The 72,089-nt window shown below is 43.1% G+C and overlaps 1 protein-coding gene across 1 annotated transcript; it reads right to left on the minus strand.

The window, feature by feature from the left end:
- Positions 1–24,658: 24,658 nt before the first annotated feature.
- On the minus strand, positions 24,659–55,701 carry LOC142263630 (fibrocystin-like; the record flags this gene model as incomplete). The annotated part of the gene is made up of 4 exons (XM_075332239.1): positions 55,677–55,701; positions 54,630–55,614; positions 28,810–28,945; positions 24,659–24,746 (listed from the first exon to the last, which is right to left on the minus strand). Coding segments are annotated over exons 1-4 (1,234 nt in total), but the record flags the coding sequence as incomplete, so codon positions are not given.
- Between the last annotated feature and the right edge of the window lie 16,388 nt (positions 55,702–72,089).

Below are 72,089 nucleotides of genomic sequence, written 5' to 3' on the forward strand. Positions count from 1 at the left end.
GTAGTGGCGACTAGGCATCTGGTACTGGGGCACAGCGACAGACATAAGGTCTCTAAAATCCTGTGTGTCCACTAGGCGGAAAGGCAGCATTTCGGTAGCCAACAGCTTACAGAGGGATAGAGTCAACCTCTTAGCTTTGTCATGGGTCGGAGGAAGTGGCCTTTTATTTGACCACATCTGAGGGACAGAGATCTGGCTGCTGTGTGTAGACGGTGTTGAGTAGGGTGTCCCTGGAAAAATGCAGGTTTGTGAGGAAAGTGCAGGCGGAGACATGATGTTGCCTTCATCCAACGTTGGTGCTATCGATGTCTGAGAGAGCTGTACACACTCACTTGTTTCCCCTTCCAAACCAACTGACGACCTTACAAGCAAACTGCCTGTTGCGGTTACAGTGGTGGAAGTTTTGCGTGGAAAAACAGGTGTGGCAGCTGTCCCCACAGTCCTAGAAGATGAAGAGCGCGCGGATGCAGTGGAAGGGGCGGGCGGTGGATGGTTCGCTCCGCTAGGCCGCATTGCAGCACGGTGAGCTTCCCACCGGGACTTATGATATTTATTCATGTGACGATTCATGGAAGAAGTTGTCAAACTGCTGAGCTTTTGACCTCTACTAAGAGAATCATGACAAATGTTACATATCACATGAGTTGGGCGATCTTTTTCGATGTGAAAAAAGGACCAGGCTAGGCAAGGCTTAGAGGCCATGCGACCTGTTGATCCACCCCGAATAATGCTCATAGGCAGAGTGGTGGCTGAGGATGCAGTTGTAGACGTGCTACCAGTGCTCCGACTCTGTCCAGGAAGGCGCAAGGTAACTTCGTCGTCGGTTGCATCCTCCTCCACCGCCTCTGTTGACCTCCTCGAGTGCCTGACTGGGGGTTGACAGTAGGTGGGATCTAGAACGTCATCATCAATTGTTGTGTTTGCACTCCCCTCCCCCTCAGACCGAGCCTCTTCTTGCCCTGACGGAATATTTAAGTTGTCATCCCAATCGGGTATCTGCGTCTCATCTTCATCAGTATGTTCCTCATTGTCTATAACCACAGGTGTTACAGTTTGTGACAAAGGGTCAACATTATGCTCAGAAACTTGGTCCTCACGGCCTGAATCTGAGTCACAAAGGTTCTGGGCATCACTGCAGACCATTTCCTGTTCTGTACTCACTGTAGCTTGGGAGCAGACCTCTGATTCCCAGGCTATAGTGTGACTGAACAGCTCTGCAGACTCAGCCATCTCAGTTCCACCATACTGTGCAGGGCTGATGGAGACTTCAGAGCTGGGAGAAATCAAGTGTGATTGGGATGACAACTCAGAGGACTGGTGTTTTTTGGATGCGGTACTTGAAGTGGCTGAGAGGGCACTTGTTGGACCACTTGAGATCCATTCAAGCATTTTCCTTTTTTGCCCATCATCTACCTTTCTTCCTGTTGTTCGTGTCCGTAAAAAAGGGAGCACATCGGATTGTCCACGGTAAGTAGTAGACATCTTACTTTTGCTGGTAGATGGTCTATCTTCAGCAGATGATAATGGAGCTTTGCCACCTTCCCCACGGACAAAACCTTTTTTGCCTTTTCCACCACGCCTCTTCCCCTTTCCACCAGCATCTGTCATTTTGCCACTCATGTTGATTGCGACAAGATTGTGGACTGAAAATGTGGTAGTAAAAATTGAGAGGTGGTGAAGATTGCAGTGGTGGTCTAGCTTTATTAACAGCAGAATAATAAAGAATAAATATCCCTGACAATGCAACTTAGTTATAATTAGTTGGAGTGTGCAACGCAGGCAGACGTGCTGCAAATGTCTTTGCACTAGTGGGACTATAGCAAAGTCCAATAGCCACGTATAGGATGCCACTAGGTACACTGAGTGTTTGCTAGTATAATGGCTTGGTTAGAATGAGTTGTAGTGTGCAACGCAGGCAGACGCGCTCTGCAAATGTCTTTGCACTAGTGGGACTATAGCAAAGTCCAATAGCCACGTATAGGATGCCACTAGGTACACTGAGTGTTTGCTAGTATAATGGCTTGGTTAGAATGAGTTGTAGTGTGCAACGCAGGCAGACGCGCTCTGCAAATGTCTTTGCACTAGTGGGACTATAGCAAAGTCCAATAGCCACGTATAGGATGCCACTAGGTACACTGAGTGTTTGCTAGTATAATGGCTTGGTTAGAATGAGTTGTAGTGTGCAACGCAGGCAGACGCGCTCTGCAAATGTCTTTGCACTAGTGGGACTATAGCAAAGTCCAATAGCCACGTATAGGATGCCACTAGGTACACTGAGTGTTTGCTAGTATAATGGCTTGGTTAGAATGAGTTGTAGTGTGCAACGCAGGCAGACGCGCTCTGCAAATGTCTTTGCACTAGTGGGACTATAGCAAAGTCCAATAGCCACGTATAGGATGCCACTAGGTACACTGAGTGTTTGCTAGTATAATGGCTTGGTTAGAATGAGTTGTAGTGTGCAACGCAGGCAGACGCGCTCTGCAAATGTCTTTGCACTAGTGGGACTATAGCAAAGTCCAATAGCCACGTATAGGATGCCACTAGGTACACTGAGTGTTTGCTAGTATAATGGCTTGGTTAGAATGAGTTGTAGTGTGCAACGCAGGCAGACGCGCTCTGCAAATGTCTTTGCACTAGTGGGACTATAGCAAAGTCCAATAGCCACGTATAGGATGCCACTAGGTACACTGAGTGTTTGCTAGTATAATGGCTTGGTTAGAATGAGTTGTAGTGTGCAACGCAGGCAGACGCGCTCTGCAAATGTCTTTGCACTAGTGGGACTATAGCAAAGTCCAATAGCCACGTATAGGATGCCACTAGGTACACTGAGTGTTTGCTAGTATAATGGCTTGGTTAGAATGAGTTGTAGTGTGCAACGCAGGCAGACGCGCTCTGCAAATGTCTTTGCACTAGTGGGACTATAGCAAAGTCCAATAGCCACGTATAGGATGCCACTAGGTACACTGAGTGTTTGCTAGTATAATGGCTTGGTTAGAATGAGTTGTAGTGTGCAACGCAGGCAGACGCGCTCTGCAAATGTCTTTGCACTAGTGGGACTATAGCAAAGTCCAATAGCCACGTATAGGATGCCACTAGGTACACTGAGTGTTTGCTAGTATAATGGCTTGGTTAGAATGAGTTGTAGTGTGCAACGCAGGCAGACGCGCTCTGCAAATGTCTTTGCACTAGTGGGACTATAGCAAAGTCCAATAGCCACGTATAGGATGCCACTAGGTACACTGAGTGTTTGCTAGTATAATGGCTTGGTTAGAATGAGTTGTAGTGTGCAACGCAGGCAGACGCGCTCTGCAAATGTCTTTGCACTAGTGGGACTATAGCAAAGTCCAATAGCCACGTATAGGATGCCACTAGGTACACTGAGTGTTTGCTAGTATAATGGCTTGGTTAGAATGAGTTGTAGTGTGCAACGCAGGCAGACGCGCTCTGCAAATGTCTTTGCACTAGTGGGACTATAGCAAAGTCCAATAGCCACGTATAGGATGCCACTAGGTACACTGAGTGTTTGCTAGTATAATGGCTTGGTTAGAATGAGTTGTAGTGTGCAACGCAGGCAGACGCGCTCTGCAAATGTCTTTGCACTAGTGGGACTATAGCAAAGTCCAATAGCCACGTATAGGATGCCACTAGGTACACTGAGTGTTTGCTAGTATAATGGCTTGGTTAGAATGAGTTGTAGTGTGCAACGCAGGCAGACGCGCTCTGCAAATGTCTTTGCACTAGTGGGACTATAGCAAAGTCCAATAGCCACGTATAGGATGCCACTAGGTACACTGAGTGTTTGCTAGTATAATGGCTTGGTTAGAATGAGTTGTAGTGTGCAACGCAGGCAGACGCGCTCTGCAAATGTCTTTGCACTAGTGGGACTATAGCAAAGTCCAATAGCCACGTATAGGATGCCACTAGGTACACTGAGTGTTTGCTAGTATAATGGCTTGGTTAGAATGAGTTGTAGTGTGCAACGCAGGCAGACGCGCTCTGCAAATGTCTTTGCACTAGTGGGACTATAGCAAAGTCCAATAGCCACGTATAGGATGCCACTAGGTACACTGAGTGTTTGCTAGTATAATGGCTTGGTTAGAATGAGTTGTAGTGTGCAACGCAGGCAGACGCAGCTCTGCAAATGTCTTTGCACTAGTGGGACTATAGCAAAGTCCAATAGCCACGTATAGGATGCCACTAGGTACACTGAGTGTTTGCTAGTATAATGGCTTGGTTAGAATGAGTTGTAGTGTGCAACGCAGGCAGACGCGCTCTGCAAATGTCTTTGCACTAGTGGGACTATAGCAAAGTCCAATAGCCACGTATAGGATGCCACTAGGTACACTGAGTGTTTGCTAGTATAATGGCTTGGTTAGAATGAGTTGTAGTGTGCAACGCAGGCAGACGCGCTCTGCAAATGTCTTTGCACTAGTGGGACTATAGCAAAGTCCAATAGCCACGTATAGGATGCCACTAGGTACACTGAGTGTTTGCTAGTATAATGGCTTGGTTAGAATGAGTTGTAGTGTGCAACGCAGGCAGACGCGCTCTGCAAATGTCTTTGCACTAGTGGGACTATAGCAAAGTCCAATAGCCACGTATAGGATGCCACTAGGTACACTGAGTGTTTGCTAGTATAATGGCTTGGTTAGAATGAGTTGTAGTGTGCAACGCAGGCAGACGCGCTCTGCAAATGTCTTTGCACTAGTGGGACTATAGCAAAGTCCAATAGCCACGTATAGGATGCCACTAGGTACACTGAGTGTTTGCTAGTATAATGGCTTGGTTAGAATGAGTTGTAGTGTGCAACGCAGGCAGACGCGCTCTGCAAATGTCTTTGCACTAGTGGGACTATAGCAAAGTCCAATAGCCACGTATAGGATGCCACTAGGTACACTGAGTGTTTGCTAGTATAATGGCTTGGTTAGAATGAGTTGTAGTGTGCAACGCAGGCAGACGCGCTCTGCAAATGTCTTTGCACTAGTGGGACTATAGCAAAGTCCAATAGCCACGTATAGGATGCCACTAGGTACACTGAGTGTTTGCTAGTATAATGGCTTGGTTAGAATGAGTTGTAGTGTGCAACGCAGGCAGACGCGCTCTGCAAATGTCTTTGCACTAGTGGGACTATAGCAAAGTCCAATAGCCACGTATAGGATGCCACTAGGTACACTGAGTGTTTGCTAGTATAATGGCTTGGTTAGAATGAGTTGTAGTGTGCAACGCAGGCAGACGCGCTCTGCAAATGTCTTTGCACTAGTGGGACTATAGCAAAGTCCAATAGCCACGTATAGGATGCCACTAGGTACACTGAGTGTTTGCTAGTATAATGGCTTGGTTAGAATGAGTTGTAGTGTGCAACGCAGGCAGACGCGCTCTGCAAATGTCTTTGCACTAGTGGGACTATAGCAAAGTCCAATAGCCACGTATAGGATGCCACTAGGTACACTGAGTGTTTGCTAGTATAATGGCTTGGTTAGAATGAGTTGTAGTGTGCAACGCAGGCAGACGCGCTCTGCAAATGTCTTTGCACTAGTGGGACTATAGCAAAGTCCAATAGCCACGTATAGGATGCCACTAGGTACACTGAGTGTTTGCTAGTATAATGGCTTGGTTAGAATGAGTTGTAGTGTGCAACGCAGGCAGACGCGCTCTGCAAATGTCTTTGCACTAGTGGGACTATAGCAAAGTCCAATAGCCACGTATAGGATGCCACTAGGTACACTGAGTGTTTGCTAGTATAATGGCTTGGTTAGAATGAGTTGTAGTGTGCAACGCAGGCAGACGCGCTCTGCAAATGTCTTTGCACTAGTGGGACTATAGCAAAGTCCAATAGCCACGTATAGGATGCCACTAGGTACACTGAGTGTTTGCTAGTATAATGGCTTGGTTAGAATGAGTTGTAGTGTGCAACGCAGGCAGACGCGCTCTGCAAATGTCTTTGCACTAGTGGGACTATAGCAAAGTCCAATAGCCACGTATAGGATGCCACTAGGTACACTGAGTGTTTGCTAGTATAATGGCTTGGTTAGAATGAGTTGTAGTGTGCAACGCAGGCAGACGCGCTCTGCAAATGTCTTTGCACTAGTGGGACTATAGCAAAGTCCAATAGCCACGTATAGGATGCCACTAGGTACACTGAGTGTTTGCTAGTATAATGGCTTGGTTAGAATGAGTTGTAGTGTGCAACGCAGGCAGACGCGCTCTGCAAATGTCTTTGCACTAGTGGGACTATAGCAAAGTCCAATAGCCACGTATAGGATGCCACTAGGTACACTGAGTGTTTGCTAGTATAATGGCTTGGTTAGAATGAGTTGTAGTGTGCAACGCAGGCAGACGCGCTCTGCAAATGTCTTTGCACTAGTGGGACTATAGCAAAGTCCAATAGCCACGTATAGGATGCCACTAGGTACACTGAGTGTTTGCTAGTATAATGGCTTGGTTAGAATGAGTTGTAGTGTGCAACGCAGGCAGACGCGCTCTGCAAATGTCTTTGCACTAGTGGGACTATAGCAAAGTCCAATAGCCACGTATAGGATGCCACTAGGTACACTGAGTGTTTGCTAGTATAATGGCTTGGTTAGAATGAGTTGTAGTGTGCAACGCAGGCAGACGCGCTCTGCAAATGTCTTTGCACTAGTGGGACTATAGCAAAGTCCAATAGCCACGTATAGGATGCCACTAGGTACACTGAGTGTTTGCTAGTATAATGGCTTGGTTAGAATGAGTTGTAGTGTGCAACGCAGGCAGACGCGCTCTGCAAATGTCTTTGCACTAGTGGGACTATAGCAAAGTCCAATAGCCACGTATAGGATGCCACTAGGTACACTGAGTGTTTGCTAGTATAATGGCTTGGTTAGAATGAGTTGTAGTGTGCAACGCAGGCAGACGCGCTCTGCAAATGTCTTTGCACTAGTGGGACTATAGCAAAGTCCAATAGCCACGTATAGGATGCCACTAGGTACACTGAGTGTTTGCTAGTATAATGGCTTGGTTAGAATGAGTTGTAGTGTGCAACGCAGGCAGACGCGCTCTGCAAATGTCTTTGCACTAGTGGGACTATAGCAAAGTCCAATAGCCACGTATAGGATGCCACTAGGTACACTGAGTGTTTGCTAGTATAATGGCTTGGTTAGAATGAGTTGTAGTGTGCAACGCAGGCAGACGCGCTCTGCAAATGTCTTTGCACTAGTGGGACTATAGCAAAGTCCAATAGCCACGTATAGGATGCCACTAGGTACACTGAGTGTTTGCTAGTATAATGGCTTGGTTAGAATGAGTTGTAGTGTGCAACGCAGGCAGACGCGCTCTGCAAATGTCTTTGCACTAGTGGGACTATAGCAAAGTCCAATAGCCACGTATAGGATGCCACTAGGTACACTGAGTGTTTGCTAGTATAATGGCTTGGTTAGAATGAGTTGTAGTGTGCAACGCAGGCAGACGCGCTCTGCAAATGTCTTTGCACTAGTGGGACTATAGCAAAGTCCAATAGCCACGTATAGGATGCCACTAGGTACACTGAGTGTTTGCTAGTATAATGGCTTGGTTAGAATGAGTTGTAGTGTGCAACGCAGGCAGACGCGCTCTGCAAATGTCTTTGCACTAGTGGGACTATAGCAAAGTCCAATAGCCACGTATAGGATGCCACTAGGTACACTGAGTGTTTGCTAGTATAATGGCTTGGTTTTAATGAGTTGGAGTGTGCAATGCAGGCAGACGCGCTCTGCAAATGTCTTTGCACTAGTGGGACTATAGCAAAGTCCAATAGCCACGTATAGGATGCCACTAGGTACACTGAGTGTTTGCTAGTATAATGGCTTGGTTAGAATGAGTTGTAGTGTGCAATGCAGGCAGACGCGCTCTGCAAATGTCTTTGCACTAGTGGGACTATAGCAAAGTCCAATAGCCACGTATAGGATGCCACTAGGTACACTGAGTGTTTGCTAGTATAATGGCTTGGTTAGAATGAGTTGTAGTGTGCAACGCAGGCAGACGCGCTCTGCAAATGTCTTTGCACTAGTGGGACTATAGCAAAGTCCAATAGCCACGTATAGGATGCCACTAAGTACACTGAGTGTTTGCTAGTATAATGGCTTGGTTAGAATGAGTTGTAGTGTGCAACGCAGGCAGACGCGCTCTGCAAATGTCTTTGCACTAGTGGGACTATAGCAAAGTCCAATAGCCACGTATAGGATGCCACTAGGTACACTGAGTGTTTGCTAGTATAATGGCTTGGTTAGAATGAGTTGTAGTGTGCAACGCAGGCAGACGCGCTCTGCAAATGTCTTTGCACTAGTGGGACTATAGCAAAGTCCAATAGCCACGTATAGGATGCCACTAGGTACACTGAGTGTTTGCTAGTATAATGGCTTGGTTAGAATGAGTTGTAGTGTGCAACGCAGGCAGACGCGCTCTGCAAATGTCTTTGCACTAGTGGGACTATAGCAAAGTCCAATAGCCACGTATAGGATGCCACTAGGTACACTGAGTGTTTGCTAGTATAATGGCTTGGTTAGAATGAGTTGTAGTGTGCAACGCAGGCAGACGCGCTCTGCAAATGTCTTTGCACTAGTGGGACTATAGCAAAGTCCAATAGCCACGTATAGGATGCCACTAGGTACACTGAGTGTTTGCTAGTATAATGGCTTGGTTAGAATGAGTTGTAGTGTGCAACGCAGGCAGACGCGCTCTGCAAATGTCTTTGCACTAGTGGGACTATAGCAAAGTCCAATAGCCACGTATAGGATGCCACTAGGTACACTGAGTGTTTGCTAGTATAATGGCTTGGTTTTAATGAGTTGGAGTGTGCAATGCAGGCAGACGCGCTCTGCAAATGTCTTTGCACTAGTGGGACTATAGCAAAGTCCAATAGCCACGTATAGGATGCCACTAGGTACACTGAGTGTTTGCTAGTATAATGGCTTGGTTAGAATGAGTTGTAGTGTGCAATGCAGGCAGACGCGCTCTGCAAATGTCTTTGCACTAGTGGGACTATAGCAAAGTCCAATAGCCACGTATAGGATGCCACTAGGTACACTGAGTGTTTGCTAGTATAATGGCTTGGTTAGAATGAGTTGTAGTGTGCAACGCAGGCAGACGCGCTCTGCAAATGTCTTTGCACTAGTGGGACTATAGCAAAGTCCAATAGCCACGTATAGGATGCCACTAGGTACACTGAGTGTTTGCTAGTATAATGGCTTGGTTAGAATGAGTTGTAGTGTGCAACGCAGGCAGACGCGCTCTGCAAATGTCTTTGCACTAGTGGGACTATAGCAAAGTCCAATAGCCACGTATAGGATGCCACTAGGTACACTGAGTGTTTGCTAGTATAATGGCTTGGTTAGAATGAGTTGTAGTGTGCAACGCAGGCAGACGCGCTCTGCAAATGTCTTTGCACTAGTGGGACTATAGCAAAGTCCAATAGCCACGTATAGGATGCCACTAGGTACACTGAGTGTTTGCTAGTATAATGGCTTGGTTAGAATGAGTTGTAGTGTGCAACGCAGGCAGACGCGCTCTGCAAATGTCTTTGCACTAGTGGGACTATAGCAAAGTCCAATAGCCACGTATAGGATGCCACTAGGTACACTGAGTGTTTGCTAGTATAATGGCTTGGTTAGAATGAGTTGTAGTGTGCAACGCAGGCAGACGCGCTCTGCAAATGTCTTTGCACTAGTGGGACTATAGCAAAGTCCAATAGCCACGTATAGGATGCCACTAGGTACACTGAGTGTTTGCTAGTATAATGGCTTGGTTAGAATGAGTTGTAGTGTGCAACGCAGGCAGACGCGCTCTGCAAATGTCTTTGCACTAGTGGGACTATAGCAAAGTCCAATAGCCACGTATAGGATGCCACTAGGTACACTGAGTGTTTGCTAGTATAATGGCTTGGTTAGAATGAGTTGTAGTGTGCAACGCAGGCAGACGCGCTCTGCAAATGTCTTTGCACTAGTGGGACTATAGCAAAGTCCAATAGCCACGTATAGGATGCCACTAGGTACACTGAGTGTTTGCTAGTATAATGGCTTGGTTAGAATGAGTTGTAGTGTGCAACGCAGGCAGACGCGCTCTGCAAATGTCTTTGCACTAGTGGGACTATAGCAAAGTCCAATAGCCACGTATAGGATGCCACTAGGTACACTGAGTGTTTGCTAGTATAATGGCTTGGTTAGAATGAGTTGTAGTGTGCAACGCAGGCAGACGCGCTCTGCAAATGTCTTTGCACTAGTGGGACTATAGCAAAGTCCAATAGCCACGTATAGGATGCCACTAGGTACACTGAGTGTTTGCTAGTATAATGGCTTGGTTAGAATGAGTTGTAGTGTGCAACGCAGGCAGACGCGCTCTGCAAATGTCTTTGCACTAGTGGGACTATAGCAAAGTCCAATAGCCACGTATAGGATGCCACTAGGTACACTGAGTGTTTGCTAGTATAATGGCTTGGTTTTAATGAGTTGGAGTGTGCAATGCAGGCAGACGCGCTCTGCAAATGTCTTTGCACTAGTGGGACTATAGCAAAGTCCAATAGCCACGTATAGGATGCCACTAGGTACACTGAGTGTTTGCTAGTATAATGGCTTGGTTAGAATGAGTTGTAGTGTGCAACGCAGGCAGACGCGCTCTGCAAATGTCTTTGCACTAGTGGGACTATAGCAAAGTCCAATAGCCACGTATAGGATGCCACTAGGTACACTGAGTGTTTGCTAGTATAATGGCTTGTTTAGAATGAGTTGTAGTGTGCAATGCAGGCAGACGCGCTCTGCAAATGTCTTTGCACTAGTGGGACTATAGCAAAGTCCAATAGCCACGTATAGGATGCCACTAGGTACACTGAGTGTTTGCTAGTATAATGGCTTAGTTATCAGTTGGAGTGTGCAGAGGACAAGAGGGTACAGTGGCAGGATTGTGGTGCTCTGGGTAGAGGAATGGAAGCCTGCCTTTCTATTCCCTCCTAATGGTGAAATGCAGGTAGGAAATCCCTGACCTGGGCTACACAGACGCTGTTGCTGTTTGCAGGACCTGTCACCTATGGCTCTCTGACCCTGCCGGTTGGAGCCCTTAAAAGGACTGCTATAAAGTGCTCTCCCTAAGCTGTCTAACGCTGTGTATGCAGCGCATACAGCTGTATCGGCTATAGGACTCAGGAAGACGGAGCTGCGACAGTGATGTCTGACACCAAAGACGCAGAAGGCAGATAATGGCGTCCGTGAAGAAAATGTCCGGTTTTATAATGCAGGGACATGTGACATGCAGATCCTATCACACATGCCGTTGCTTCTCTGGCTCAAAGTCCACTTAGCTGTGTGTGTGTCTGGGATTGGCTGACATGCTGGCCCGCCCCACAAGACGCGCGCACTTAGGGAAGGAAGACAAGAAAAAAAAAAAAAAAAAAGGCGATCGCCATTATAGAAACAGCAGTGATCTGAAGGCGCTGTTCACGCACACTATACACTGAAATGTGATAATAGTTTGATTCACAGAGTGACTTACACTATTACAGCAGAAACCAAGCTATGATTTAGCTGTTTTTTGGCTGCTAGAACCGTTCTCGAACGTTTCTAGAACTACCGAGCTTTTGCAAAAAGCTCGAGTTCTAGTTCGATCTAGAACATGCCCCAAAATCACTCGAGCCGCGAACTGGAGAACCACGAACCACGAACCGCGCTCAACTCTACCGGGAACTCGAGCGGCGCTCCTCGCCCGTGAGTGAAAGGGGAATAGTTTTTGGGATTTGGGAAGTCGGTTTGTGACGCCACCCACGGTTGTGGTGAGGTTGGGACACCACCGCTGCTCTGGACGGGGATCCCGGGAGCGATGACAGGGAGCAGCCGAGATGTTTCTCTCCCCTCCATGGGTAGGGGGAATTTGGTGGGCCCGGGGCCCGGTGATGGTGACTGGAAGGTGGATGGCGGGGCTTGGCGAGGTAAAGGGTCGCGGGGGCAGCGCGGTGCCAGACGGCACGGTGGTACTCACTCAGCCAGTAACGTACACGGAGTCTCTGGTAAAACAAACGGCTGGATGGACGGGTCCCATAGACGGCTGTGATGGTCACTCCCGGTAGGTTGGCGGTGACTGTCTCTCCCTGCACCTGCGGTGTGTTTTCGGCTCCGTTGGCTTCCCACCGGTAATCCGCTCCTCAGCGGTGTATTTGCCAGAGGAGCCCCTTTTGCCCGCAGGCTCTGGCCCTGGGAACTCTAGCTGTGGCGGTAGCTGTATTTCCCTTCACGGTTGAGCGGTTGCCTTCAGTCGGGTCTTTGCTGCTGGGAAACCCCGGAGGTTCCCGCCGCTGACGGATTTGACCGGTTTAACGGCGACTCCAAGCCTGGTCGGGGTCCGTAGGCCCTGCCGAATGGTGCTGGCTTCTCTTCGCTTCCCGGTCCGGTACCGGCGGGCCACCGCCCATCCCCGGTCCTTATGGTTGTGCGTCAATTGGCCTCTCCTGCAGACGGTCACCACCGTCTGCCAACCTTGCTCTTAGGTGCCCGGGCCACGTACCCGGACACGGTCAGTCTGCTCTTACTCCTCCATTACTACTTCACTCCTTCACTTTCACTGTCCCTCACTGTTCTGACCGCCTTTTCCTGCCTCCAGGACTGTGAACTCCTCGGTGGGTGGAGTCAACCGCCTGGCTCCACTCCACCTGGTGTGGACATCAGCCCCTGGAGGGAGGCAACAAGCTTTTGTGTGTGACTGGTGTGCCTAACCGGGGTGTGGGGTGTGTTGTTGCAGTACCTGTGACGTCCTGGCTTGTCCAGGGCGCCACACTGGCATCCCTTGGCTCCTCTTTTGGCGTGACATCATTGGTGTGTTGTGCTGCAATGATGCCATCAGGAAGTCAGCAGTTTGCATGCCTCATGTCAAGAGGCCACGGAAAAATAAAATGGGTGATGGTCCAGGGTCCTGCAAATTTTTTCGTTCACACTACAGAGAAAGCTAATATTTTCTTAAAAATTCCAAAAAACCTAACATCTATTATCATCATTAATGGATCTTTCCAACAATCAGTGGACAAACCCTTTAAATAAATTATCAGTTTTTCATAAATAATTGAAAATACCTAATTTTTTTAGACCCATTTGCCACAAACTGATATATTTTTTTTTTCCCTGAACTTACTTTTTTGTTTTCAGGACAAGCAGCCCATAACGGTGGCATCATTTTTGCAAGCAGCGCGCCAACAGCCATTATGTACAGTCAGCCCCCCGCCCCTCGGGCGTTTAACAACCCATAGCGAGCGCTTTATGGATCAGACTGTTGCTTTCAAATACATAGTAAATTGTCATTCAGAGCTTATGAGCCCCGGAGGAACGTTCTGCTCTTCCCAAAAGACCATTTCAGATTTCCAAAACACATGCTCCTAAATCTCGGGGTTTTATATCTATGCGAGAGTCTTAATGAAGACTTTTTGATGCAGGATTGTAGTTAAGATAAAAGCAAGAGTCAATTTAAGGCTTCACTCCGCTTCGTCAAGTCTCTTGGCTTCTGTTCTGGAGAACAGTTTACGCGTTAACTAATTGTCCTTAAATACCACTCGCTGTTCCTAAAGCTTTTGTCATAAGACGCGAGCTCGTCTCCATAAAATTCATGCAAAGTGAGGAACGCCAACAGCTGCGCATGGCACCGCGGATATGAGGAATATTGCGCTCGCTATATTCTTGATGTATGTACGCGAAGAGCCCGATTTTGATTTTACGTCGTCTACGTACTCGCTCCGGCTGGAAAAATATATCTCTGTCTTTTACGTATTTTATTTTCTCAGGTAGTGAAAGTAAACAGAGGCTCCCAGAAGCTTCCCTTGGGGAACATTTCTGTAGAGAAGATAAATTTAGCATTTTTTTTTTTCCACCGGTTCATCCTCGAATACTTAACTAATTATCCCGGTGTAATTGCTGCGAGTGGTAAAGAACGGAGACGACAGGTAGACATATGGGGAGTCTTATATGGGACTCGTCTAATGTTGGAAATTGTATAAGAACAGGAAAGAACTGATTGTGAGTCCGGTCTCAATCCAAGGAGCGATGATGGAGGTCAACCTAAATTAAAAATATTCTTCACCGTACGAATATTTCATACATCTTCCCTTTATTCTGACTTTTTCCAAAAAAAAAAACTAGTGTCTTGGCATTTTCCCAGCTAGGCAAGTATTCTGCGACACCCCGATGCCATGGACTAGGTTCCTTCCACCAGTCTAGTATTGAACCCCTCATACACCAAGCAGACATATATTTTAATGCTTTAATGGCCTTTTCTAAACAATCCTATCAAGGCTGCGGTTATCCCGGTTGCTTGTGCACCTTTTTCTACTACACATTTTCCTTCCACTCAACTTTCCATTAATATGCTTGGATAGAGCACTCTGTGAACAGCCAGTGTCTTTAGTAATGACCTTTTGTGGTTTACCCTCCTTGTGGAATGTGTAAATGACTGCCTTCTGGTAATCTGTTTAGTCAGCAGTCTTTCCCATGATTGTGTAGCCTACTGAACCAGACAAAGGGACCATTTTAACCGCTTAGGAAGCCTTTGTAGGTATTTTGTGGTAATTATTCTAATTTTCTGACATAATAACTTTTGGGTTTTCATTGGCTGTAAGCCATAATCATCAACATTAACAGAAATAAACACTTGATATAGATCCCTCTGTGTGTAATGACTCTATATAATATATAGGAATAGATCCCTCTGTGTGTAATGACTTTATATAATATATAGGAATAGATCCCTCTGTGTGTAATGACTCTATAAAATATATAGGAATAGATACCTCTGTGTGTAATGACTTTATATAATATATAGGAATAGATCCCTCTGTGTGTAATAACTATATAATGTATAGGAATAGATCCCTCTGTGTGTAATGACTCTATATGATATATAGAAATAGATCCCTCTGTGTGTAATGACTTTATATAATATATAGGAATAGATACCTATGTGTGTAATGACTCTATATAATATATAGGAATAGATCCCTCTGTGCGTAATGACTCTATAAAATATATAGGAATAGATACCTCTGTGTGTAATGACTTTATATAATATATAGGAATAGATACCTCTGTGCGTAATGACTCTATTTAATATATAGGAATAGATACCTCTGTGTGTAATGACTTTATATAATATATAGGAATAGATCACTCCGTGTGTAATGACTATATAATATATAGGAATAGATCCCTCTGTGTGTAATAACTATATAAGGTATAGGAATAGATCCCTCTGTGTGTAATGACTCTATATAATATATAGAAATAGATGCATCTGTGCATAATGACTCTATATAATATATAAGAATAGATCGCTCTGTGTGTAATGACTCTATATAATATATAGGAATAGATCCCTCTGTGTGTAATGACTCTATATAATATATAGAAATAGATCGCTCTGTGTGTAATGACTCTATATAATATATAGGAATAGATCCCTCTGTGTGTAATGACTCTACATAATAAATAGGGATGGATACCTCTGTGTGTAATGACTCTATATAATAAGTTATATAAGGGATTTTATACAAAAAATCCACAAAGAACCAGCGCTAAATGGGTTTTTTTATATATATATATATATATATTTATTAAAGAAAATATTGCTATCCTTGTTCCAAGGCAAGGTGTTTAATAGTACACAATACACTAAAAAAATTTTAAAACCACATATACCAAAAAAACACAAATTGAATAAATCAGAATTGAAAATAAAAAATAATAAAAATAAAAATAAAAATAATAATATGACACAGATAAATCAAAATCCACACAAAGGGTTTTGGTATAAACCCGTTTCCTCAGAGGTGATCCAAAATTCACAATAATTAATATCTCACTCAGCTATCGTAATGCCCCGGCCGGTGGCATATACTTGATTTAGTAAAATATTGTGACTGATAGCATATAGGTGTACCACACCACCTCTGACTAATTTGCAAGCCTATTTTGCACACATCAAGCTTTGCACAATCTGTTGTAAAAATCAAAAGCCCTCAATCCACAATGTGAGATCAGTGGGATTTGCCAGCAGATTTTGGTCTGCAGTAATATAGACTTAATTCCCCCGTTAGATAAACTGAAGTCGTTGTCAATGCAGGATTAACTTGTTAAATTTTCCAAGCACCTACTTGGAAGCATGTGGTCGTGAACAATACAGGTTGTGGAGGAGATGTCAGGTTACCACAACCCCCTTAGTTAGAGTCTCTAGACCACTTTACGGTGCCACAACTAAGCGGCTCCGTATTGTCCCAGTTACCCAGCAGCTAGGTACAGCCGCTGGAAGCACCGATTATTTGCTGCAATTAGAATGTATGATCAGCGGTTTTACTCAACCTCTCCAGCGGGCAGTCCGATCTGTGTCCAGTGTGAGCTGAATGTGTCCACACACCGAAGGAGTTTACTTGGCAAGCTGTCACTACACAGGTAAAGCAGACAGTGCAAGATTCCAATCCAGTCCACTTCCAATGTGAACAATGAGTAGCCGTAGAGGGCACCACTGGAGGATGGTCGTAGGCAAAAATAACAGCGGTAACTTCTCAACCTTTTCAGCAGACAGTCCGGACCGTGTCCTTTAGAGGCTGACTAGTGCCGTACAAGGGAGAGGTTGTTTGACAGAGTATCACCACACAGGTGGAGTAGGCAAAGCAGAGTCTCAATCCGACGCGCGTTTCGGGGGCGTGCACCGGCCCCCTTCCTCAAGGATGACTGGGCTATTGCCTAGAGCGCTATTTATGCGCATATTAAGTTACTTGCAATTTACATAAAAGTAAATAGTATTTCAGTTCACATTTTAATCACTGTATATATCAATTTATAAAAAAGTTATTCATAATACCCATAAACCGGAGTACAATGCAACATAGTATAATATAATATAACAACTTGTGCAAAGGTTTTTCTGGGCAATCCAGTATATAGCCCTACTTTTACCATCATATACTGGACAAAATATATATATGTGTACACTATTTTTCAGCAGTTCTATTTTAGATTTTTAAAATTTTAAAATTTTGAAAAAAAAAAAAAAAAAAAAAAAAACAAAACATTTTTTTATTAATATTATAAGAGAACATCATAAATGGTATAAATTTGCTATAATAAGTCTCTTATATTCAAAAACACTCTTAGACCAGTAAGACACTAATTTTGAGGTGTGTTACACATATACATATTTATCCATATCCATTACATCCATATATGGTCATATACTTTTTTTTTTTTTTTTTTCCTTTTTTTCTTCCTTCCTTTTTTTTTTTTTTTTTTTTTTTTTTTGTATTAATACCAGTATCTTTTGTTCTTCTGCCTATTTATATATATAAAACTATAAATTAATTAAAAGCAAACAGTTCAATGTCATTATTGAGTCCATATGGTTTCAAAGTATTCAATTCAAAAATCCATTGGCTCTCTGCTCGTGACATTTTTTTAATAAAATCGCCACCCCTCCAGTCCTTTGTTATTTTTTGCACACCCCATACTTCGGATCCCTTAAAAAACCCTCCATGTTTTAACGCATAATGTCTGGATAGGGGGTGTTTAGTACATTTATTTTTAACATTTCGAATGTGTTCACCCACCCTTTTCCATAGGGGTCTAATAGTTCTCCCAATGTATTTTTTCTGACAAGGACATTGAATGCAATATACAACTCCCTTTGATTGACATGTGATGAATTCTTTAATTATAATTTCTGACTGTCCATGTACAAAGGATTTTCGTGTGATATTCTTTGTGTTTTTACACACTATACAACTTTTGCATGGAAAATAGCCTTTCAAGTCGAATAATCCTGTTTTTTTGGGTACTGTAAAATTACGTATAGTGGGTGCCACTAAATTGCCAATGTTGTTGGCCTTTCTATATATAAATTTTGGATTAGTGGGCAAAAATTCCCCTATTATTTTATCCTCTTTCAAGAGGTTCCAATACTTTTTGACAATGTTTTTAAAAATTCTTACTTGTGCAGTGTATTGGAGAATTATGGGGATATCAAAATCATTGGATTTAGGAGAGATGGGTGCGACTTGTTTACTTTGAAGTAAATTTTTTCTTTCTATCAATTTCGTCTGTGCATACGCATCCTTCAGAAACTCCCCCCTATATCCTTTCTGGACAAATTTCTTTGTTAGTGCACCCGCTTCCATCTCAAAATCTTCTTGTTTACTACAGTTTCTGTATGCTCTGATATATTGGCTTTTTGGAACATTTAGGAGCCAACTTGGAAGATGGCAACTCCTCAATGATATATAGCTATTTGTATCGGTAGGTTTATGGTAGGTTTTAGTTAAAATCTGACCATTTTCAATGAAAATATTTAGATCAAGAAAATTAATCATTGTGGCACTCACTGTATGGGTGAACTTAAGGTGATATTCATTTACGTTTAGACCTGCCAAGAACTCATGAAGTGACTGACCGTCACCTGACCAAATAAAAAGAACATCATCAATGAAGCGACGCCAGAGGACCAGGTTCTCCCGAAGCACGCCCCCAGGGTATATGGTGTCTTCCTCCCACCTCCACATATAGAGGTTGGCGTAGCTTGGGGCGAACCTGGTCCCCATGGCTGTCCCCCACTTTTGCAAAAAGTATTGGACCCCATATCGAAAATAATTGTGATTTAATATAAACAAAATACATTCCTCCAAGTAGTCAATCTGCATTTGGGGAAATAATCCGGACTTGGTTAGAAAATATTTTGAGGCTTCACAGCCCTTTAGATGCTCAATAGAGGTATACAGTGAGGTAACATCAATGGACTGTAAAATATAATTTTGCTCCCATTTTACTTCTTGTAAGAGCTGCAACACTTGAGTGCTATCTTTCAAAAAAGCAGGTAATAGTGGAACGCATTTTTGAAGATGAATATCTATATACCTTGATAGGTTGGCTGTCAAACAGCCAATACCCGATATAATAGGGCGTCCTGGGGGGTTTTGCATTGTCTTGTGAATTTTAGGTACATGGTAGAAGACAGCTAGTCTGGGGGTCTGGTTCCTAATGTAAGATGCTTCATTTTTGTTTAAAATTCCCTTGTCAAGACCTCTCCTGACTAGGGAATTAAGTTCCTCTATATAGGTATTTGTAGGGTCAGAGGACAACATAGCATACGTTGCCCTATCTCCTAATAGGCGAGCTGATTCTTTCTCATAGTCACCTATGTCCATCACGACTATGCCCCCTCCCTTATCTGCCGGGCGTATTATTATATTCCCATTTTTTTGCAAGTTTTTTATTGCTATTATTTCCCCCATTGTTAAGTTGTTCTTCCGATTTCCACATTGCGTCGGGTTTTTCAACCGTCTAATGTCGTTCACTACACATTTTTGAAAAGTGAAAAAGGAGTCCGAATATTCATTTATTGGGTGAAAGTTAGACTGACATTTAAGGTCAGTAGTTTGATTAGTTACATTACTCGAGTCCGTCGGGTTCGTCATATTTTTAACCACAGGGTTTTTCAAAAAATGTTTTTTTAGGGCCAGTTTTCTCATGAATTGTTTCACCCCAATGAAAGCTTGGAACCTGTTAAGGCCCACAGAGGGTGCAAATTTTAGCCCTTTTTGTAATAAAGAAGTTTCATTAATAGTTAATTGATGATGACTGAGATTAAAGATTTTTTGTGATTGTTGATTCTCTTCTAGTTGACTATTTATTTTCTTTTTGGTGCGTTTCCCTCCCCTACACCCTCTTTTGTATTCCTTTTTCCTACCCTGAAAAAATCCAGGGTGGTAGTATTCCGTGTTGATTTGGGGCGTCCAGGATTAATACTGACATATCTCCTATTAAGTCTCTGGGGTCGAGATTGTGTAGGTTTAATTCTTGAGTTGACAGGCGTATTATTATTGTTAGTTTCTGGCAAAACAGACCTGCCTCTTAAAGACGTGGAGGGTTCATTCATACTACTCCCAGGGTCTATAGGTACTTCCAAAATGGGAGTATCGTTTGAACTTCTACCACCTATTGCTTGTTCATGCAAACCAGTGTTTGTTTGGGGGGTGTTTGCCAAATTCGGTGTACTGGCAGAATCTAATAACAAATTTTGGGTTAGTTGTTCCATGGAAGTTTCATATACGGAAAAAACTTCTTCCTCTTCCATGGATCCTGCATCAGGGGTGCATTCAATTTGATCTATGATTTCAAATTGGTTAAGTTCTAATGGATCCCTTCCATCATATCTACTTGATTTATCCAAATAAGTCTGGGGCATGGTGGAACTTCTCCTACCCGACAAAGCGGATAAGCCCAAGTCTCTCCCATATTTTCTTTCTTTTTTCTCAATAATTTCTTTTTCTTTATTTTGTATCCGTTTTAATATATTTTTAGACAGATTGGATATTTCGTAATTATTTTTATGGGGTTTTATTTCATCAAATAGTTGAAGAATTCGACTTTTATTTAGTATGAGTTGTTTTTTTCTTTTATCAATAATGAATTGGACTGCCTGTCTAGAAAAATCTTTAAAAAGTTCATCCCATTCTAAAAGGGTTTGGCGATCTCCTATATCTCCTGATAGGGCTTTACTAACCAGTAATCCTTTAGGTATAATATCGGCTTCCAGATACCTTTCAAGAGTAGCTACTTCCCATAAATCTCTCATCTCTTTTAAAAGTAATTGTTCTAATTCCCTAAGTTTCTTTTTAATTATAGATATATCCGGACCATTAACAGTGTTTAATTGTGGCTTTTCCGCATAGCCAAAAAACCTTTGCACTTTAAAAATCCTATCTTTGCGGTTTTCCCACAAATCCCCCATTTTGACCTACGCGGGAGTATATATAACAAAGCCTGGACAAGGATAGCACGTGTTGTGGGTTAGCAGCTAGCCACAAGGGGTTAATAAGATATATTCTAAAATGCCTGCAGGCAAATGGCAGCGCTTAACTGGTCTAAGAGTGTTTTTGAATATAAGAGACTTATTATAGCAAATTTATACCATTTATGATGTTCTCTTATAATATTAATAAAAAAATTTTTTTTTTTTTTTTTTTTTTTCAAAATTTTAAAAATCTAAAATAGAACTGCTGAAAAATAGTGTACACATATATATATTTTGTCCAGTATATGATGGTAAAAGTAGGGCTATATACTGGATTGCCCAGAAAAACCTTTGCACAAGTTGTTATATTATATTATACTATGTTGCATTGTACTCCGGTTTATGGGTATTATGAATAACTTTTTTATAAATTGATATATACAGTGATTAAAATGTGAACTGAAATACTATTTACTTTTATGTAAATTGCAAGTAACTTAATATGCGCATAAATAGCGCTCTAGGCAATAGCCCAGTCATCCTTGGAGAAGGGGGCCGGTGCACGCCCCCGAAACGCGCGTCGGATTGAGACTCTGCTTTGCCTACTCCACCTGTGTGGTGATACTCTGTCAAACAACCTCTCCCTTGTACGGCACTAGTCAGCCTCTAAAGGACACGGTCCGGACTGTCTGCTGAAAAGGTTGAGAAGTTACCGCTGTTATTTTTGCCTACGACCATCCTCCAGTGGTGCCCTCTATGGCTACTCATTGTTCACATTGGAAGTGGACTGGATTGGAATCTTGCACTGTCTGCTTTACCTGTGTAGTGACAGCTTGCCAAGTAAACTCCTTCGGTGTGTGGACACATTCAGCTCACACTGGACACAGATCGGACTGCCCGCTGGAGAGGTTGAGTAAAACCGCTGATCATACATTCTAATTGCAGCAAATAATCGGTGCTTCCAGCGGCTGTACCTAGCTGCTGGGTAACTGGGACAATACGGAGCCGCTTAGTTGTGGCACCGTAAAGTGGTCTAGAGACTCTAACTAAGGGGGTTGTGGTAACCTGACATCTCCTCCACAACCTGTATTGTTCACGACCACATGCTTCCAAGTAGGTGCTTGGAAAATTTAACAAGTTAATCCTGCATTGACAACGACTTCAGTTTATCTAACGGGGGAATTATGTCTATATTACTGCAGACCAAAATCTGCTGGCAAATCCCACTGATCTCACATTGTGGATTGAGGGCTTTTGATTTTTACAACAGATTGTGCAAAGCTTGATGTGTGCAAAATAGGCTTGCAAATTAGTCAGAGGTGGTGTGGTACACCTATATGCTATCAGTCACAATATTTTACTAAATCAAGTATATGCCACCGGCCGGGGCATTACGATAGCTGAGTGAGATATTAATTATTGTGAATTTTGGATCACCTCTGAGGAAACGGGTTTATACCAAAACCCTTTGTGTGGATTTTGATTTATCTGTGTCATATTATTATTTTTATTTTTATTATTTTTTATTTTCAATTCTGATTTATTCAATTTGTGTTTTTTTGGTATATGTGGTTTTAAAAATTTTTTAGTGTATTGTGTACTATTAAACACCTTGCCTTGGAACAAGGATAGCAATATTTTCTTTAATATATATATAAAAAAACCCATTTAGCGCTGGTTCTTTGTGGATTTTTTTTATAAAATCCCTTATATAACTTATTAAAACCTGGCTAAGTAAAGGGGTGTCTTTGCCAATAGAACCAAGCTGCAAGAATACAGCAGGTTTTTTTCAGGGTTAAGCGCTGCCATTTGCCTGCAGGCATTTTAGAATATGACTCTATATAATATATAGGAATAGATCCCTCTGTGTGTAATGACTCTATATAATATATAGGAATAGATCCCTCTGTGTGTAATGACTCTACATAATAAATAGGAATGGATACCTATGTGTGTAATGACTCTATATAATATATAGGAATAGATCCCTCTGTGTGTAATGACTCTATATAATATATAGAAATAGATCGCTCTGTGTGTAATGACTCTATATAATATATAGGAATAGATCACTCCGTGTGTAATGACTATATAATATATAGGAATAGATCCCTCTGTGTGTAATAACTATATAAGGTATAGGAATAGATCCCTCTGTGTGTAATGACTCTATATAATATATAGAAATAGATCCCTCTGTGCGTAATGACTCTATATAATATATAAGAATAGATCGCTCTGTGTGTAATGACTCTATATAATATATAGGAATAGATCCCTCTGTGTGTAATGACTCTATATAATATATAGAAATAGATCGCTCTGTGTGTAATGACTATATATAATATATAGGAATAGATCCCTCTGTGTGTAATGACTCTACATAATAAATAGGGATGGATACCTATGTGAGTAATGACTCTATATAATATATAGGAATAGATCACTCTGTGTGTAATGACTCTATATAATATATAGGAATAGATCCCTCTGTGTGTAATGACTCTATATAATATATAGGAATAGATCCCTCTGTGTGTAATGACTCTATATAATATATAGGAATAGATCTCTCTGTGTGTAATGACTCTACATAATAAATAGGAATGGATACCTATGTGTGTAATGACTCTATATAATATATAGGAATAGATCCCTCTGTGTGTAATGACTCTATATAATATATAGAAATAGATTGCTCTGTGTGTAATGACTCTATATAATATATAGGAATAGATCCCTCTGTGTGTAATGACTATATAATATATAGGATTAGATCACTCTGTGTGTAATGATGGTGATTTACTACGTTTTGCTTGGTGTGCTGTGGTTTACTTCCAGTCATCTGGCTATTTCCTCAATCCCTTAATTTTCCTCCTCATCACTTGTTGTCTAATTACTGTGTGATAAAGTTTTGGTTTTCCCTTTTCATCTATCACTGTTGGTGTTTACACGCTCCTGTTAGGGAGGGAGGGTGTACTAGATCAGGGCTGGTCAGGAGCAGGGGTAGGAAGGTGGCCCAGACATTGTCACCTTCAGACGTATCTCTGGGATAGCTAGGGCCCCCTTAGCCTTAGGACCAGTTTAGCACCCTGGTCCTCTGTTATGTCCTGCCACCTCATAACAATGTGGCCCCCAACCCTATTGAACAATATGTTAGAGCCTTCTATGAGAATATACTCATGTATACCTCCGAAGTACATTAAAGCAGTAACGGTTAGATAGCATTGCAGTTAGACATTCTCCTTGCTCTCAGTTTAGGGGAAATTCTGCCTTGAGCTGATAAATGGAGTTGACATAGACAGGTTGCTAGGGACTTCCTACTTGACAACGTCATTGACAAGAGAAAAGATATCACAATCGGGCCTTGGTGTTGAAATGGGTTATAAAGCTCTTCTGTCATAACCCAGATTCTGATCATATTGTGTCTCAATCACATCATATTATGTTTGATCTCATCAACGTCCACTGAAAACACTTTTGGGGAACCCCTGTGAAGGTCCTTTGACCCTTCTCATTCTCTGACACCAGAAGTAATTCCATCTTGTGCTATAGACGTGCTGCCTGACAACCTCATTGAAAAACACTGTGGTAGTTAGGCAGTGTACTCTGTTTTAACCAGACATGACTTAGTGACTCATTGACATCACACTCAACGCAAAGAGAGGAAGAAAGCAGCATGGCCATCATTACACCATGGCTATTTTTTGGGCAGCTCCATGCTAATGATGGTCTGAGAGAAGACAACCTCTCTATTTGACCCAAGGAACCTCAAATCCACTTGAATTATAGCCATGTAGATGTTAGTGTAATTTGGGAACCTGTTGGCCATTCATCACTATTTTAGACATACCAATCAAACAATATGATAGTAATAATCCCATATGGCCATACAGTCCACATTTATTACCTTTAAGTGGTGCACCTGAAGCGTCCTTGAGGTAGACGGATACTTTCCAGGGATTGGAGAAATGTCCTAAATTCACAATTTGATTTCCCTGTTGAAACATAGAACAGAATTAATACGACATTGGACACGTCCTACATGCTTAAGATGTGATGAAGACCTTCCTGAAATATACTTGTATTATTTACAAAAAAACTGAACTGAGTCGGAACTGAGGAGCTGAGAGACGTCTGACAATCTGGTTGCTGGGGACGAACTACACTGAAGAGCAAAAGGGTAACAATGTTTTGATCTTTTGACTTTCAGGCTCCATATCTCACTATCCACTGCAGCTTCAAAAATGAGACTACTTTCATTTTATAGACAATCATCTTGGCTAATTCATACATAAATATAACATGCAGCTATTTAGCATATGATCATATGATTAGTTATGCAGATTCTTGTCATGCAACTGCTTTGTTACTGTTTTACTTCTGGTGGTGTAAAAATCTTTTTCTTTCTGTATACTACAAACTACAACCTGTTCTCACATTTCCTAATAGCTCAGTATGTTATTAGGTTGATTCCCAAGAGAAAGGTCACTGGTTCAAATCGAGGAGCAGCCATGAAGAAGATTTCCCAAAAAAAGAAAAACCACATCATCGAGCTCATTGATAGCGGTCTCTTGGCCAAGAAAATTGCCAAACTACATCATGTGAGGCCATGACAGTTGGAAGAATATAAAATGAAGTCCTTCTATCCATTCAGAACCAGTTGAATGTCTAGGCAAAGTATTGGAGTCACCAAGTCGGCTCATCACAAGGTGTATCAGTTCTGGGGTGACAAACAACAGTGGAGGTGGCTCTTCTGAACCGTAATAGTGAGATCACAGATGTCCATGAAGGCACCATGCAATGCAGGTTACACAAGTCTGGAATGGTGGCCTGAAAAAAGGTGAAGAAGCCTTGACTTTGATATCGTCATAAGCATCGACTCGAGTTTGCGATAAAAGTACAAAAAGTGGACAGTAGAAGATTGGAAACGGTTAATTTGGAGCGATGAGATGGAAGTCAATAGACAGCTCTGATGGGGGAAATGGCTCTGCAGTAAACAAGGGGAAAGGGGATAACGGATCGAGAAATGGAAGGAACTGTCAGGGTGGTGGAAGTCTGATGATATGGGGGTTGGTTCACAGCTAAAGGCATTGAATACTTGACCAGAATAGATGATGGTCTCAATGCTGAGCTACATGTGAGTGTCCTACATGACAAATTACTCTGTACACTCGAGTACTATGGATACGAAAAGGACGACATAGTCTTCCAGCACGGCAATGACCTGAAGCATATGGCGAGATTGTCAAAGAAATGTTTCAATGACAATGATGTAGAGGAGCTGGATTGTCCCCAAAGTCCCTCAACCCAATCCAACACTCGTGGGTAGGGTTGAAGAAAAGATGTGTACATCCCCAAGTGACCGACCAGTATACACCAACACTGGGAATATGTAGAAGAGACCTGGGGCAGATTTTGAGCTCTGAGTGAGAGTCAAGAAGAATTCAGGCAGTGCTGAAAGCCAAATTATTTATAACAAAATAATAAAAATTAAAATTTAGATTGTTAGGAGCAAAACCGTAACAATGCAATGACATGAGAAGAATCTGCATAACTAATTATGTGCTAAATAGCTGCAAGTCACATTAACGTATGAGATAGCCAAGATGATTGTCTATAAGATGAAGGTCGTCTCACGCTCAAAGCTGTAGAGGAGGCTGAGCCGGAAAGTCAAATGTTCAAAACATCATTACCCTTTTGCTCATTGGTGTATCTAACAACCAGTCTTTTCAGTGCGGTTGTCAGGCAGCTTGTCCCTAGCAACCAGGCTGTCTCAGATTACTCAGGCCCACAGCTGAGTGTAAAATATGGGGCAGGACCTGAATTTCCCACATATATTTGTGACATATGTAATATAAATGGCATATATGGTGGTCAAACTTTTTTTAAATCAGATAGTTTTATTAACATTTTAGCTTGACAAAAGAAAAATTAGCCATACATGCAAGTATGCGAACCAACCCCCATTACCCCTTCCCCCCTCCAAACAAAATCCCTCATTCGACTCAGCATACAGTATATTCATCTGTACATTTACATTCAAAAATTCAGGTAGGCATAGAGCAGCAACCAAACAGTAACTACTGACGAAACTGACTGAAACACCTGCAATCTGACCTGGCACTTTGACCCATTCCCAGACGGCAAAGCTAAAACAGGTTTGCCATCAGGGCTCTAGCCCAAGTCAGCGTCACCGAAGCCAAATTTGGAGTATCAAGCCACAGGGCCCAAAGATCCTCACATTTCTTGTACGCCCGTCTCTTCTGATAGACATATTTCTCAATCTTCGAGGGTATGGTTTATCTTGTCAACTAAAGCCTGCTTTACACGGGACGACCGATTGTGCAATTTCGCAATCGATAGTACCCACCCCCGTCATTTGTGCGTCACGGGCAAATCGCTGCCTGTGTCGCACAAAGTTGTGAAACCCCCGTCACACGTACTTACCTGCTGAGCGACCTCGCTGTGGGCGGCGAACATCCACTTCCTGAATGGGGAGGGATGTTCGGCGTCACAGCGACGTCACACAGCCACCGGCCAATAGAAGCGGAGGGGCGGAGATGAGCGGGATATAACATCCCGCCCACTTCCTTCCTTCTGCATAGCCGGCGGGAGCCGTGGGACGCAGGTAAGCAGAGTTCATCGTTCCCGTGGTGTCACACGGAGCGACATGTGCTGCCACGGGAATGATGAACAACCGGCACAAGTAAAAGTAAACGATATTATGAAACTGAGCGACGAGTACACGACTCACGATTTGTGAGCGATACTGCGTCGCTCAGAGGTTTCACACGAGACGACGTCATGTAAGATGCCGGATATGCGTCACGAAAACCGTGACCCCGACAATGCATCGCACGATCCGTCGTCTTGTGTAAAGCACCCTTAACTCTTTAGTTCCAGAGACCTTACTATTTTTCCTGCACAGTCCTATGACCTTCCGTGCCTGATATAGTATACGCGCGATGGCAATCTTATGGCTCTTCTGGATAGGGAGTTCCACAGTGTATCTAAGAATACATGTCAAAGGTCCACGGTCCGTACGACAATCATGCGGTCAAGCACTTCCGTCCAGTATCTTCTCAAACGTGGACAGTTCGACATGAGATGAATCAAATCAGCATCCGGGGCTCCACATTTCCAGCAGCACGAGTCGGGGCTAGCGTCTATTTTGAATAAGAATGTCGGTGTTCTGTATACCCTATGTCCTAAAAATAGTTGTGACAGCCTCTGTGACTCACTTACAGACAATAGCGGAATATTTTGTAGTATCTCTTCCCACTTCTCCCCAGAAATATTCCCTACGTCTCTGCCACCTATGTGTAAGACCGCAGGTCACCACCTTAAATTTGGCATCTTGGAAATACATATAGTACCAGGAGATCACACCCTTAGTCTCCCCAGCCGCCACCGAGATATCCAATAGCGGCGTCTGGTTCACCGGTGACAAACTCACAGATACCGACTGTACCTCACAAGCATGCCTAACTTGAAGGTATTGGAAGAACCTGTTGTTCAGGATATCAAATTTTCTCCTGAGCATTTCAAAAGTCTTAACCCGCCCCTATTAAAACAGTTACTGTACCTTCTTGATCCCCTTCAGCTGCCATAACTCAAACTCACATAATTTGTCCAGTTCAGGGAGATTCGGGGTCCCCCATATAAGTGAATATTTGGTGACTACTCTCACCTTCAATACGTCTATTACTTTTTCTGAAGTATTCCCCATCTCCCTTAAGGTATGATACTCGGGGGAAAATATTTTCAGAAAGCCCCCTGAATCTAATTCAGCAGGCAAGTCCCTCTTCCCCAGAACATGATGCAGCATTGCTACTATTGACGGCGAGGTTTCCGCACCCTCCTGTGGTCAGACCTCTTTGACCTCCTTGTACATCTTAAAAATTGTGATCGCATTTCCTTGTTTTGAGTTCAGTGGTCAGGGGTCTATCGTTGACATGGGAGCTACCTGCTAGTGGGGAACACCTCACCTCTTTGTCTTGGCCATGGTATTATGTATAGGATTAGGACAACAGACTGAATTATGGTGAAGAACCGCACCTTTTTATCCAAGAAGATGACTTTTGGCTGTACAGGAAGTGGCGCTCCAGCCGACCCTCCTACCGGCTGCACCGCAATATGGATCCCGTCCGGCTTCACGTAGACGGTGCTGTGGCCTCCTGAAGAACTATTGTATCTGCAAGAGAATATTTAATGGCATGGCATGATCCAGGGTCACAAGGTAAAATTCCTGCTACCTCCCTATAAACTAATTTGTGTACAGCGCTGCAGTATACGTTTGCAATATAAAGGCAACAAGAAATACACTATGCATCAGCCGAGGTTCCCCTAGATGACTCTAGAAAAGAATAAAAAGCCGTGTAATATAATGTAAAGCTATTCTATCAGCACAGATACGGCCGTTTACAGGATCGTGTATGGTAGGAATGCTGGGAGCAGCACTTGTAGCTTTTGGAAGACTTATTTTTCGGAGATTCCTAATGCTGCCCCAGTAATGCCATGGGTGATAATGCCTATATTGGTTTCCTTTACACATGACAGGTTTGCAAAAATGACCGACTTATCCGTGCTTCCTGCACAGCTCCTTAATGTCATCACTACCCAGGTGGTGCCAAGAATGTGACATTCAGAGCCAGACGTACCTACAGATCACCCAGGGGGAGGCGTTATGAGGCTACAGCTATACTACACCCCGTGGTTTCCGATGCCTGGCACAGACATTACATGCTCTATTTAAGGGCTCCTAATGTTCCTCCTTCGACGCTTCAGTGCAGGGATGAGCGTCTTTCTTGGCACACATCTCCCGCACACAGTCACCCAGGTTAATACACCAATGTGCAGAAAATGACAACAGCAGAATCAGACATTGACCCAATCGATCCTTGAACAATTCTACAGCCCTCGTTCTCCCTGAAGCCCAAAATTTGTCTATAATTGTATCATCTGGACTTCAAACTGATGCATTAATACATTGTATCCACATATCCAAGCCTTTCCACCTCCTGCCGACTCCAAATCAAAATATTTCCAGGATCCGTACATTCCTTGACCAAGAATCTGCAAAAACACTAGTGCATTTCCTTACTATCTCCCGCCTGGACTATTGCAACCTCCTGCTCTGTGGCCTCTCTTCTAATACTTTTGCAACCCTTCATTCTATCCTAAACTCCGCGGCCTGACTAATCCACCTCTCCCCTCGCTATTCCCCGGCCTCTCCTCTCTGCCAATCTCTTCACTGGCTTCCCATTGCCCAAAGATTCCAGTTCAAAACCCTAACCATGACATACAAAGCCATCCACAACCTGTCTCCTCCATAAATCTGTGACCTAGTCTCCCAGTACTTACCTGCATGCAACCTCCGATCCTCACAAGATCTCCTTATCTCTTGCCCCCTTATCTCCTCTTCCCACAATCACATACAAGATTTATCCCGTGCCTCCCCCATATTCTGGAATGCTTTACACCAATATATCAGACTCTCGCCTACTGTGGAAACCGTGAAAAGGAACCTGAAGACCCATCTATTTAGACAAGCCTATAACTTGCAGTAACCTTCAGTCCACTATACCGCTGACCAACCAGCTCTACCCTCACCTATTGTATCCTCAGCCATCCCCCTCACCCCACTATACTGCTGTCCAACGAGCTCTACCCTCACCTACTGTATACTCACCCATCCACCTCACCCTACCATACCGCTGCCTGACCAGCTCTGCCCTCACCTAATGTATCTTCACCCATCCCCCTTACCCCACTATACCACTGCACGACCCGCTCTACCTTCACCTACAGTACCCTCACCCATCCCTTGTAGACTGTGAGCCCTTGCGGGCAGGGTCCTCTCTCCTCCTGTAGACTGTGAGCCCTCGTGAGCAGGGTCCTCTCTCCTCCTGTAGACTGTGAGCCCTCATGAGCAGGGTCCTCTCTCCTCCTGTAGACTGTGAGCACTCGTGGGCAAGGTCCTCTCTCCTCCTGTGGACTGTGAGCCCTCGTGAGCAGGGTCCTCTCTCCTCCTGTAGACTGTGAGCCCTCCCGGGCAGGGTCCTCTCTCCTCCTGTAGACTGTGAGCTCTCGCGGGCAGGGTCCTCTCTCCCCCTGTAGACTGTGAGCTCTCGCGGGCAGGGTCCTCTCTCCCCCTGTAGACTGTGAGCTCTCACGGGCAGGGTCCTCTCTCCTCTTGTACCAGTCTGTGCCTTGTATTGTTCATGATTATTGTACTTGTCTATGTACGCCCCCCCTCTTTCACATGTAAAGCGCGATGGAATAAATGGCTCTATAATAATAAATAATAATAATAATTGTAGCAAACTACGAGGTCAGGAGAGAGACTTGTGCTGCGCAGGGGTTTAGCTCAAAGAGCGATTTCTAGACTTTTGAAGCAAGTTCCCAGCTTTCAGTGTTTGCATGTAAGCAAGAGTGATTCCATTTACAGAGAAGAGATCATTAAAAAGGAGAGGAATTAAAAGTATGACAGAGCAGAGGGGTTTAAAATGGTCATCCACAGGAAAAGTAATAACCTACCAATTACTGAGAGTCTTACAACTGAGACCCCCATTTCTCTACAAAAAATACTACGTATTGGGATAGCATATTGGAGATGGGAATACCCCTTTAAGGCTCTTTCAGACATTCAAGATCATAGGTCCGATCTCGGATGGCAATGCATGGACTCGCCGCACGTCTCCTATGACGTATAAATTTCAGCACCAAATCTGCATCTCTTGGCAAAAAAAACTACACAAATTGGTTTTGACGCCATTTCGGGGCAGTTTTCTGCCACAAAATGCAAATTTGGTGCTGAAATTTCTGCACCAGTTTTCTGCACCAAATTTGTATCTACTGGCAGAAAACTGCACCAAAACGGAGTCAAAACCGTTTTTTTTGCCAAGAGATGCTGATTTGGTGCTGAAATTTATACACCATATTCCTGCAACAAATCTGCATCTCCTGGTTAAAAATTGCATAATTACTGCATCAAAACTGCACTGTGTTTTGATGTGTTTTTTGCCAGAAGATGCAGATTTGCCAGGGAATGCAGGTCTGTGAACTCAGTTCACCTGAGGTGAGGTCACTGAGTTCAATGAGGTCACATGAGGTTAGTTAACCTGCAGTCACAGGTGGGATACCATGGGAAACTCCAGCTGTGACCGCAGATAAACTGAGTGACGTCACCGCTGATTGATGAGGCTCAGTCTCTGCCTAAAGCCACTGTGGGCGGTGATGTTCTGTACTCACGCACTGTGACTTCAGTATGTAGCAGAGCCGGAATCATCATGGAACCTTGTGTGGATTATGCAGGAATTAGATGTCTTGAGTTAATACATTGAAGAAAGAGGGTGTTTTTTGTATTTTATTTCAAACAAAGGATTTTCTCAGTGTTTGTATTTATTTCTTTTCACTTACAGATTAGTAATGGGGGTGTCTCATAGATGCGTCCCATTACTAATCTAGGGCTTAAAAGCAGCTGTGAGCTGTCATTAAACCCTAATATTACCATGATTGCTATCACACCAGGGCAATCAGGATGAGCTGGGTAAAGTGCTGAGATTGTTGCATCTAATTGATGTGACAATCTGGGCAGCTAGAGGCTGCAATTTTTAGGCTGGTGGTGGCCCAATCACCATAGGTCTCGCCAATCTGAGAATACCAGCCCCCAGCTGTTAGGCTTTATCAAGACTGGGTATCAAAATTGGGGAGGAATGCACAACGGTTTATAAACTTATTTATTTAAATAATAAAAAAGCCGCATACGGTCCTTTGTATTTTGATGCACAGCCGAGACAAGCGCACAGGTTTGGAAAACCTGCACAAATTGGCAAATTCGAATTTTGCCCAATTCACTCATTTCTAGTTCAGACAGCAGAGAATGGATATGAAGGGGAAGGGCATAGTATAAATCCCTCCCTCCAAGGACACGCCCCTGCTTATCTACCAATATCCTGCTAGTATATGATGTAGCTTTTTCATGATATCTGTATTTAGATTACAACTAATAGAAGGAATTGATGAGGACATATCTTGACAGATCCTCACCATTCAAGTTTGAGCCCTATTACCTGGAGCTGTGCAGCCTCCTGATCATGCAGGACATTGGGATTTAGCCTTTAGAGATTTTGAAGATGGAGAGAGGCAAATTATTGGGTTTTATCTCTGTAGTAAACAAGCCTTGCAGCACATGTATTATATGAATTAGACTGCTTTAGGAAAGCAGGAATGCTATACTAGCGACAGTGTGAATATGAGGAGGGGCATGTTATTGGTCCTCCCTCCATAGTGAACACCCCTGCTTATCTGTCAATGCACACATAAAGACTAGTAGTGTTGCAGGAGTGTTATACAGCCTTATAGTTTGTCAAGGGCAGGGGAAGTGCATGTTATGAGGCCATCCCATCTCAGTGCCCACCCCACTTATCTGCAGGGGAAGGGCATGTTATTAGGCCATCCCACCTCAGTGTCCACCCCACTTATCTGCAGGGGAAGGGCATGTTATTAGGCCATCCCACCTCAGTGCCCACCCCACTTATCTGCAGGGGAAGGGCATGTTATGAGGCCATCCCAACTCAGTGTCCACCCCTGCTTATCTGCAGGGGAAGGGCATGTTATGAGGCCATCCCAACTCAGTGTCCACCCCTGCTTATCTGCAGGGGAGGGGCATGTTATGAGGCCATCCCACCTCAGTGCTCACCCCACATATCTGCAGGGGAAGGGCATGTTATGAAGCCATCCCGTCTCAGTGCCCTCCCCTAGTTATCTGCAGGGGAGGGGCATGTTATGGGGCCATCCCATCTCAGTGCCCACACTTGCTTACCTGTCAGACAATGAAACTGCCCATTACGCGATCAGTTCACATAATGCTGTTTGTTGTAGCTAAGTTTGTACCGTAATATTCTGCTCTCTCACAGTCAAGTAAAAAATAGTCACATTCATGTTCCGGAAACTTTTTTTTTGAAAATTGATATTTAGATTTCTACCCGAAACTGAAAATAAGGTCCCATTACCCAGAATGCTTCATGCCGCGCTCAATGGACGCGGCTGGAAATCGATGTCATTTATGATGTAATGAATTAGAGTAAATTGTAAATGAGGCCGAGCAATGAGCTCATAAAACCGCGGATAACTGTAAAGGACCAGTAATCATTCACTACAGTAACTTTTGCCTTCAGACGCACCGCGTGCGATCGTATCCATCAATTGCGGCTGGCCTTTCAAAAAGTCATAAATAGCGGGGGAAGTTAAAGGATTTCCATCAGACAAAGTGCCACCGGATGCATAATCAGGATGATTGAGCGGGCGACATTGTGAAAGGCATGTCTCCTGTGCCAGCGCATCATCCCGGGAAAAAAAAAAAATCAAGAAATCTGCAATTTTTGGGAAATAAGATGGGATATAGGATGTGGAAGTTAGTGATCCAATGATCATCATATAGGATGTAGTGTGCGGCTCCATACGTTTGTGGTCCTGCTGTGCTTTGTAGTCCTGCGCAAGGGACTGGGCCGGGTGCAACAGCAAAATCTGGAATCCATATATCCACTAAAAAATCACCAGAATATACTGAAAATACCAGGAATAGTCAGGGCTGTGCTTGTCTGATGTAGCAGAGCTGTGTGTGTTTAGCACAGTAGCACTCATTGTGACAGTTGTAGTTAAACTTAATAAGATACTGTATATTATCTCGGTGCTGGTTAGATGTAGCAGAATTGTCGGAGTGAAGTAGCAGAGTTATAATAGTCAGATGTAGAAAAGAAAGTTTGGCTTAACGCAGTCACACTAAAGGCGGCGTCACACGCTACGATATATCGGGCGATATGTGGTTGGGGTCACGGATTCCGTAACACACATCCGGCATCGTTCGCGACGTCGTTGCGTGTGACACCTACGAGCGACTCTGAACGATCACAAATAGGATGAAAATCGTGGATCGTTGACACGTCGTTCATTTTTAAAAGATTGTTTGCTTTTGGGGATGCAGTCGACATATTGCTCCGTTTGACACCCTTCAAACGACCGCCTGGGTCAAACAATTTATCGTTGATCGCTGATGCGTCGTTTTTGAGATCGTTACGTGTGACTGCAAATAAACGACCTATGTGCGATCTCGGCAAATCGTAAATGCGATCTGGGCGTGTCACGTCGCTCATGAGATCGCCCGATATATCGTCCCGTGTAACGGGGCCTTACGTTTGTCAGATGTAGCAGAGCTCAGTAAAGGCCGCTTTACACGCTGCGACATCGCTAACAAGATGTCGTTTGGGTCACGGAATTCGTGACGCACATCCGGCCTCGTTAGCGACGTCGTAGCGTGTGACAGCTACGAACGACCGTTAACGATCAAAATTACTTACCTAATCGTTGATCGTTGAAACGTCGTTCAAATTCCAAATATCGTTGCTGTTGCAGGACGCAGGTTGTTCCTCGTTCCTGCGGCAGCACACATCGCTATTAGTGACACCGCAGGAACGAGGAACATCTCCTTACCTGCGGCCGCCCGCAATGAGGAAGGAAGGAGGTGGGCGGGATGTTCGCCCCGCTCATCTCAGCCCCTCCGCTTCTATTGGGCAGCCGCTTAGTGACGCCGCTGTGACGCCGAACGAACCGCCCCCTTTGAAAGGAGGCGGTTCACCGGTCACAGCGATGTCGCTAGGCAGGTAAGTATGTGTGACGAGTGTTAGCAATGTTGTGCGCCACGGGCAGCGATTTGCCCATGACGCACAACCTACGGGGGTGGGTGCTTTCACCAGCGACATCGCTAGCGATGTCGCTGTGTGTAAAGTGGGCTTAAGATTTGGCCATGATGCAGATCGTGGGGCCAAAGATCTATGTATAGCACTGCTACATCTCAGCACTGTGCATTGCAACCAATGAAGTATCGTGACAAGCAAAAAGTCACAACCAGTCAGATTTTTTTGCGACTTACTCATCAGCAGTCTGATTGCTGATTAATTTCTGTTGATCGGAGTTGCACAGCTCTGAACAGCAGAAATGCAGCGTTCCTGTTAGAGCCGGCTCTCTGTCGGCTCTGGCAGGAAATACGTCATGATAGCGACAGTAGTCATCTAATGAGCAACCATCGGCTCCCCAGCGCAGTCATATATATTGCGCTGTCACATTTTGACAGTGTGATCTAAGGGGTTAATAGGCACGGGAGGATCTTGGATCCACACGTGCCTGTTAGCCGCACATGTCTGCTGTTCAAATCAGCAGACATGTGCAGAGATTGCCGGCGGTGATCACCCCTTCATGATTTAGGACATACCGGTACATCCTCAGTCGTGAAGGGGTTAAACAACCATCTCATTTGCTGCTTTCTTAACACTGCATCTAGAGCTGAAGAGGGAACCCTGCCCATCAGTTCCCTGAACAGGACACTTTAAGACTAAGGGCGGCTTTGCACACTACGACATCGCAGGTGCGATGTCGGTGGGGTCAAATCGAAAGTGACGCACATCCGGCGTCACTTGCGATGTCGTAGTGTGTAAATCCTAGATGATACGATGAACGAGCGCAAAAGCGTCGTTATCGTATCATCGGTGCAGGCTCCGACATTTCCATAATTCCGGTGCCGCGACAGGTACGATGTAGTTCCTCGTTCCTGCGGCAGCACACATCGCTGTGTGTGAAGCCGCAGGAACGAGGAACATCTCCTATCTGCCGCCAGCGGCTATACGGAAGGAAGGAGGTGGGCGGGATGTTTACATCCTGCTCATCTCCGCCCCACCGCTGCCATTGGCCGCCTGCCGTGTGACGTCGCTGTGACGCCGCACGACCTGTCCCCCTTTAGGAAGGAGGCGGGTCGCCGGCCAGAGCGACGGTTGCAGGGCAGGTGAGTGCATGTGAAGCTGGCGTAGCGATAATTATCGCTACGCCAGCTATCACAAGATATCGTACCTGCGACAGGGGCGGGGACTATCGCGTGCGACATCACAGCATCGACTTGCGATGTTGCAACGTGCAAAGCCCGCCTTAGTCTGGAGTCACATTAACGTATTGCATGTGATGCAAGTGCATGGGATGCGATCTGCTAATGACCCTCGGGGTCAGGCTCTACTGTGAGAGTGGTCCAAGGGTCATTATACTGTGAACCAACCTTGCGATCAGATCACCGCTGCAGAGGAAAGGGAGGGATTAATCTCTCCATCTCCTCCATTGACAGCCTGCGCGTATATCGCACTGATGTCATCCGAGTGCGGTCTGATGTTTCACTCACACCCATAGATTTGTATGGGTGCGAGTGATCCGAGACTCGCAGACAGTCAAAGCATGCAGCCATTTTTTCCTCAGTCCATTTAGGGCTGAGGAAAAACTTGCAGATCTGAGCTGCAGCATTTTCTTACATGCGGTCGAGTGCAATGCCAGATTTTCTCACCTTGCACTGGTGCGAGTCATATGTCAGTGTAACTCTGTGTCGACCAGGCCTATGGGGTACTTGGTCCAGGGCTGTATATTTACGGGGATGCTGTGTCACGGGTGAATGCTGGCCGTTGCCCGGTCCCGTGCCCTGGGTGCTTTTTAATAGGGAGTATTAACAGGGGAGATTAAAGTCATTGATGTGACGCCACCTGCGGGTGCTGGTTAAGATTGTGGAACCACCGCTGCTGAGTTGGCTGTCCCTAGGGCTGGTGGTAATGGCAGCTGTGGTGGTAGGCCCTCCGCAGGTAGGGCGGAACCCCCGGGGGATGTGTGGTGGAGACTTTAGCCAAAGAAGGGAGGCCACACCGTGGGTTGTAGTTAACAGTCTTTACTCACAGTTGGGCCCTTGGACGGCTGGTTCAAGTCCCTGTAGTTCTAGTGCCAGTTGATGACTCGGTTGCTTTGTCCCCGGTACTCTCATTGTGGTTGGGTCCCCATAGCGTGGAGCAATTTGGGGCCTGATTGTCTTTAGACAGTCTCCTTCTCCGTATGGCGGGCAGTGTGGACCCTGTAGGGCTGGTCTGTAGTCCTGAACCCTGATCCGCTATTTACTGCTGATGCCCCCGGATCTGTGGGTCAGTGAGGTCCGTGTAGGTCCCTTCACTGTGCAGGTATTTGCCAGGCTGCGTGTAGCTGACATCTGACCTAGGGCCCTGTGCCCCGTGCGTGCTCTGGTCCCAGTGGTACTCGGGTGTACCTACCCTGGCGACCACTCTTCTGTGCCCCCGGGCCACCGTTACATGACCCAGCTCTAGTCACCTCCACTCTCTTCACTCTCTACTTACTAACTCCTCCTCCAGACTGACTGTCCCCTCCCACCAGGCTGTCTAGTCCACTGGACTGGCTCCGCCTTCTAGGTGGCTATCCCTCTGTGTCTGACTAGGCAATGACCCCTGGTGTGTAGTGGAAACTGGGATTTTGGTGTGTGCAGATGTTACTGGCACTGTTGTTCCAGGTCCCTGGGGGTAGGCCCTGCATCCTCGTGAGGATGCAGTAACTAGTAGTGCCCTGAGTGGTTCAGGGGCGCTACATGAGTCATACGCCAATGTAACTCCAGCCTATCGGGGGCTATGTCCAAGTGTCTTTCTCCTTCCCAAGTAGAACCGCTGAGAACCAAACTGTCCATCAGTTTAATTTCCCCCTTCATAGAGTGACATCTGGCATGGAAGAGACTCTGTGGATGTGACTTATGTTGTCATTTTTATTTATCCAAAATGTTTGGGTTTCCCCTTTTAAAACATCAAGGTGCGATTACTCCTTTTTATCATTTTTATTTTTACTGCTTTGAGGTTTTAAATCATTTAAAATAAAGATATGTGAGTATTAGTGTAGCCTGAAAAGCATTGCCCGAGACAGTAACTGTCTCTGTCTCTTCTCTGTCTGTCTCTCTATTTGTACCTCACCGCAGCCTCGGCTGCGACCGCCGAGCCGCTCTGGTCCGTGCTCGCGTACTGCGGGCGGTGGCTCGAGCCTCTCACGGACCCGGGGGTCACGTTGCTCTGAAAGGGGTAATGGCGGTGCACGCAGGGGTTTGGGTGGTTGTTTGGTGGAATTGATAAAGTTCGTGACGTCACCCACGGGTTGTGGTGATTGTATGGTGGAAACCACCGCTGCCGGGGACGGTGTTATGCAGCTTGATGTTAACCCCTATGTGGGCAGGGGGCGATGGTCCCGGGGGCCCACGGGAAGGTGAGAGCCGGGGTGCAGGGCGCAGGGTCGCGGTGCAGTGCGGTGCGGTGCCTGACGGCACTGGTGTACTCACTCTGACACAAGATAACGGAGTCTCTGGTAAACCAATCGGTAGAATGGACGGGGCCCACAGCCGGCTGCGGTGTTCTCCCTGGACGGGTTGGTGGCAGCTGTCGTTCCCCTTGCACCGATGTTATGTTGTGAATGACTCCTGTGCCTGGACACTGGTAGTTCGCTCCCCGGCGTGTAAGTGTTGTGTGAGCCCGCTTGCCCGCAGGCGCTGGCCCTTTGGATCTCTTGCCTTTGGCGGTGGCACTTATCCGGGATGGTTGGGCTGTTGCTGTCAATCGGGACTTGGGTGGGAATGAACCCCTGAGGTCCAGACCACAATCAGTAAATCTGACTATCCGGGCGGCTTCTAGCCTAGTCGGGGTCTGAGTACCCTGCCTGGTGCTTGGCTCCAATCGACTCCCCGGTTCGGTACCATCGGGCTACCGCCCGACACCGGTCCTACGGTTCCACTGACCGTACACCAACTCCTGCAGACGGCCACCACCGTCTGCCGACCTTGCTGGAGGTGCCTGGGCTCCGACTCAGACACCTAGACAGTCCGTGGCAGGCCTGGTCCCAGGTCTGCCCTTGACTTTGCCTCCTCACTCCTTCACTGTCTGCTCCTACTCTCTGACTGTACTGTCTCACTGTTTGTTGTGTTTTCCCACCTCCAGGCCTGTGAACTCCTTGGTGGGCGGAGTCAACCACCTGGCTCCGCCCCACCTGGTGTGGACATCAGACACTGGAGGGTGGCAACGAGGATTTTCTGTGTGACTGGTGTCACCTATCCACGGAAGGGGTGTGTGTGATGTTGTGTCTGTGACTACCTGGCTAGTCCAGGGCGTCACATATTTCATTGTCTCCCTCCTTGTCTGTCTCTTTACCTGTCTGTCTTTCTATCTCTTTCCCTGTCTGTTTCTTCTCTCTTTGTCTGTGTCTGTTTCTTTGTCTGTGTTTGTCTCTTTGTCTGTCTGTCTCTCCCTGTCAGTCTGTCTCTCCCTGTCAGTCTGTCTCTCCCTGTCAGTCTGTCTCTCCCTGTCAGTCTGTCTCTCCCTGTCAGTCTGTCTCTCCCTGTCAGTCTGTCTCTTTCCCCGTCAGTATGTCTCTTTCCCCGTCAGTCTGTCTCTTTCCCCGTCAGTCTGTCTCTTTCCCCGTCAGTCTGTCTCTTTCCCCGTCTGTCTTTCTCTTTCCCTGTCTGTTTCTTTGTCTGTGTCTGTCTCCTTCCCTGTCTGTCTCTTCTCTCTTTGTCTGTCTCTTTATCTGTCACTTTGTCTGTGTCTGTCTCTTTGTCTGTGTTTGTCTCTTCTCCCTTTGACTGTGTTTGTCTCTTTATCTGTCACTTTGTCTGTGTCTCTTTGTCTGTTTGTCTCTTTGTCTGTCACTTTGTCTGTGTCTGTCTCTTTGTCTGTCTTTCTCTCCCTGTCTGTCTGAATCTTTGTCTGTCTCTCTCTCCATGTATATTTCCCTGTCTGTCTGTCTCCTTCCCTGTCTCTTTCCCTGTCTGTCTGTCTCCTTCCCTCTCTCTTTCCCTGTCTGTAGGTATCTTTCCCTGTCTTTCTGTCTCTTTCCCTGTCTGTCTCCTTCCCTGTCTCTTTCCCTGTCTGTCTGTCTCCTTCCCTGTCTTTCTCTTTCCCTGTCTGTCTGTCTCCTTCCCTGTCTCTTTCCCTGACTGTCTGTCTCTCTCCCTGTATATTTCCCTGTCTCTCTCTTGCCCTGTCTGTCTCTCTCTGTCTGTCTCTTTCCCTGTCTGTCTCTTCTTGGTTTGTCTGTGTCTGTCTCTTTGTCTGTCTCTCCCTGTCTGTCTGTAACTTTCCCCGTCTCTCTGTCTCTCCCTGTATATTTCCCTGTCTGTCTGTGTCCTTCCCTGTCTCTTTCCCTGTCTGTATCTTTCCCTGTCTTTCTGTCTCTTTCCCTGTCTTTCTGTCTCCTTCCCTGCCCGTTTCTTTACCTGTGTCTGTCTCCTTCCCTGTCTGTTTCTTTGTCTCTGTCTGTCTCTTTGTCTGTCTCTTTCCCTGTCTGTCTCTTCTCTCTTTGTCTGTGTCTGTCTCTTTGTCTGTCTCTCTGTGTGGAGCCTGGGTGGAGTCTCAGGGGGGTTAAAGATTTTGCCAGGATGGAGTCCTGAATTCCTCGTGGCAGCCCTGGCCCTGATGGCGGCCCTGCTTACCATGTTACACAGCATGTGAGAAACACAGCTCTACTATGTCCGACAAAGACAACTCTGGTAAACATATTAGTGTTATGTTTTTTAGATACAGCATATTATGATATTCCGATGTAGTAGAGCTGTTTGGCAGATTTAGTAGAGATGTATTTGTCGGATGCAATTGAGCTTGGCAACTTATATTAGTGACCATATTTTGCAAATACAGCCATATTGCGTTTGTCCAATGTAGCAGTGTTGTTCTTGTCAGATGTAGTAGAGCTGTTCTTGTCTGGTGTAGTAGAGCTGTGTTTGTTGAATGTAGTAGAGCTACATTTGTCAGATGTAGTAGAGCTGTATTTGTCACATGTAATAGAGTTGTGTTTATCAGATGTAGTAAAGCTGTGTTTGTTGAATGTAGTAGAGCTGTGTTTGTCAGATGTAGTAAAGCTGTGTTTGTCAGATGTAGTAAAGCTGTGTTTGTTGAATGTAGTAGAGCTGTGTTTGTCAGATGTAGTAGAGCTGTGTTACTCAGATGTAGAAGGAAAGGATATCGGCACATCCAGCATAAAATCATTTCTTTCTTTATTGTCACATATATTAAAAAAGTCCATCCATATTCTGAAGACCCTGATGCGTTAAGCCTATGATTGAGGAAGCTCTTTTGCGTCGGAAACGCGTCAGGATCTTCAGAATATGGATGGACTTTTTTAATACTATGCAACAATAAAGAAAGAAATGATTTTACGTTGGATGTGCCGATACCCTTTCCTTCTAGTGAAGTTATAGTCCACCTGGCGGACTTCATATCATTGCACTCCCTGTATGTGTGGTGACCTATAGGGCGTGTCAAGCTTTCCTCCACCTCATCTTGTATCAGATGTAATACAGATGTGTTTGTCAGATGTGGTAGAGCTGTGTTTCTCAGATATTACAGAGCTGTGTTTGTCAGATGTGGTAGAGCTGTGTTTGTCAGATGTAGTAGAGCTGTGTTTCTCAGATGTAGCATAGCTGTGTTTGTCAGATGTGGTAGAGCTGTGTTTCTCAGATATAGCAGAGCTGTGTTTGTCAGATATAGCAGAGCTGTGTTTCTCAGATGTAGCATAGCTGTGTTTGTCAGATGTGGTAAGCTGTGTTTCTCAGATGTAGTAGAGCTGTGTTTCTCAGATGTAGCATAGCTGTGTTTCTCAGATATAGCAGAGCTGTGTTTGTCAGATATAGCAGAGCTGTGTTTGTCAGATATAGCAGAGCTGTGTTTCTCAGATGTAGCATAGCTGTGTTTGTCAGATGTGGTAGAGCTGTGTTTCTCAGATATAGCATAGCTGTGTTTCTCAGATATAGGATAGCTGTGTTTGTCAGATGTAGTAGTGTTGTGTTTCTCAGATATAGCAGAGCTGTGTTTGTCAGATGTAGTAGAGTTGTGTTTCTCAGATATAGCATAGCTGTGTTTGTCAGATGTAAGAGAGCTGTGTTTCTCAGATATAGCATAGCTGTGTTTGTCAGATGTAGTAGAGCTGTGTTTGTTGGATGTAGCAGAGCTGTGTTGGTCAGATGTAGCAGAGCTGTGTTGGTCAGATGTAGTAGAGCTGTGTTTGTTGGATGTAGCAGAGCTGTGTTGGTCAGATGTAGCAGAGCTGTGTTGGTCAGATGTACAGAGATGTATTTGTCAGATGTAGAGAGTCTTGTGTGATGCAGCAGACGCGACTTTGTTCAGGTTGTGACATTCTAACATTTGACACTAGAACAAAGGGTCAGTAGAAACCGCCTCGGCTCTGCTCCATCCTCACCTTTTGTCTTTATTATTACTGATCGTGCACATAGGCCAGCAGCGCACGGCTCCGCACAGCCCACCCCTCCCCCGTTCTCCTATATCACCGCACCTTGGCCGCCGTCTACGCCATTTTTTCTTTTACGATATGTTATAATAGTGTAATAAATCTGTTAGCTTAGAATGGAATCTGTGTGGCCTTTTAGAGAAATCATCATTAAACGCGGAGCCCCCGTTAATGATGCCATCCCTGGGAAATTGTTTAATCCGCGGCCGGGGTGAAAGGTCGCCAAATGAATTTTTAATCGTACATCAACTTGACACGCGAAAGGCAAAACCGCCATAGATAAAAGTTACCGTAAAGGGCAGCGTCTCCTCCCGATAGGTCAATAACAGCCAAGAGAGCGGCTCATCCCGGCTCCTCTCGTGCTGCCTCGCGTGCCTCGCATTTAATATGGACACCCAATTAATACCGCCGAGGCCCGGGCAGCCTCATTTCGGCTGAATTATGACCCATCTACCCCCTTTTTTTTTCGAAGTGATCCCAATATATCACGGCGAGCTGAGAATTAGCGTTAATTGATTTGAGTTACTGAGCAATGATGGCCGCACTCGCGCAATGTAAGGCTTATTGGCTTCCGAGAGGCCGAGATTAGATTCCTGGGCCCCGCCGGTAACCTGACATCCTGTTACAGCCTCGTAAACCGCCTATGTGCGGCCCCACTGGGGTCGTCAGTAACCGAAAGTGAAGGCCAAACATCATTACGTCCCCGCTGTAATATTAAAGCGAGAGGATAAACACCTTATTGCCGGCCACCTGAATTTATCATCGCGCCATTGTTATCCAATTTACAGACACTAATGTGACTCTACCCAGGGGGAAAAAGGCAACTGATGTCAAACGATGCAATAGCGGCATGTTACCATCCCCCCCCCCCCCCCACCATCACTGCGGAGGACGACATCCACTGGGACATTGCTTCACTGAATGGAAGCCTCAGACACCAGTGATATAGTAGAAGTAGTTATATTCTTATACATAGGGGCAGTATTATAGTAGTTATATTCTTGTACATAGGGGCAGTATTATAGTAGTTATATTCTTGTACATAGGGGCAGTATTATAGTAGTTATATTCTTGTACATAGGAGCAGTATTATAGTAGTTATATTCTTGTACATAGGGGGCAGTATTATAGTAGTTATATTCCTGTACATAGGGGCAGTATTATAGTAGTTATATTCTTGTATATAGGGGCAGTATTATAGTAGTTATATTCTTGTACATAGGGGGCAGTATTATAGTAGTTATATTCCTGTACATAGGAGCAGTATTATAGTAGTTATATTCTTGTATATAGGGGCAGTATTATAGTAGTTATATTCTTGTATATAGGGGCAGTATTATAGCAGTTATATTCTTGTACTTAGGAGCAGTATTATAGTAGTTATATTCCTGTACATAGGAGCAGAATTATAGTAGTTATATTCTTGTACATAGGAGCAGTATTATAGTAGTTATATTCTTGTACATAGGGGTAGTATTATACTAGTTATATTCTTGTACATAATGGCAGTATTATAGTAGTTATATTCTTGTACATAGAGGCAGTATTATAGTAGTTATATTCTTGTACATAGGGGCAGTATTATAGTAGTTATATTCTTGTACATAGGGGCAGTATTATAGTAGTTATATTCTTGTACATAGGGGCAGTATTATACTAGTTATATTCTTGTACATAATGGCAGTATTATAGCAGTTATATTCTTGTACATAGGGGCAGTATTATAGTAGTTATATTCTTGTACATAGAGGGCAGTATTATAAAAGTTATATTCTTGTACATAGGAGCAGTATTATAGTAGTTATATTCTTGTACATTGGGGCAGTATTATAGTAGTTATATTCTTGTACATAGGGGCAGTATTATACTAGTTATATTCTTGTACATAAGAGCAGAATTATAGTAGTTATATTCTTGTACATAGGGGGCAGTATTATAGGAGTTATATTCTTGTACATAGGAGCAGTATTATAGTAGTTATATTCTTATACATAGGGCAGTATTATAGTAGTTATATGCTTGTACATAGGGGCAGTATTATTGTAGTTTTATTCTTATACATAGGGGACAGTATTATAGTAGTTATATTCTTGTACATAGGGGCAGTATTATAGTAGTTATATTCTTGTACATAGGGGGCAGTATTATAGTAGTTATATTCTTGTACATAGGAGCAGTATTATAGTAGTTATATTCTTGTACATAGGGGCAGTATTATAGTAGTTATATTCTTGTACACAGGGGCAGTATTATAGTAGTTATATTCTTGTACACAGGGGCAGTATTATAGTAGTTATATTCTTGTACATAGGAGCAGTATTATAGTAGTTATATTCTTGTACATAGGAGCAGTATTATAGTAGTTATATTCTTGTATATAGGGGCAGTATTATAGTAGTCATATTCTTGTATATAGGGGCAGTATTATAGTAGTTATATTCTTGTACATAGGAGCAGTATTATAGTAGTTATATTCTTGTACATAGGATCAGTATTATAGTAGTTATATTCTTGTATATAGGGGCAATATTATAGTAGTTATATTCTTGTACACAGGGGCAGTATTATAGTAGTTATATTCTTGTACACAGGGGCAGTATTATAGTAGTTATATTCTTGTACATAGGAGCAGTATTATAGTAGTTATATTCTTATACATAGGGAGCAGTATTATAGTAGTTATATTCTTGTACATAGGGGCAGTATTATAGTAGTTATATTCTTGTACATAGGAGCAGTATTATAGTAGTTATATTCTTGTACATAGGGGGCAGTATTATAGTAGTTATATTCTTGTACATAGGAGCAGTATTATAGTAGTTATATTCTTGTATATAGGGGCAGTATTATAGTAGTTATATTCTTGTACATAGGAGCAGTTTTATAGTAGTTATATTCTTGTACATAGGAGCAGTATTATAGTAGTTATATTCTTGTACATTGGAGCAGTATTATAGTAGTTATATTCTTGTACATAAGGACAGTATTATAGTAGTTATATTCTTGTACATAGGGGCAGTATTATAGTAGTTATATTCTTGTACATAGGGCAGTATTATAGTAGTTATATTCTTGTACATAGGGCAGTATTATAGTAGTTATATTCTTGTACATAGGGCAGTATTATAGTAGTTATATTCTTGTACATAGGGGCAGTATTATAGTAGTTATATTCTTGTACATAGGAGCAGTATTATAGTAGTTATATTCTTGTACATAGGGGCAGTATTATAGTAGTTATATTCTTGTACATAGGGGCAGTATTATAGTAGTTATATTCTTGTACTTAGGAGCAGTATTATAGTAGTTATATTCTTGTACATAGGGGCAGTATTATAGTAGTTATATTCTTGTACATAGGGCAGTATTATAGTAGTTATATTCTTGTACACAGGGGCAGTATTATAGTAGTTATATTCTTGTACACAGGGGCAGTATTATAGTAGTTATATTCTTGTACATAGGAGCAGTATTATAGTAGTTATATTCTTGTACATAGGAGCAGTATTATAGTAGTTATATTCTTGTATATAGGGGCAGTATTATAGTAGTCATATTCTTGTATATAGGGGCAGTATTATAGTAGTTATATTCTTGTACATAGGAGCAGTATTATAGTAGTTATATTCTTGTACATAGGATCAGTATTATAGTAGTTATATTCTTGTATATAGGGGCAATATTATAGTAGTTATATTCTTGTACACAGGGGCAGTATTATAGTAGTTATATTCTTGTACACAGGGGCAGTATTATAGTAGTTATATTCTTGTACATAGGAGCAGTATTATAGTAGTTATATTCTTATACATAGGGAGCAGTATTATAGTAGTTATATTCTTGTACATAGGGGCAGTATTATAGTAGTTATATTCTTGTACATAGGAGCAGTATTATAGTAGTTATATTCTTGTACATAGGGGGCAGTATTATAGTAGTTATATTCTTGTACATAGGAGCAGTATTATAGTAGTTATATTCTTGTATATAGGGGCAGTATTATAGTAGTTATATTCTTGTACATAGGAGCAGTATTATAGTAGTTATATTCTTGTACATTGGAGCAGTATTATAGTAGTTATATTCTTGTACATAAGGACAGTATTATAGTAGTTATATTCTTGTACATAGGGGCAGTATTATAGTAGTTATATTCTTGTACATAGGGCAGTATTATAGTAGTTATATTCTTGTACATAGGGCAGTATTATAGTAGTTATATTCTTGTACATAGGGGCAGTATTATAGTAGTTATATTCTTGTACATAGGAGCAGTATTATAGTAGTTATATTCTTGTACATAGGGGCAGTATTATAGTAGTTATATTCTTGTACATAGGGGCAGTATTATAGTAGTTATATTCTTGTACTTAGGAGCAGTATTATAGTAGTTATATTCTTGTACATAGGGGCAGTATTATAGTAGTTATATTCTTGTACATAGGGGCAGTATTATAGTAGTTATATTCTTGTACATAGAAGCAGTATTATAGTAGTTATATTCTTGTACATAGGGGCAGTATTATAGTAATTATACTCTTGTACATAGGGGGCAGTATTATAGTAGTTATATTCTTGTACATACAGATCAGTATTATAGTAGTTATATTCTTGTACATAGGGCAGTATTATAGTAGTTATATTCTTGTACATAGGGCAGTATTATAGTAGTTATATTCTTGTACATAGGGGCAGTATTATAGTAGTTATATTCTTGTACATAGGGCAGTATTATAGTAGTTATATTCTTGTACATAGGGGCAGTATTATAGTAGTTATATTCTTGTACATAGGAGCAGTATTATAGTAGTTATATTCTTGTACATAGGGGCAGTATTATAGTAGTTATATTCTTGTACATAGGGGCAGTATTATAGTAGTTATATTCTTGTACTTAGGAGCAGTATTATAGTAGTTATATTCTTGTACATAGGGGCAGTATTATAGTAGTTATATTCTTGTACATAGGGGCAGTATTATAGTAGTTATATTCTTGTACTTAGGAGCAGTATTATAGTAGTTATATTCTTGTACATAGGGGCAGTATTATAGTAGTTATATTCTTGTACATAGGGGCAGTATTATAGTAGTTATATTCTTGTACATAGGGGCAGTATTATAGTAGTTATATTCTTGTACATAGGGGCAGTATTATAGTAGTTATATTCTTGTACATAGGGGGCAGTATTATAGTAGTTATATTCTTGTACATAGGGGCAGTATTATAGTAGTTATATTCTTGTACATAGGGGGCAGTATTATAGTAGTTATATTCTTGTACATAGGGGCAGTATTATAGTAGTTATATTCTTGTACATAGAAGCAGTATTATAGTAGTTATATTCTTGTACATAGGGGCAGTATTATAGTAATTATACTTTTGTACATAGGGGGCAGTATTATCTATATATATAATTGCCTTATTCTGTCTGTCTGTCTGTCTGTCATGCTCCGAAATTGTGTCCTTATGGTGACACAAAGCTGATTGGCCGCTGGGCTCGCCATGGCCCCGCCCCCCCACACGGATTGGCCTCTCGCCCCGGCTCTCTGCAGGCCCCGCCCCCTCACGCAATCCACGCTCGCTCTGGCCCAACTGACACGGAGCCGCAACTCCCAGGTGAGTACACACACATCAGATCACACTCACTCTCACACACCTCACACATCACAACATGCTGGGATATCGCTTGCTTCTACACCGGCTCCGTCAGGATCCCGGCAGCGCCACACATAACCTTGCGATGCTGGGATCTTAACGGAGGCCGTGAAAGCTGGTAACCATTATACACATCGGGTAACTAAGGTCCCTTAGTTACCCGATGTGTATCATAGTTACCAGTGTACACCGGCTCACACTTACTCTCACACACACCTCACATCGCATCCACACATCAAGGTCCTGCAGCGGCGGAAAATACAGACACATAACAGCACACACATAACAGCACACACATAACAGCACACACATAACAGCACACACATACACACACATACACACACAAATCAGATCACACTCACACACACCTCACACATCACATCGCATCCACATACTCACAACATCCTGGGATATCGCTTGCTTCTCGGCCTCGATACTGTGCTGTTGTGATCTTCCAGGACCTGCGGGAGGATCACATGGCCAGAAGCATGTGATATCCCCGGATGTTGTGAGTATAAGCGCATATGTGCGATATCGTCAGTGTCTGTGTGTGTGAGTGTATGCGATCGGGTGTGTGTGAGTGGATGCGATCGGGTGTGTGTGAGTGGATGCGATCGGGTGTGTGTGAGTGGATGCGATCGGGTGTGTGTGAGTGGATGCGATCGGGTGTGTGTGAGTGGATGCGATCGGGTGTGTGTGAGTGGATGCGATCGGGTGTGTGAGTGTCGGCAGAGGAGCACGGCGTGCTGGAGGAGGCTGGGAGCAGAGAGGTTGATCATGGGGAAGGCTGGGAGGAGAGAGGCTGATGCTGGGGGAGGCTGGGAGGGGGAGGCTGGGACGAGGGAGGCTGATGCTGGTGGAGGCTGATGCTGGGGGAGGCTGATGCTGGGGGAGGCTGGAAGGAGAGAGGCTAATGCTGGTGGAGGCTGATGCTTGGGGAGGCTGATGCTGGGGGAGACTGGGAGGGGAAGGCTGATGCTGAGGGAGGCTGGGAGGAAGGAGGCTGGGAGGAGAGAGGCTGATCCTGGGGAAGGCTGGGAACGGGAGGCTGATGCTGAGGGAGGCTGGGAGGGGAAAGCTGATGCTGGGGAAGGCTGGGACGGAGGCTGGGAGGAGAGAGGCTGATCCTGGGGAAGGCTGGGAACGGGAGGCTGATGCTGGGGAAGGCTGATGCTGAGGGAGGCTGGGAGGGGAAAGCTGATGCTGGGGAAGGCTGGGAGGACGGAGGCTGGGAGGAGAGAGGCTGATCCTGGGGAAGGCTGGGAGAGGGAGGCTGATGCTGGAGGAGGCTGGAAGGAGAGAGGCTAATGCTGGTGGAGGCTGATGCTTGGGGAGGCTGATGCTGGGGGAGACTGGGAGGGGAAGGCTGATGCTGAGGGAGGCTGGGAGGAAGGAGGCTGGGAGGAGAGAGGCTGATCCTGGGGAAGGCTGGGAACGGGAGGCTGATGCTGAGGGAGGCTGATGCTGAGGGAGGCTGGGAGGGGAAAGCTGATGCTGGGGAAGGCTGGGAGGAAGGAGGCTGGGAGGAGAGAGGCTGATCCTGGGGAACGCTGGGAACGGGAGGCTGATGCTGGAGGAGGCTGGAAGGAGAGAGGCTGATGCTGGCGGAGGCTGATGCTGGGGAGGCTGGGAGAGGGAGGCTGATGCTGAAGGAGGCTGGGAGGAGGGAGGCTGAGAGAGGTAGGCTGAGAGAAGAGAGGCTGATGCACACACACACACACACACACACACACACGCGCGCGCGCGCACTGCACAACACACCACACACACACACACACACTGGGAACCACAAACAACTGCCCTAAACAGACACCCACACACACAGACAACGCTGCACACACACAACACCCAACACACAAACACCGCGGCACACACAAATATACGCACATACCGCACAACACACACATTGCACAAAACATACCTCCCCCCAAAACACACCACACACACACAAACCGCGCAACACACACACAACGCTACAGACACACAGCGCTCCACAAACAACGCAACACACGCAACACACATACAACACCGCTCTCACCCCCCGTCACACCCAGACAACACCCAGAACATGTACAGCGCCTACACAAACACTTGGTAACTACACACAACAACATCTATATATATATATATATATATATATATATATATATATATATATATATAAACAAAAATCATACATGAACTACACAATACGTAAATTCTAGAATACCCGATGCGTAGAATCGGGCCACCTTCTAGTAGTAGTTATATTCTTGTACATACAGATCAGTATTATAGTAGTTATATTCTTGTACATAGGGCAGTATTATAGTAGTTATATTCTTGTACATAGGGCAGTATTATAGTAGTTATATTCTTGTACATAGGGGCAGTATTATAGTAGTTATATTCTTGTACATAGGGCAGTATTATAGTAGTTATATTCTTGTACATAGGGGCAGTATTATAGTAGTTATATTCTTGTACATAGGAGCAGTATTATAGTAGTTATATTCTTGTACATAGGGGCAGTATTATAGTAGTTATATTCTTGTACATAGGGGCAGTATTATAGTAGTTATATTCTTGTACTTAGGAGCAGTATTATAGTAGTTATATTCTTGTACATAGGGGCAGTATTATAGTAGTTATATTCTTGTACATAGGGGCAGTATTATAGTAGTTATATTCTTGTACATAGGGGCAGTATTATAGTAGTTATATTCTTGTACATAGAAGCAGTATTATAGTAGTTATATTCTTGTACATAGGGGCAGTATTATAGTAATTATACTCTTGTACATAGGGGGCAGTATTATAGTAGTTATATTCTTGTACATACAGATCAGTATTATAGTAGTTATATTCTTGTACATAGGAGCAGTATTATAGTAGTTATATTCTTGTACATAGGGGGCAGTATTATAGTAGTTATATTCTTGTACATAGGAGCAGTATTATAGTAGTTATATTCTTATACATAGGGGGCAGTATTATAGTAGATATATTCTTGTATATAGCAGCAGTATTATAGTAGTTATATTCTTGTACATAAGAGCAGTATTATAGTAGTTATATTCTTGTACATCGGGGCAGTATTATAGTAGTTATATTCTTGTACATAGGAGCAGTATTATAGTAGTTATATTCTTGTACATAGGGGCAGTATTATAGTAGTTATATTCTTGTACATAGGGGCAGTATTATAGTAGTTATATTCTTGTACATAGGGGGCAGTATTATAGTAGCTATATTCTTGTACATAGGGGCAGTATTATAGTAGTTATATTCTTGTACATAGGGGGCAGTATTATAGTAGTTATATTCTTGTACATAGAAGCAGTATTATAGTAGTTATATTCTTATACATAGGGGGGCAGTATTATAGTAGATATATTCTTGTATATAGCAGCAGTATTATAGTAGTTATATTCTTGTACATAAGAGCAGTATTATAGTAGTTATATTCTTGTACATCGGGGCAGTATTATAGTAGTTATATTCTTGTACATAGGAGCAGTATTATAGTAGTTATATTCTTGTACATAGGGGCAGTATTATAGTAGTTATATTCTTGTACATAGGGGCAGTATTATAGTAGTTATATTCTTGTACATAGGGGGCAGTATTATAGTAGCTATATTCTTGTACATAGGGGCAGTATTATAGTAGTTATATTCTTGTACATAGGGGGCAGTATTATAGTAGTTATATTCTTGTACATAGGGGCAGTATTATAGTAGTTATATTCTTGTACATAGGGGACAGTATGATAGTAGTTATATTCTTGTACATAGGGGACAGTATTATAATAGTTATATTCTTGTACATAGGGGCAGTATTATAGTAGTTATATTCTTGTACATAGGGGGCAGTATTATAGTAGTTATATTCTTGTACATAGGGGCAGTATTATAGTAGTTATATTCTTGTACATAGGGGGCAGTATTATAGTAGTTATATTCTTGTACATAGGAGCAGTATTATAGTAGTTATATTCTTATACATAGGGGGCAGTATTATAGTAGTTATATTCTTGTGCATTTTTGAGCACAGATAACTTTATCGTATGTCTTTGCATTAATTACTACACTATTAGTTTTCTAATCCATTGTTAGTACACTGCCCTGTAATTGAGCGGTCTCCTTCATCAGGACCATTGACCTTCTCTTGCATATAATCCCTGCGCATTAGATGTTTCTGAGAAGTACACACAGTCTTCCTCTGGTTTCCAGAATGGCAGCGCTGGGAGGATGTGGTACTCGCTGCTGGCAGGGAACCAGTGAACTATTAACACTTCAGTCTGTGTTTGGCGGCCGGGCTGAGTCCTGGTAACAGATTTGACGCTGCGTGTTATCGGCCATTATCCATCCTTTGTTTGTTTTCTTTTATGTCAAGAGGAGATTAACATGAGGAAGTAGTTGAAAGCCACCGATGGACGATGGCCAGGGAGCGCAGAGATCCTCGTGTGCAGGAAAAATAAACACGAGGTGCAGAAAAATGGAAATGGGAAATTTTCCACCAAAAGAAGGCTGCGCTGAGTTTCCCAGTCCATTAAGTCATGATGCTCATTTACTAAGGCATGAGATATTTTAGGACCTCATACCCAGACCCTGACCAAATCACAAGGAATATATCACACTACGTACGGGGAAAGGGAAGGGAAGCCCTGTGTCTAGGCAAAGGGAAGATGGTGACCCCTGACCTAACCTACTGCTGGTCCCTGGGGTCCCTCACCACACTAGATAGCTTCCGCACCTATGCGCGAGGCAGATTCCTGACCCTAGGTATCCCTACTGCTGGTCCCTGGGGTCCCTCACCAACCTAGATTGGTTCCGCACCTATGTACCAACCGGATACCTGACCCTAGGTGTCCTTAGTGCTGGTCCCTGGGGTCCCTCACCAACCTAGAATGGTTCCGCACCTATGTACAAAGCCGGATACCTGACCCTAGGTATCCCTAGTGCTGGTCCCTGGGGTCCCTCACCAACCTAGATTGGTTCCGCACCCATGTACCAACCGGGTACCTGATCCTAGGTATCCCTAGTGCTGGTTCCTGAGGTCCCTCACCAACCTAGATTGGTTCCGCACCTATGTGCCAAGCCGGATACCTGACGCTAGTTATCCCTACTGCTGGTCCCTGAGGTCCCTCACCAACCTAGATTGGTTCCGCACCTATGTGCCAAGCCGGATACCTGACCCTAGGTATCCCTAGTGCTGGTTCCTAAGGTCCCTCACCAACCTAGATTGGTTCCGCACCTATGTACCAAGCTAGATACCTGACCCTAGGTATCCCTAGTGCTGGGCCCTAAATAGGGAGCGGGTGGAATGAGATCTTCGTCAACCCCTGATACACTATAGAAGACACAAGGAGGACACACAGGGGGAAAAAGCATGAACTACTTATCCACAGATGACACAGGGGGAAGTTCAGCAAATTAACAGCAACGATACCACAGATGAGTACAAGCCACCTGCTTGCAACCAAGGCCTGAATGAACTGAAAATATCACCAGCACCAGTGAATGGAAGGAAGGGTTATTTAAGCACCAAGATAAGGCTGATGATCAGCAGCTGGGTGGAAGGTGAGCTACTGCTGGGTCCAAAAGGGGAGAGATGAATCCTGCAGGAAAGCTACCTATACCAATGTATACTGACAGCAGGAACAATGGAAAGTCAGGGAGCATTCTGCACAGCCAAACGCCGTGACCTTCTATTTCCAGAAGGCACATGACGGTCTGTCACTCGTGACAGAATAGAGCTGTAAGTAGTTCTTACGTATATTTGTATAATAACTATGCCCATCGTGGCTGAATTGTGGCTTATATGGGCCCATTCCCATCAAATCACCTAAATCAGCCCCATTACATTATTTAGTTGAAGCATGAAATATGCTTCAGAGCTGCATTCACAATTCTGCAGGGAAATAACTCTTTCTTTTTTTAACTACTAATTTTTTTCTTTTAATTAGGGAGAGTATGGCAAATAGACATTGCTATTTATTCATTCAGTCTCCATTGACAAGTAGCAGAATTATGATTGCAGCTCTGAAGTATAGTAACTAATTAACTTATGAATACATCTTATATATTTTGAGAAGTACCTGCTACTGTTTCCAGGAGTTGGCTCAACCACCATCAAAGAGTCAATCTGCATAGTAATGGCCTTCTCTAGTTCTCCAGTCTGTAGCGCACCAATCAGATTTGTTGCAATGTTCTGCAAGTTACCGTAGGTCAAAGGAGCAATGGGTTCTCCTGGTGCACCAGAGTCATGTATTTCCACAATGAGCACTTCTATTAGATTTTCTTGACTACGTCCAACATGATCAAGTTTTACAGGTGGCTCGGAGTGACGTTTGACGCGTGGTCTTTCCTCATGTACCGGAGGACAGTGACGTTTCCGCTTAGATTGATTGTCCATCATGGCCTTCAACGTTTCAGCCGATTCTTGTAAATTCTGCACTAATGTTACCTGAGATGGGGCAAGGTCTAAAAAGGTTGCCAACTTCAACGGTAATTGGTTGCTCAAGTCCTTGCTTGTTCCCAAAGCCATGTAAAAGAATAAGTAGATGGATAGATTGGTCCATATCTCCACCGGCTCATCTCCTTGGAGAAGGACGTACAACAAATTCTCTCGGAAACTGAAAAAACTTGAAATGTGGTCGCTACTTTGGAAATTGGGCTCGAAGTCGGAGAGAATTGTTGAGTATTTCTTGCCTCTCCACACAATATAGTAACTCAGAGGAACATCATAAAACAGCGCCAAGATAAGTTTGGTAGAGTTTTGACAACCATTGAGACAAAGTCTAATTGCCTTGGGAGTTGGTCCATTGAAACACACTTTGGAAATCTTTTTGGCCGGTAAGATAGAGTAAAATGTTTTGTTGTTTTTTTCACAGCACCGATCTGGAGAATTATGTCCACTGACGAACACTTGGATAAAGTTGTTGGTCACCGATATGACCGGCGAAACGGCTTCAGTGACATCTGAGATGACTTCCAGGATGACGACTGTGTGGTCCATCTGTCGGCATATGTGAGCCCAAGATTCGGATTGATAGGAGCAAAGATCATCTTTTTTGTAAATTCCTGGGAAGAAAATAATAATGTAGAAATTAACCTGATTCTAGAATAAAGCATAATACTCATACTGGTGCCACAAAGGTCCAAGAACATGGTTGGGTCTATTGACCTAGATTCAAAGTCATCATTGAAATATTAATTCATTTATGGCACAAGGTAACACAATATATATAGGAACTAAAAAAGAGAAATTAGGCTACCTGGATGGCTTACAGAATTTTCTAGGGGGTGTTTTCAGCCTGCATTTATATTAAGCATGCCCTTCCCCAACATCACTCATCAAGAAATGGTTTGGTCACCCCTGTTTGGACTTCATCTGTCAGGAGAAAGTTGGTGTGGACACAAAGCATGAAGAGAAATATGGCACACCTTGACAGAAGAAGTGCCCGGAAAGGATCCCACTCTTTATAACTCATGTCATGATGGGTGCAACACTCGTGGCCAGTGTAGGGGCAGTGAGTGGAATTAGTAGACCCACTGGACCACAGGGGAACCCGGGCTTATTGGGAGGGGCTTAACGTTGCGCTTACCCAGAGGCAGACGCCAGGTACCACTCCCAGGGCAATGACCAGGACTGTGGCAGCTGACCCCCAGGACAGGTGACAGACTCAGGTAGAGACACAGCTGCAGGCAGAATGGTGGGGGCAGACAGGCAGGCAGGGAAGGACAGGTATGGCAGGCACGACAGGTGAAGATAGGTATGGAAAGGCTGGTACATGGTGATGGACACAAGGCTAACAAGGCAGGAGCTAGGTAGCAGACTGTCTGAAAACTAGCTAGGTAGCAGACTAACTGACAAACTAAAGGTGTTTCACAGGCACCTTCCCTAATGGAAGTGTGCCATAAATACACAGTGCCTCTCAGCCATTGGCTAATAGGCATTTCTGGGAAATGGCATTCCGGCCTTTTAAGGTGAGGGACGGTGTGGGCGCTCATCTTGGGTGCACTCCTGTAAATACTGTGTAGCATGTGCAGGGCCAGGGAGGGGAAGGAGGCAGCAGTAGCATACGTGAATGGCCGGGGAAGTGCAGGGGAGGACGCGACCCGGCCGGGGTGGTGAGTAAGTAAGGCGCTACAATGGACCACCGATCCATTCACACAGGCCTCATGAGATTGTTGGTGGTTTCAGCAGTCAGACCCCCAGATATCACAGAAGTTATCCCCAATCACATGGAGTATAACCTCCAAACTTGAGAATATCCCGCTAATTTCGGTGGAGTCAGCTAGCTATCTAATATGTTTAGGGAGTCTCCCAACTTAAGATATTGGGTTATTGGGTAAAGATAAACGGACTATGTTGGATTTCAACATGGAGATTCTGTTTTCCCTAGAGAGATGAGCCACTGCTAGCTAAGTGTGCTCGATTATGAAGAAGTCAAAAGAAAACTTTTTGGAGTACATTTCTACTACATGACCTACTATGCATGGCTTCCAATGCAGGACTATATTCCAACGCAAGCGTTCTATGTACATAATATTTTTCTATTAAAGGGAACCTGTCACCACTTTTTTGGCCTATAAGCTGCGGCCACCATCACCGGGGTCTTATATACAGCATTCTAACATGCTGTATAGAAGAGCCCAGGCTGGGGGTATAACATAAAAAAACACTTTAGAATACTTACCTAACGGTCACGCTGTGGACCTTATAGGCGTCTCCGTTGTCCGGTGCCGGCGCCTCCTCTTTCGGCCATCTTCGTCCTCTTTCTGAAGCCTGTATGCATGATGCGTCTACGTCATACACACTCGCCGTTCCTGCGCAGGCGCACTACAATACTTTGATCTGCCCTGCTCAGGACCTGAATGCCGGAGAGTGTGTATGACGTCGGACCTATCATGCACCGCGGCTAGAGAAGAAGGAGGACAAAGATGGCCAAAAGAGGCGGCGCCGGCACCGGACAACAGATACGCCCATAAGGTCCACAGTGCAACCATTAGGTAAGTATTATAAAGTGTTTTTTATGTTATACCCCCGGCCTGTGCTCTTATATACAGCATATTAGAATGTTGTATATAAGAGCCCGGTGGTGGTGGCTGCAGCTTATAGGCTGAAAAACTAGTGACAGGTTCCCTTTAAATTTAATTAGTAAAAAAAAAAACACAGACAATTATTGTTAAACCTCAATGCTAACATTAAAAATGTGATGTTTTCTGGATAATTTTTTGTTAAAAATGGATAATTTTTAATTAAAAAATTATCTCCGTTTGCTTTTCTAATTTGTTTAAAAACATGGAAGGATCTTGATGAAAGGAACTCTTAAGAAATCTACAGGAGTGAATGTGATCAACAAACGGCTTTATGTGCCTTTTCTACTCTATTTTTTTTATACTTTCTTTTGTTTTTGCCTTTTTAAGTTACCTATAAGACTTTGGATTACATTTATTTCCCGGAGAGAGTTAATTGCCACTTAAATCCGAGAGCCTCCTTCAGACGCTGAACGGTTAACGTGTTTTCAGTAGTTACATAAAGAGATTCTCTCACTTGGGATCTTCTCCTGCCAATCCTAATTTTCTGCGGCCTGTTGATTTTGATCACTTTTAAATGAAAGCCACACTGGCCTTAGTAATCATAATGTCATTTGCAATTTCCCACAAAACACATTTATCCGCTAAGTACCACATTGAGAAAAAAAAAAAGGAACTCCCTATATACTCTCCCTGCAAAAAAAGCCTAATCGGATTACTTCTATCATGAACCTCCAAGCAGGGGTTCTTGTAAGAGGTCTGCGAGAGAACGAGACAATACCGGGGCCGGCACGCAGCTGACTCTCAGAATTCACGAGAAGAAGAAACACCCAATGTAGCACACGAGGGGCAGACGCAACATTGCTCCCCCAGGGCTTTTCCTCAAAGAGACTAAATAGCGGATAAAAACCTCAAAGAATTCAAAAAGGTCACTTACGAGATGTTTCATATAATAAAGGACTATCTAGGTTCTGTTTCATATTAAGAAATTAGATTCCAAACTTTTTTTTTTATATATTTCTAACCAACTCTCTGTATTTGGAACCATAGACATGTATGTTAAACACTGAACACGAAATTCAAAAATACCACTCCATGTGCCAAAAACATGGTATTCATACTATTTTTGTATTCTACAATAGGCCCCCATTGCATAATTTGGACTTGGGCCCCCACCTGAATGTTGGTCAGACAGTATGGGTCCTTGATGCCTTCTAGATCCTATAAAGACATGTGTTCTCTCAAATGTAACAATGTACCCAAAGCTATAATAGTGGCCCCGATTCTGGACCCTTCCTGTAATAATGTCCCCCATCGTAAACCCATTCCTAGTATAATGTCCTCCATCCTGGACCCATTCCATTAATAATGTCCCCAATCCTGGAATAATATCCTGGCCCTATCCAGTAATAATATTGACCATCCTGAGCCTCTTTAACTAATAATATCCCCATCGTGTGCCCCTTCCTGGTATAATGTCCTTCATCCAAGGCTCTTTTCCCTAAAAATGTACTACTTCCTGTTATAATGACCCCCATGATGGGCTCCTTCCTGGTATGATATCCTCCTTTCTGCACCCATTTCTCTTATAATGTCCTCCATCTTGAGCTTCTTCCTGGTATTATGTCCTCTAACCTGAGCCCCTGCTAGCAATAATGTGCCCTTTCCTTGCATAATGTTCCCCCGTCCTGGGCCCCTAACTGGTACAATGTTCTACATCTTGAGCTCTTCCATGTAATAATGTGCCCCTTCCTGATATAGTGTCCCCCATTCTGGGCCCCTTCCTGGTATAATGTTCTCTATCCTGGGGCCCTTCCAGTAATAATGTCCCCCATTCTGGACCCCTTCCTGGTATAATATCCTCTATCCTGCGCCCCTTCCTGATATAATGTTCTCCATCCTTGGCCCTATCCTGGTATAATGTTTTCCATCCTGGGCCCCTTCCTGGTATAATGTTCTCCATCCTGAGTCACTTTCTGTTATAGTGTCCCCCATCCTGTGCCCCATTTTGATATAATGTTCTCCATCCTGGTTTCCTTCCTGGTATAATGTTCTCCATCCTGAGTCACTTTCTATTATAGTGTCCCCCATCCTGTGCCCCATCCTGATATAATGTTCTCCATCCTTGGTCCTTCCTAGTATTATGTCCTCTCACCTGGGCCCTTACCAGTAGGAATGTTCCCAGTTTTGCTGCTCTTCTCCAACACCTTTTAAAAAAAATAAATAAATGATTCTTCTTACCCTCCCCCCACTCCCACAGTGCAAAAGTCAGTAGCTGACTTTGATGTTCTTCATCTTGGGCCCCATCCTGGTATAATGTCCTCCATCTTGGGCCCCTTCCTGGTATAATGTTCTCCATCCTGGGCCCATTTCAGTAACTATACCCTGCTTTTTGAGTCACTACCAAAAATAAAGTTATCAGATTTTGCGACTCTTCTCCAACACAAAAAACATAAAAAAACCCTGGTTCTGGCACAGAATTGATCCCAGATATCTACCCAGATCAGAATTGTCGCATCCATTAGATGCGACAAACCCGGAACTTTACCCAGCTCATCCTGATTGCCTTGGTGTGGTGGCAATAGGTGTAATAAGGGGTTAATGACAGCTCACAGCTGCCACTAAGCCTTAGATCACTAACGGGAGGCGTCTATGAGACTCACCATAACTAATCTGTAAATGAAAAGAAATAAAACACAAAACACAGAAAAAAATCCTTTTTTTTAAATAAAATACAAAAACAACACATTTCTCTTTCTCCCTTTTATTTACCCCGAAAACACTTAGTTCTGACTTAATCCACATGAGGTCCCACAATGTTTCTAGCTCTGCTACATTACTGAAGGCACAGCGCATGGGCAAAGAACAAGACCGCAAGCTGTAAGATTCAGGCAGAGAATGACTAAGCAGCAGCGATGAGCGGTGATGTCACAGTCATAGCTGGAGGTTCCCACTGTACCTCACCTGTAACCGCAGGTAAATTGACCTCAGGTGACCTCATTAAACTCAGTGAGCTCACCTCAGGTGAGATTGCTGAATTCACAGACCTGCATCTCCTGGCAGAAAACCATGGTTTCCTGCCAGGAGAAGCGAATTGGGTGCTAAAATATTGGCACCAGATGTCAGCACCAACTTTGCACCTCCTGGCAGAAAACTGCAGGTTTCTGCTAGGAAATGCATGTCTGTGAACTCAGTGACCTCATCTGAGGTGAGGTTACTGAGTTTAACGATGTCACTTTAGGTCAGTTTACCTGTGGTTAAAGCTGGGGTATCATAGGAACCTCCATCTATGACCACAGATAGACTGAGTGACAACACCACTGCCAGAAGCCCACAGCTTGTGGTCATGTGCTGTGCTCGTGTGCTGTGCTGTGCCTTCAGTAATGTAGCAAAGCTAGAATTGTCGTGGGACCTCATGTGGATTGCGTCAGAACTGGGTGTTTTGGGTCTTAATAAAGGGGAGAAAAAGGGTTATTTGTATTTTATTTCAAATAAAGGTTTTTATCTATTTTTTGTGTTTCATTTCTTATTAATTACAGATTAGTAATTTGAGGGTCTCATAGACACCTCCCTATACTAATCTACGGCTTAGTGGTAGCTGTGAGCTGTCATTCAACCCGCTTATTACTCCAATTGCCACCACATCAGGGCAATCGGGATGGACTGGGTAAAGTTCCGGGATTATTACATCTAATGGATGCAACCATTCTTGGTGGCTGTAGGCTGCTATTTTAAGGCTGGTGGGGCCAATAACTATGGGTCCTCCCCAGTCTCAGAATACCAGCCCTCAGCTGTCGGCTTTATCATGGTTGGGCATCAAAATTGGGGGATGCTGATTTTTTAAAACTATTTAAATAATTTTTACAGTACTGTATAGACACATTCACATCGTCTGTGATTGAAAGCAGTCAGACACGCTGTCACACAGGGTGGTGACTCATCTAACTGCAACCATTAAAGATCGCTGGAACTGCCGGTGGGTGGAGGAAGCAGTGCATATGGGTGAAGGATAATGAGCGGCCCCGGAAATACTATGATTTTCCCTTGGACACAACGTAAAGCCCGCTTTACACGCTACAATATATCTTATGATGTGTCGACGGGGTCACGTCGTAAGTGACGCACATCCGGCATCGTAAGGTACATTGTAGTGTGTGACAGGTACGTGCGATTGCGATTGAATGTTAAAACGTTCATCGCATACACGTCGTTGAATCCTGACAAATTGCACGTCGGGTTCTTCAATGTTCCCGAGGCAGCACACATCGCTGTGTGTGACACCGCGGGAACATTGAACAGATCTTACCTGCCTCCCGTGGCTCCAGCCAGCAATGCGGAAGGAAAGAGGTGGGCGGGATGTTTACGTCCCGCTCATCTCCGCCCCTCCACTTCAATTGGCCGGCTGCCGCGTGACGTCGATGTGACACTGAACGTCTCTCCCACTCCAGGAAGTGGACATTCGCCGCCCACATCGAGGTCGTATGGAAGGTAAGTATGTGTGACGGGGGTTAATCGTTTGTCCGGCACGTTCAACAAATTGAACGTGCCTCACATACGATGGGGGCGTTGCAAATCGCATACGATATCGTATACGAAATTGCAACGTGTAAAGCAGGCTTTACAACTGCGCAGGACACAGGTAAGTATAACGCGCTTGCTTTTCCTTTATTTTCTTCATTTTTCTTTTCTTTTTTTTTAGTTACTCAAGTTGCCAGATCCGGCTTGGTTCCCAGTGTCACCTGAGAACTCTGGGCCTGGGACCAGCACTTGGGTACGTTTGAACCCACGCGAATCTGGAATTTTACAGTCCAGGTCTGCCCATCACTAGTAGTAATATATACAAGGCACTCCTGAATTCAGTAAAATATGATGATTTTTTATTATTTCATACTCAGTATAGTCAAGTCAGACGTTGCGGCCCAAACATGGCCTTCATCAGTAACTAGCACCTGAGATGAATAGAGATAGATTTAAGTTTCACTCTTTTCATTGGCAGTATTTGGAATGCTAGCAGATATGTGACTGTGATCTACAGCCTGTTATTTTTGCCATGGGCAGTTGTAGTGATGCTATTAAGAGAATTTCTGTGGTTTGCAGCCTGTCATTAGCAGTATCCACTGCTGTGTGGATACTTTACTGAATTCAGGAGTGCCTTGTATATATTACTACTGTATATGGTTTGGAAACCTACCTGAGCACCCTGGTAACTAGAAATTCGGTAGAAGTGCCTTATCCTTTTGAACTGCCCATCACTAGTAGTGAAATATAAAAGGGCCCAGGAAGGCAGTGAACCAAGGGACAAGAGCAAAAAGGCTAGATCCAGGACCGAGAGACCAGAGACCAGAGATGAGAGGTCAGAACTAGAACCAAAAGACCAGAGACAAGATGTTAGAACCAGAAACAAGATACCAGATACGAGAGGCCAGAAGCAAGATACCACAGACAAGTGGCCAGAACCAGAATCAAAAGACCAGAAGGAGAGGCCAGAACCTGAACCAAGAGACCAGAGACTAGAAACCAGAACCGAGAGACTAGAGATGAAAGACCAGAACCAGAAGCAAGAGAGATACCACAGACAAGTGGCTAGACACCAGAATCGAGAGACCAGAGATGAGAGGCCAGAACCAGAAGTAAGATAGAAGAGATGAATGGCCAGCACAGAACCAGAACTGAGAGATCGGAGATAAGCAATTAGAACTGTGGTTGAGTGGACTGGCACGGAGGCATGTGAGCAGAGCCAGAGCATTGAGAGGTGACCAGACAGAAGACCGGCATTCGTATGAGCTGTGTCGTGAAGTGTAGAATTACGGTACAGAGAGAACCAGGGTCATGCTTCAGAGGACAAATGTGGCCAGTGTAAAGCATCATCGGAGAGATTAATCTATAAGGGACTTGCGGCTTAACGGTGTAGTACCATTGACTCCCATTATGGCCTGTGTGACAATTATTATTTCTGACAGAGTGACGACGGTGACGGACACGAGACTGACTGTTAAGCACTTTAGATTAAGGTAGTGGGACCAAGGCACCACTGTATATAATAGTATTCCTCTGCCATAATATAACAAACGTGTGGTTGAAATTGCTTTAATATCCTGTTTAGTCAAAATTGCTGTAATCGTGTTGTAAAATAGTTTTCTCTATTTCCATGATTGCTTTACCCCTTTTTTTTACATTGCACCCTAGGACCCTTATCCGTTGGTGTTAATTTAATAAATAATTGTTGTTTGAAGTTGCCACTGTGTCTCCCTTGTCTGCGCTGTTGCATCCACTGTTTCCAACTGCATCACCCTCGTTGCATTTTTTTCACCTAATGATGCAGCCATAGCTTATAATTGGATGAAAAAATACAACTTGCACATCTGTGTTTTGAAAGAAACAGCTTGTTTGTCGGTCAGGCATTGGTCAAAACAACCAACCATTTGTTTCATTGAAACGTCCCACAATCAATCGTTATAGTCCAAGTTAGTTGATTGTTTTCTTATGTTTATGGGGCCTTAATTACAGCTGGGCTAGAGTTCTTTGTCATTACTGGTTGGTTAGTGCTCTTTAGGCTGCTTTATACATTACAATTTCGCATAAGATATCGTATGCGATGTGAACCGCCCCCATCGTATGTGCGGCACGTTCAATTTGTTGACCGTGTCGCACAAACGATTATTTCCCGTCACACGTACTTACCTTCCATACGACCTCGATGTGGTCGGCGAACATCTACTTCCTGGAGTGGGAGGGACGTTCGGCGTCACCGCGACGTCACGTGGCAGCCAGCCAAGAAAAGCGGAGGGGCGGAGATGAGCGGGACGTAAACATCCCGCCCACCTACTTCCTTCAGCATTGCCGGCGGGATGCAGGTAAGCTGAAGTTCATCGTTCCCGGGGTGTCACACACTGCGATGTGTGCTGCCCCGAGAACATTGAACAAGCTGACGTTCAATTTTTAGTAATTGAACGACGTGCATGCGATCAACGTTTTAACGTTTAATCGCAATCGCACGGAGGTTTCACACACTACAATGTAACTAATGATGCCGGATGTGCGTCACTTACGACGTGACCCTGCCGACACATCGTTAGATAAATTGTAGCGTGTAAAGCCCGCTTTTGTAATCAATGGTTGTGTAATGAATTTTTTATATTTTCTGGTGCTTCAGCTCTTTTTGTAATCCCTAGCTATTTTAGCGTAATGTCTTCTGTAAGCCCCAAAATTGCTTCTAGAAGTCAAAACCAAATACAGCCATTCATTCTAATGAAAGAAAACTTACAAAAATAAAAAAGATTTGTAGTAGAGATGAACAAATTGATTTTATGAAATTTGAATGTCCCAGTGGATTAAAGCAATTTCCAATTTGATTTGCGAATCAACAAAAAAATGCCCACTGGCTTTTTGCACATTGCAGAAGATCGCATTAGCTACAATAGGTTCACATGATCTCTGGTGTAACTGCGCATGCTTTCTCATAAGGCCTTGAAGCCAATCAGAAGGGATTATCAAAGCCTGAATAAAAGTATATGCAGAGAATGCATCAGCCATCTTGATTTATTGTGAGTGGACATCAGAGCTTTATAGTGAGTGGACATCAGTGGACAGAGATTTATAGTGAGTGGACATCAGAGCTCACAGCTCAGCAACAGAAATAGGGAGAGACTAGTCCTAATATATTGGACAAATACTCCAGACAGTAATGCGATAATTCTTAATGTACTAGAAAGCAGCAGCGAACCACAGGGAAAAAAAATCTATAATTAGTGTCAATCAGAGATTATTGTGCTTGCTTGTCACAAGAGACTGTACTGAGGTTTTACATTTCTTGTTCGCTCCTTTTTGAAAATAGGGGGAAAGAAAAGAGCAATTTTATCAATCGACACATTTCAGAGTTGAAATTCAAAAATACAATTTGGATATCTCCACTGAATATCATCTATCAACCTATGCAGCATTTCTTGTTATGTCTTGTTTGGCAAAGGCTGAATAATTCGGCTTAAAAATTAATTATAGCATATTACAAAATTTATGGTAAAAGAAAATTGGCAAATGGCTAAGGTAGTGTAAAATAAAGTAAAAAAAAAATAAAATAAATATATACAATACAAACATAAGAATTTTAGAGCCACTAGCAGGATCAGAAGCACTGCCGACACCATTAGCACCTGCCACCCTGGCCGCAGTACTACAAAAGACAACCAAAGCTGGCCTCCTTTGCTTCTAGCAAGTGTATTATTGGATAGGAAGTTATGGAATATATGGCACATCATTTGTCTAAGTCACAGCAGTATTATGTTACCTCTGACAGCAACATCATCAGTTTGAGTCAGTATTATGCTACCTCTGACAGCGACATCGTCAGCTTGAGTCAGTATTATGTTACCTCTAACAGTGACATCATCAGTTTGAATCAGTATTCTGCACAGAACAATCTGCCTGATCATAAATGACTAAAAATGTATTTTGGGCTGTTTTTTTAATAGAAAAAAAGAAATGAAAAGTGAAGTTTTTCAGTGTGATGTGTTATTAAATGGACTGTTGATAACTACCAGGTGAGCAATTGTTTCTTTTGTGAGGTCACTCTAACATAATGCTTTGTTTTCATTACAAAAGGTTGAAAGTGGTTGAACCAGTCGTAGAAGACCTCATATTCTTAAGGCCCCTTTACACACTGAGACTTTCTAGCGATCCTATATGGAGATAAGGTATGCACACCAGTGACTATGCAAGGGGAATACATGTAATAGCAGAAACTGCTGTGTGAATACTGACATGAAAAATTCAATAGCTATATGTAAGAATGAAATGTGAAAAATGGAACCTGCATTACTGCCATGAATATATGAATAAAGAGAAATTTAGCTACTGAATTGATCAATGCAATAGAGCCCCAACACTACGCCAAAGTATTTCTCTACGTTGGGGTCCCTAGCTTGTGTGTGTCCTCTCATGCAGTTAAAAAACTTACCGTGTATGGGAAGCTGAGACCCAGGCTATATATACGTATTATGTGGATTGGCAATAGGTGTGAGTGGGGTGGGTTCTCAAACGAAAAACTACTAACAAATAAGGAATAACGTTTGGAACACCATTCTAAGCCTGAACTGGGTGCCAAAAACCTAAAAAAACATCACTATGGGGAGATAAGGTATGCACACCAGTGACTATGCAAGGGGAATATTCACACAGCAGTTTCTGCTATTACATGTATTCCCCTTGCATAGTCACTGGTGTGCATACCTTATCTCCATATAGTGATGTTTTTTTAGGCTTTTGCACCCAGTTCAGACATAGAATGGAGTTCCAAACGTTATTCCTTATTTTCTAGCGATCCTGACCTGGCCGGGATTGCTGGAAAGTCTCTAAACGGTCGCTGGTGAGCTGTCAAACAGGCAGATCTGGCCAACGACGCAGCAGTGTTTAGAGACTTTCCAGCGATCCCGGACCTGCAGAATGACCTCGCTGGTAGGGAATGCTATAGCACGCCTACGGGGAAGTCGCTAACTATGTCGTTGTAAGGGTGTGAAACACACCAATGCATGCTGCGCAGTGGGAAACCAAGGACCAAAAAAATGGTCCTGAAAGATTTGTAGCGATCACAAATAGCTGGGGAGGTCGCTATTACATCACAAAACCGGTGACGTTACAGCGATATCGCTAGCAATGTTGCAGTTTGTAAAGGGGTCTTTAGGCATGGCCTTTCAAGGCAATTTGAGGCTTTCATATTAGAGATAAACAAACCCAAGGATCAGTGTTTGGTGTTTTTATCAAACACAGACTTTACAAAATAAACAGAATTGGGGTTTCGGTGCTTTATGTATGCAAACCACTTACGCGAGCATCGCTGTCCTGGAGTAAATTTGGTGCTCGGCCCAGTGCGAGCCACTTGCAGTTTTTGAATGGCTCATACTGAGGGGTAACAACAGAGTTATCAGATGTAGTGGCTACAAAAAAATGGAAAAACCTCACCCGCCCCCAGGAAGTGTTTTTTTTTATGGCTGGTTGCATGTAGGCGGAGACCCGAACTGCCTAATTAGTGACTTCCATTGTGGTCCAGGTCAAGCCCGGGTCTAGAACAGAACTTTTCAGACCCCATTGACTATAATAAGGTTTGTAGAATTTCTGATATTTTTTACCATAAACAGTAATGGAAACTGATAAAACCTCTAAAATAGGTGTTTTTTAAAATATTTTATTAAATTATTTCATATTTACTGCTACTTTTCTTTTTTGTTTTCTTCAAGAAAATTGCTTTTAAACATAAAATAGCCTAAAACACAGCTAAAAAAAGATAAAATGCAAAATAAGAAATAAGCCTAAACTAATAAAAAAATAACACAAATCACCAGTAATAAGGTATTTCAATAAAAAGTCTAAAACAGATAAAACAATAACAAGCAACTGAATAAAAAAAGTATAAAAGTAAAAACATAAATAATACTTAAAGGTATATATAAAATTTTACAAAATCACCAATAATAAGGTAATTATATAACAAGTCAAAAACAATAACAAACAATTGAAAGAAAAAAGTATAACAGTAAAAAAAATAAATGAAACAATAATTAAAGAATAAAAGTATATATAAAACTTTACAAAATCACCAGTAATAAGGTATATATATATATATATATATATATATATATATATATATATAAAAGAGTTAACACACTAACAAGCAACTGAATAACAGAGGTATAAAAGTTAAAAAATAAATAATTGAAGAATAAAATAAAATTATATATACAATTCTACAAAATCACCACCAGAAATAAGGTAATTATATAAAAAGACTAAAACAGTTAAAACAATAACAAGCAGGTGACTGAAAAAAAGTTTAAAAGTAATGAAATAAATAAAAAATACCAGAATTAAAGAATAAAATAATAGTTTATATACAATTCTACAAAATCGGTTATTTTTTATATATATATATATATATATATATATATATATATATATATATAGATTAAAACAGTTAAAACAGTTAGGCAAAGACAAGCAATTCAATGAAAAAAGTATAAAAGTCTAAAAAATAAAAGTAAATGTTACATTTTTCAAAATCACCTGTAATAAGTTAATTATGATATATTAAGTTTAACACAGTTAAATCAATAACAAGCAATTGAATGAAAAAAAAGTATAAAAATAAATAATACAAAAGTTTAAGAGTAAAATAAAAGTATATATAAAATTTTACAAAATCACCAATAATAAGGTCTAAAACAGTTAAAACAATAGCAAGCAATTGAATAGAAAAAAAATATAAAAGTAAAAAAAAAAAAAATAATAATACAATAATTAAAGAATAAAATAAAAATATATATACAATTTTGCAAAATCACCAGTACTAAAATAATTATATTAAAAAGTCTAAAACAGTTAAAATAATAATAAGCAACTGAATTAAAAAAAGGCATAAAAGTAAAAAATATATATAATAATTCAAGAATAAAATAAAAGTATATATAAGTTTTACACAATCATCAGAAATAAGGTAATTATATAAAAAGTCTAAAACAGTTAAAACAATAACAAGCAACTGAATTAAAAAAATATATATAAAAGTAAATAAATAAATAATACGATAATTAAAGTATATATAAAATTTTACATATTATTTCTATATTTTTTTTTATCATCATGGTACACAGCAGTAAATGTAAATTTCTTCATAAAATTCAGCATTTAGAAGCACAGGAAAGGTTGAATTTTATTTTTTTGACCCTCCCTGTGTTATTTTATGATACAAAGGAGTCGTGTTGCACTGTTGATGTTCACAGGCTGCTTTAAAACTGTCAGCTTCGCCGGGCCTAATGTACAAATGCAATTTCGGACTCTCGTCATAAAGTGAAGAAGCCATCACCTCGCTACCATCTGTTTTGGGCTGCACGGTAATTTCACTGGACGAGCAGAACAAGAAACGAATGCCACACTCAGCTCTGAGCTGTGGATATAATGAGATTTGAAAGGGAAGTCCCGGACGTTACAAATCAGAGCCATATGTGACTATTTCCTGTGTCAGATCCTTTCTCATAACCAGCACACGGGCTTTTTTTTTTTTTTACTTTTTTGTGCTTTTTTTTTTTTTTCCCTCTCATGACCCCACACCATGACTCTGAAATCTTTCATGGCTGCTTACCGGCCTCGGGCCTTTCCAAGGCAGTTGCGTAAATAAATGGCTTTGACAGCGAGCATCATAAGAGTTTGCGGTAATGCGTGTTCACCACAAGTGCTTAAACAGCACAGCACTGACGAGAGAAGAAAAGGGAATGACAGTGTTTTGTTACTACTTGAAGGGGGAAAGAAAAAAGTTCCTTGACAAGTCTAGAAAGAATTAAGTCAAATAAACGGGAATTACGTGACAACCAAAATTTACAATTTTTTAAACAAATTAACGGAAAAAAAGCAGAAAAACAAACAAATATTCAGACATAAAATAAAAAATGCCTCTCGGCCTGAATATGTTGACATTTTTTTATTTCTTTTTGTTGTTTTTTTACCTTTTTAATTACAATTTTTTTAGCTTCATGGGAAATTTAGAGTTCCGTAAAGGCCTAAATTAAGAATGAAACAGTTTGCAGCTGCCAGAACAAGTGAACGGCCGATGGTCTGTAAGTTATTGTTAAATAAATATGGACACATTTGTATGGTGTGATGGAATGACGGGTCAACCCACTATGGGATTTATGGGTTTAATAAAGTGTCACAACATGACTATCGAGGTTCTGCCCAACACCAAGGAACCCCCAATGAGTGCCACCACACACAGGATACACTTTGACATCGGTGGGCCATGCTGCTAGGGAGAGGGGTGAGGTGACACCTTCTGAACTCACCTGATGCTGTTTCCTGAGCTCCTTAGCATCCCTATATGGGTTCTTTCCCCTCATCGCCAAGCAGGATACCTAATCCCTCGCTAGCCCTGCACTCACCCTGACTAGTGAGATGGACAGCAAGAGACACTAGTCCACTGCTGCACTAATACAAAATAGGGAAAGGAAGACAATCAGAAAATAAACAAATGGATAAACACCAACTTCTTGGCTGCAGTCACTCACCAGTACTGTAGGTTAGACCACTTCCACCAGCAAGGATACACCAACACCAGGGCTCCAGCAGCAGCAAAGCTCCAGAGGCTAAAAGAACAACCGTCCTTCTCAGTCGCAAGTATACAAGTGTGGATTCTGTTATGATCTGGTAACCGTAGACGATCACGAAAAATCCCATTATTGAGGAAAAAACAAAAACCATAAGAGTAGTTGGAAACTGAGCTGACCGCAATCCCCTATCTGTCAGACAACACTAGAAGTAGCAGTGGGATGTTCCTAACACACCTAGACACCTCGTCACTGCATGAGAAACTTGCTACACCTCAAAGATAGAAATGAGGAATCCTAACTTGCCTCGGAGCAGTCCCCAAAGAAATAGCAAGCCCCCAACATGTAAACGACAGTGATGTAAGAAAACACAATACACAGATAGAAAATATAGATCAGCAAAGGTGAGGCCCAACTTAGATAGATGATAGAACAGAATAGGACAGATAACTGATTGCGGCCAGCAAAAAACCCTGCAAAAATACCAATCTCCTGATAAAAAATATTGAGGCCACATGGACGCTCCCCCACTATAGAGGGTACTCTTGTGCTTGACACTTTAAACAGAACTGCAGATATAATGGGAAGAATAAAAATCACAGAACAAGTAATATTCTAAAGTGCAAACAATCCAAAACTGACCAGGGAGCAAGCTCCCTTTCTTGCTGGAGGGACTGCCCTGCTCACAAAAGCAGAAAGACAGATCCTCACATACAAGAAACCAAACACAGAACCAAATGGAATAAGCAGAAACATTGAAGTTTAAATCCAGCAATTAAGCACAGAATCTGATCTGCAATAGGATTTCCTGGATTCCCAATTAATTCCATCACCTGTCTGAATCACAGATTACAACTCAGCTTCATTACCATTCCTGGTCACAAGAGGGAGCTCTACACCAGCACCCACTCGGATGACATTCACAACAGGATTCTGTATAACCAGCGCCATTTGATGGTTCATGTAACTACTTAAAGGGAACCAATCACCAGGATTTTTGTATATAACCTAAAGCCAGTGATATACTGGCACTATCAGGCTCATTCTATACATACCTTTAGTGGTCAGCTCGGATGTAAAGGTTTTGTAATCCAAGAAAGTAAAGTTTATAAAATCATCAGCTTGAGTGACAGCAGCTGAGGAGCAGGTAATATCTGGGGGGTTATTCATAGTTATCCCCTCCTTCTGTTAGAATTAGCATACATATTATACAATCAATGTAACGTTTCTCTTCCAGGACCTGTGGTGAGGTCATACCCTTGTAACCAGCTGGTATCAGCTTTGTTGGCTGAGGCCCTGACCCTTCTCGTCACATGGGTATGACCTCCCACAGGTCCTGGAAGAGAAACGTTACATAGATTGTATAATACTTATGCTAATTCTAGCAGGGGGAGGGGATAACTATGAATACCCCCCAGATAGTATCTGATC

This window comes from Anomaloglossus baeobatrachus, unplaced genomic scaffold, assembly GCF_048569485.1.
Source record: "Anomaloglossus baeobatrachus isolate aAnoBae1 unplaced genomic scaffold, aAnoBae1.hap1 Scaffold_2608, whole genome shotgun sequence".
Taxonomy (NCBI): Eukaryota; Metazoa; Chordata; class Amphibia; order Anura; family Aromobatidae; genus Anomaloglossus; species Anomaloglossus baeobatrachus.